This window comes from Theobroma umbraticum, unplaced genomic scaffold, assembly GCF_002168275.2.
Source record: "Theobroma umbraticum cultivar Fairchild unplaced genomic scaffold, ASM216827v3 scaffold_4.1, whole genome shotgun sequence".
Lineage (NCBI taxonomy): Eukaryota > Viridiplantae > Streptophyta > Magnoliopsida > Malvales > Malvaceae > Theobroma > Theobroma umbraticum.
The window spans coordinates 8,588,531-8,656,470 of record NW_018397258.1 but is presented as its reverse complement, the minus strand read 5'-3'; the positions used below and the strand labels follow the sequence as shown (position 1 = coordinate 8,656,470).

General features: G+C 32.9%; 5 protein-coding genes, 1 long non-coding RNA gene and 1 other non-coding gene across 14 annotated transcripts; 6 read left to right on the top strand and 1 right to left on the bottom strand.

Moving 5' to 3' along the window:
- Nucleotides 1-6: 6 nt before the first annotated feature.
- On the top strand, nucleotides 7-1,544 carry LOC110413957 (large ribosomal subunit protein uL14x/uL14z/uL14y). Its single transcript, XM_021424990.2, has 4 exons — nucleotides 7-20; nucleotides 127-411; nucleotides 769-810; nucleotides 1,343-1,544. The coding sequence occupies exons 1-4, from the start codon at nucleotides 8-10 to the stop codon at nucleotides 1,423-1,425; spliced, it is 423 nt and encodes a 140-aa protein (XP_021280665.1). The 5' UTR covers nucleotide 7; the 3' UTR covers nucleotides 1,426-1,544.
- Nucleotides 482-628, top strand: LOC149527397 (small nucleolar RNA snoR137). Its single transcript, XR_016351109.1, has one exon. It is a non-coding gene; the product is annotated as a small nucleolar RNA snoR137 (small nucleolar RNA).
- Nucleotides 1,545-17,934: 16,390 nt separating the features above from the next.
- LOC110414452 (fanconi anemia group F protein (FANCF)) lies at nucleotides 17,935-25,365 on the top strand. 5 transcript variants are annotated; one of them, XR_002445012.2, is made up of 11 exons: nucleotides 17,935-18,387; nucleotides 18,551-18,649; nucleotides 18,743-19,200; nucleotides 19,513-19,714; nucleotides 20,572-20,742; nucleotides 21,865-21,965; nucleotides 22,350-22,418; nucleotides 22,527-22,567; nucleotides 23,348-23,498; nucleotides 23,771-23,868; nucleotides 24,947-25,365. XR_002445012.2 is itself a non-coding variant. In XM_021425646.2 (10 exons), the coding sequence occupies exons 1-9, from the start codon at nucleotides 18,187-18,189 to the stop codon at nucleotides 23,458-23,460; spliced, it is 1,455 nt and encodes a 484-aa protein (XP_021281321.1). In that variant the 5' UTR covers nucleotides 17,935-18,186; the 3' UTR covers nucleotides 23,461-23,498; nucleotides 23,771-24,053. The 5 variants fall into 5 exon arrangements, 4 of the variants coding, with proteins under 4 accessions (XP_021281321.1, XP_021281322.1, XP_021281320.1 ...); XM_021425646.2 differs by lacking the exon at nucleotides 24,947-25,365 and having other exon boundaries at nucleotides 23,771-24,053; XM_021425647.2 differs by lacking the exon at nucleotides 24,947-25,365 and having other exon boundaries at nucleotides 23,401-23,498; nucleotides 23,771-24,050.
- A 1,673-nt stretch (nucleotides 25,366-27,038) lies between these two features.
- LOC110413864 (HAD superfamily, subfamily IIIB acid phosphatase) lies at nucleotides 27,039-28,565 on the top strand. The gene is made up of 3 exons (XM_021424862.2): nucleotides 27,039-27,471; nucleotides 27,758-27,967; nucleotides 28,208-28,565. The coding sequence occupies exons 1-3, from the start codon at nucleotides 27,092-27,094 to the stop codon at nucleotides 28,383-28,385; spliced, it is 768 nt and encodes a 255-aa protein (XP_021280537.1). The 5' UTR covers nucleotides 27,039-27,091; the 3' UTR covers nucleotides 28,386-28,565.
- A 12,873-nt stretch (nucleotides 28,566-41,438) lies between these two features.
- LOC110413212 (phosphate starvation response 1) lies at nucleotides 41,439-47,886 on the top strand. 3 transcript variants are annotated; one of them, XM_021423969.2, is made up of 8 exons: nucleotides 41,439-41,725; nucleotides 43,346-43,991; nucleotides 44,085-44,295; nucleotides 44,381-44,457; nucleotides 44,570-44,609; nucleotides 45,695-45,752; nucleotides 46,496-46,565; nucleotides 47,355-47,886. In XM_021423969.2, the coding sequence occupies exons 2-8, from the start codon at nucleotides 43,353-43,355 to the stop codon at nucleotides 47,712-47,714; spliced, it is 1,455 nt and encodes a 484-aa protein (XP_021279644.1). In that variant the 5' UTR covers nucleotides 41,439-41,725; nucleotides 43,346-43,352; the 3' UTR covers nucleotides 47,715-47,886. The 3 variants fall into 3 exon arrangements, with proteins under 3 accessions (XP_021279644.1, XP_021279646.1, XP_021279645.1); XM_021423971.2 differs by having other exon boundaries at nucleotides 43,279-43,991; XM_021423970.2 differs by having other exon boundaries at nucleotides 43,276-43,991.
- A 4,652-nt stretch (nucleotides 47,887-52,538) lies between these two features.
- LOC110413214 (uncharacterized) lies at nucleotides 52,539-54,562 on the bottom strand. The gene is made up of 2 exons (XR_002444931.1): nucleotides 52,824-54,562; nucleotides 52,539-52,725 (listed from the first exon to the last, which is right to left on the bottom strand). It is a non-coding gene; the product is annotated as an uncharacterized LOC110413214 (long non-coding RNA).
- A 1,693-nt stretch (nucleotides 54,563-56,255) lies between these two features.
- On the top strand, nucleotides 56,256-61,195 carry CESA4 (cellulose synthase A4). Of its 2 annotated transcripts, none has more exons than XM_021423968.1 (12): nucleotides 56,256-56,394; nucleotides 56,494-56,692; nucleotides 56,803-56,906; nucleotides 57,129-57,195; nucleotides 57,296-57,446; nucleotides 57,570-58,182; nucleotides 58,292-58,429; nucleotides 58,519-58,644; nucleotides 58,747-58,959; nucleotides 59,064-59,579; nucleotides 59,681-60,031; nucleotides 60,368-61,195. In XM_021423968.1, exons 1-12 carry the CDS (start codon nucleotides 56,347-56,349, stop codon nucleotides 60,947-60,949), a joined length of 3,108 nt encoding a protein of 1,035 aa, XP_021279643.1. In that variant the 5' UTR covers nucleotides 56,256-56,346; the 3' UTR covers nucleotides 60,950-61,195. The 2 variants fall into 2 exon arrangements, with proteins under 2 accessions (XP_021279643.1, XP_021279642.1); XM_021423967.1 differs by having other exon boundaries at nucleotides 57,111-57,195.
- The last annotated feature ends 6,745 nt before the right edge of the window (nucleotides 61,196-67,940 follow it).

Here is a 67,940-nt window from a genome sequence, read left to right as displayed (position 1 = left end):
ATCCAGAATGTCGAAGCGAGGTAAATTTTTCCTTCATTTTCCAACCCACTTTACCTCACTTTCCGATTCACCAAACAAAAAACCACGGTGATCTCAGGCTTTTGTTTTCTTTTAATTTTGCAATAGGAAGGGGAGGTAGTGCGGGGAACAAGTTCAGGATGTCGCTGGGTTTACCAGTGGCGGCAACGGTGAACTGTGCAGACAACACGGGAGCCAAGAACCTCTACATCATTTCAGTGAAGGGAATCAAAGGGCGTCTCAACAGGCTCCCATCCGCTTGCGTCGGCGACATGGTCATGGCCACCGTCAAGAAAGGAAAGCCCGATTTGAGGAAGAAGGTGTTGCCTGCTGTCATCGTCCGACAACGCAAACCTTGGCGTAGAAAGGACGGCGTCTACATGTACTTCGAAGGTCCAAAACATTCTTCTTTCTTTCTTTCTTTCTTTTTCTTTTGTAATCTTTTTATCTTTGATTTGTTTTTGTTGCTTCTTTTTGATAATGGGGTAACTGATTTTTGTTCTTGGTTACTCTTAATGGGAAGCATAGAGTAATAGGAATTCGCCAGTTTTAAACAGCATGATGCTGTTGTTTATCTAGTGCATTGTGTTACCTGTCTGCTGGTATATTTGATTTAGTTACTTAGTACTAGAATTTATTTGTTTTTGTTTGAAACTTAGTTAGGGTTTATTTATCTGTTCGCAGATAATGCTACTAGAATTTATTTGTTTTTGTTGGAAACTTAGTTTGGGTTTATTTATTTGTTTGCAGATAATGCTGGTGTCATTGTCAACCCCAAGGGAGAAATGAAAGGTAGACCAACTTATCTCTTCATTCTATTTTGATATTTTCAATTACATAGTAGTGCATGTTTTGAATTATGAAGTCAAATGCAAAAATTCTGTTCTGTTGTTTATGTTGTTTTGGGTGGGTTTTAGATGAAGTTCATTTAATGGTTTGATTCTTTTGCTCTTGCAATGTCAGATGTGAAATCAAGTCAATAGTGTAGAAATTTTCCTGAAAATTTGTTGCCGCCAAATCTAAATTATGAAAAGAAGACCATTCACTGATTTTGTAAAGATCTTCTTTTCTATTCTTCCAAGTTATCATAGAACTTGAGAAGTGTCAGTTATCTTCTCTAGAAGTATGGTTTCCCAAACATGACTTGAGAGATGATTTTTTGTCTGCGATTGTTGTTACTGCCTTCGGTGTAGTGGAATTACCTTTTGTTAGGCTATTTATGTCACTGCCTTTATTATTGATTTGCGGTTCACTAGCGTAAATTGATATGTTGTTGGATTTGATATTTGAAACTTATTTGGGTTCATTGATTTGATATTCTCAGGATCTGCTATTACTGGTCCCATTGGAAAGGAGTGTGCCGATCTGTGGCCTAGAATTGCAAGTGCTGCCAATGCTATTGTCTGAAAGAGTTCATGGTTTTGTTTGTGATTGTAGTTTTAATGTTATCTTTCTATTATTTTCCTTATAACATGTTTTGAGAGACGTTGATCAAACAATAGTAAGATTTGCAACCTATTTTCGTATATCTAGTAGTCTAAAACTTATTTTCAAATTTACATCGGTTTTAACATGCTTTCATGATCTTTTCCTTGTGTAGAAGCAAAAAATCCCTCTCAATGTGATGCTTTGCAACATGTTAAAGTTTCACCTTGACGTTCCTTGCTATGCCAATTTGCATATTAACATCGATTTTCTCATCCAACTAGCCTAAGAATTTGGGACCTTATAGTAGTTGATTTTGGCCATCATCTGTGATGGCTCCTAGTGATCATGTTGCATGCTTGAGAAGCGTTTGGCATGGAGTGATGAGCTCACTCAAGCATTTGGTTTCTCAGTTGGTACGGAGTGATGAGCTGGCTCCAGCGTTTGGTATGGAGTGATGGAGCTTGCTTTAGATCATTGCATGATTATGCTCGATCCAGGTGGTGCTCGCTCTAGATCATTGCATGATTAAGCTCTTTGATCATGGATTAGATGGGTAAGAACAAAATAAGTTAATTATTAGCTAGCTAATTCCAATTCCAAAAAGCCGCTAGAGGCAGACTCTTCCAATTTTTTAGGCGATTATCATCTTGAAAGATTCTAAAATAAGTTGAGCAATGGTGTCAAATTTCTAATTTTCCTTGCATATAATCCTATCGTAGGTCCTACTTATTCAAAACGAAAATTGAGTATATAGGGGATTTATAAATCTAACGAGTTTCTTCTTTGTAGAAAGAATACAGAAGTGTTGTTCTATTGAAAAAGTGACCTCTTTGTTGGTAAATTAATAGCAAAACAATGGGAAAAAGTACACTACTCTGACCTGATTCATCTTAGTTCGTTAGTATCAAAAGAAACATCCATTCAGAATCCTCAACATGGTTAGCGGAAGTTAGAAAATTATTTAAATACTCATGAGTTGAAAAACAATATTGAAACGTGTCCTTTGGAATTAGATTACAGGGTTTAACCTATTAAGGGTTCTTTTTAATTTTCTCTCGTCACAAAAAATTGAAGTTAATTTTGCTAAGTCTTTTAAGATTTCTACATTAATTAATCGATTAATCATTCATTAAACATCCAAAAACTCAAGAAATTCAAGTGCAAATCAGTTACCTTTGACACCAAAATAATATTTTTGAAACTCTAAACACTTTTTTGAAATTGGAACTAATTACAAAAGAAAATCAAGGGAAAGAGACAATATTTTCATATTAGATGTTGGTGTGCATCAATTTAGCTAAGAAAATTTCATCAATTTCATCATTTACGGTAAGTGAAACTTTAACACTAATCTTAACCTTAAGTTGGGGTTTTCAACCCCTAGTATGAAAGTTTTGGTATTTTCAATTAAAAAGTAGATTATTGTCAAGAGTTATTAAGGTTACGGTTAGGGTTGTAGCCCTAAACTTTGACTTTAATCCAATACAATTTGAGGTTTTGAAATCCTAGTTGAAAATTTTTCTATTTTCGATGCAAAATTAGTTTGTTGTAACAACTATTGATGGCTAGTGACGTTTCGTATGACATGGTGGTTTTACTGCAACAGTGATTGGTTCAATATATGGATGTTGACCATGGTAGACACTTTTTTATAAAATTGAAAACTGACATCTTCGAAGGTATTGTAGATGATCCCATTATTGGCAAGAGAATGAGTATAGCCATTAATGCATGATATCCAAAGTCCAAGAAATATTTGAGTTGAGAAGTGATGAACATGCACTGAAGTTGTTCAAAATGAATCAAGGTTCCAAGAAAATCCACTTATACTTAATGTTCATACCTATAATTGCTGTGCAAATAATAAACCATGTATCGAGTAACTCTTTTATTAATGTAAATAATGTTAATATGCTTGATATTGATATTGATGTTGTTAAAATATTGATGTTGTTGGAAATGGTAGTGGTAAAAGGAAAAGGTAACGTAGTTGTTGGTAGTTCAACTACTAGTTTAAAGAGAAGGAATGTTGGTCTAGTTAGTGGTAGAGGCAAAAAGCATGTTGGTGTAGCTAGTGGCTATAGTAAAGATAGAGGAATAGTTAATGGAGCTAGTTAAGGGAGTGTATCAGTCGGTTCAGTTTAGGGAGAAATCAAAATCGACAAAACTGATGAAAAATTTCAATCGACTAAAATCGATTGATTACAATGAAAAATCCATTAACCAAAGTCGATCTCGGTTTTAGTCGCTTTTGGTAGATTGAAAGTTTTTTGTTTTTCTTTTTAAAGTTAGGTTTCATTTAAATAAGATAGTAATCCCTGTACATTCATAGAGTCAAGGTTGATATGGAAGCAGTCAAGGTCCTTTGTTCACAAACTAGTTATACAAAAACACCAGTAGACATCTTAGCCCTTCAATACAAAAAATCATTCCTTTAACATTAACATCCATCCCATTACACCCATCACCTGAAAAAGCATATCACCAATAAAGGTGGCTGGCAACATGGAAGAAGATAGATACCGACAGGAAGAGACGACAAAGAGCACCAAATAAAGGAAGAAAGAAGGAAGAAAGAAGGGGGGACAAATAAAGAATGAGGGAAGGTCGACAGGGGAAGAAAGAAGAGGAGTGGGGGATTAATAAAGTCTATTAATGGAATTTCCCCCTTCCCCTCGATTTTTCAATAAGTCTAGTTAGAGGGAGAGTGCCCTCGACTACTGAATTGAGGTGACCCTAGTACCTTCAGTCACAACTAATGCTAGCAACCACCACTAAATAACCGAGCCGACAGTTATTGTTGTAGTTGGTTTCGGTTAGTTGCTTAGTTGCAACCGATTAGTGCTCTGTCCTAGAGCTAGTGGCAAAGGTCAAGGGATTGTTGGTGTTGGTGCTGGTATATGGAGGGACAATGTTGGTGTTGGTGCATGTAGCTTATCTACTAGTAAAGGTAGAGATATTGTTGGTGTTAATGCCAGTAGTGTAGTTAATGGGAAAGGCAACGATAAAAAGAACGTTGATTTTAGTGCTAGTATTTCATACAGTGGTAATGGTAAAGACAATATAGGGGCAAGTAATTCTTATGTCAATATGAGTGAAAGTGATTCTAGTAGTGTTTAAATGGACACTGATAAGGAATAAGGAATTGATACGTTTAGTGAGATTGTTGATTGGATGCTTGAAACTGAGAGTGATGATCAACAAAATCAGTCAAAAGGTAATGGTGCTAAGAATTTAGATAATGAGGATAGGGCACTTAATAGTGATTGTCACGACCTAATCCAAAGCCATGGTCGACACAAGGGCCTAATAGGCAAAGCCCACTAAACCCGAGCAAGCCTTATAGTGTTGACACATCTCATATAGCAATATTCCATCATATTCATATACCATTCATATATAAACACCTAACATATTTTGAGTGTGCCTTAACTCACTATTAAAATATAAAGTGTTGGCATTATCTTTATATATTCTCTATCATAAGTATTTAACATGATGGCTACATCAACATTACTACACTTCTATCAAGTACAAAATTAAACATGACAAGAGAGTGGAGTGATACGGGCTGGTAGAGCCTAGTGAATGCTAGAGTAACATATGCCACTATGATGGATAAGGGTAGAGCTACTTTATTACGACCTAGCTAACTTTTGTTTAGAAAACCAAAAACATGAATTTTAAAATGTGAGTATAAAACCTCAATGAAACACATACGAGGGGAACAAGAATATTAGTGAAGGAGTATTTTATAAATCTATGCCATTTTTCTTTAAGACCATGTAATTTTTTTTTGGAACCAAAACTACGAATGCAATTCTCAATTCTTAAATCATTTTAAAACTCTTAACCATTTTCCTCCAAGACATATTCAATCTACATATAAGAACTTACATTGTAAACACTTTTCATATATCACGAGGTAATATAAACTAGCTTGGAAACACATTTTAAAACTCAATTTGTCAATTGCCCATAAACATTACATCTGAAAACATATCATTCGGTGGAGCTTGCTTAAGTAGCACTAGTGTAGTGATATTGGTATTTCGTCGTCCCATTTTATAGGCCACCTGTGATAATGGTATTTTGTTGCCCCACTATGAAGGTGATCCACAAGGTAGCTAACCTTTACATGTGTAGATGTAACAATGGCCCACTACTTATAGTTAATGACCTCATAACATTGCTTTTGTCATTCCCAGCCACAAGGCTAGCATCATTTTGTCCATTCATGTTTGTATTTCTTTTAGTCATCAACACTCAGAGTTTTACATAAAACTAATCAAATTTTTTTTTCAAAACATGAAATCGATGACATGTAAAACTAACATTCCTTTATTTAAAATCTAGCACATTCCTTTAAAACCAACACTTATAAAACTAACATTATCATCACATTAAGAGTCTAGCAAATTTATTTAAAATCCATAACTCATAAAACTAGTAATACCATTACATTGACAATTTATATATTTCAAAGTCTTATTCCTGTAACACCCCTAACTTTGATATGGGTTATGTGTGATGTTGGATAAGTTATTTGATAAGTTAATTTGAACCTTAATGTATACGCTTGTACACTTATGATTATGCTTATGTCTATAGAGAATGACTTTGAATTTTGATATGTTGAGGATATTAATGGATGTTGTGTATGAACTAAGTTTATGGAAGTATGAGTCATGATGCTTAGGCAAAATGTTGAAATATGTTTGATGAACTTATGAGATTTTAAGCTTAATTGGAACTTTGGAGTTGTTGCTTGAATGTAAGCATTGAACCTATAAGTTATATGGTTGCTTTGAAGTGTCGATTAAAGTAAAGAATGGTTTTGGGGTTTTGGATTTGGACTAAGGAAGTTAGAGGTTTTGAAAATTTTCATTCTGGAGGAAATGTATCAATACATTCACTAATGTATTGATACATTCTTGGCAAGAAGAACTAGGAAGGTATTTTGTAATATTTCTATCGATACATTCAAGAATGTATCGATAGATTTGAACTAAGGGATATTCAGCATAATTTTGATCGATTCATCATCCAAATATATCAATAGATTTGTGAAGAGCGACATTCTATGAAAAATGTATTAATAGATTCTCCAATTTATTGATAAATTTTAGGTAGAGAGCATTCTATTTGATTTCTATTGATAAATTGCCTAATGTATTGATAGAAGTGAGTGAAATTCAAATGAATGTATTGATACATTTAGAAATGTATCGATACATGCATATAGAAAGGCAAAAAAATATTAAGCATTGGGCACCCTGCCCATTTGAAACTAAAAAAGAAATAAAATTTCTTTCCTCTGCTGGCACTCATTTGAGGCATTTTAGAGCTTAAAAAACCATTATAGAGGTAAAATCAAGCCTCTTAATCCTTTGAATTGCATTTTAATCGGAATATAACTTTAAATTTTATTTTTGATTTAGTAGAGGTTCCCTCCCTTTAATTTGGTCGATTGGTGAGCTTGAGATTGGTTTGAATGGGCATTTGAGGTGACTATTTAAGCATTTTAAAACTTAGAATGCAAAGTGGATGGAAGTTAGGCTAAGTTTAGTGTTGAAAGAATATTTGAATGCCAAGAAATAATTAATTATGTTTTGTAAGAAGGGGAAACTCGAGTTTAAGCATTGTTGTTAGACATAGAAAGATAATTGCTGAATTTGAAATCTTGTTGATGAGTAGAGAAATTCAAATTTGGTTGTTGAAAATAATTGTTGAGTTTAGAACTTGTTGGTGAGCAATAAAATCCCAAGTTGCTATAGGAGTGCTTAAATTGTCACAGTGAGTGGGGATTTAATTTTAAAACTAAGACTTATATGACACATACACACACACACAACACATATATATATGCATGAATGCTAATTTAAAAGGTAAAATTGTTGTGTGCTTAGAAGAAGTGTGCCAAGGTTAGTGTTGACCATGAATTATAAATTATGCCTTTGATTGGATATTGTTCCGATTTTCTGAAATGCCTTATAAAAGTTGTATGAATACGATTTGGAAATGGAAAACAAGCCTCTATGAACTATCTACCCTTAAATGAATTATGTATGTGCTGTTTGTTTTGTTATGAGCTACAAAGTGGCAAATACATTCTGTTGCTCTTCGAATTCTCAACATTGAGAATTGTTGTCTCCAACTTTGTGAATGATGAGTTGCCTATCTAGGCACCATTATAGACTATTGAGTTACCATATATTTGTTCATATGAGGTTGTATTCGATATTTGAGAGTAATTGTATATGATAAATGAATTAACGAAGATTCATCATATGTTGATACATTTGATGAATAGAAGTATATGGAATTAATGTTTAGGGTAGCTATGCATGTGAGAAAATGATTTAATGTTTTGGAGGTAATGTTTACATGTTCCTTTCAATAGTTATAAATTCCAAATGTTGATTTAATTGTGGTTGAGTGGCGCTCCTTCCCTGTGACATTTGATTCTTTACCGATTGTTTCGATATTGTGCGTGATTTGATTTTTCATTAGTTGCTTCTACATTGTGTGTGATTGATTCTCCATCTATTACTTTAGCACCGTGTGTGATTTGACTTTCTGCTAGTTATATCAGTACTATGCATGATTTGATTCCGTTGGCTAACCACCGTATGTTGACTTTGATTACATCCAGGAAGTACCATTCAATGATTGTGCTTTGAATATAATGATATGATTTTCATAATAGCATGCAATACCTCTTGAGTATGTGATTATTGATATGCATACGAGGTGCGACTAAGCAATTGTTTGGAAAGCTTTGATGTAAGTTCAAATTAGACTTTTATTAAGTTTGATCATGAAATGAACTAGTTAAGTTTAGTAAAAGTACTATTTGAATGAAAATTTTGATAAGTCTTAGTAAATATCCTATATGGATGATTTCTGCATACCTCACTTATTGGAGATGTTAGGTAGATAGCTCTGTCTACATTGTGAATGCATTTTTTTTTAAAGTGTTATTTTTATTAAACTAGTTAGCAACTTGCTACTTTAAGTCTTAAGTCCTCGTTGACTAAAACTCTTGATGGCCATAATAGTTGCCTTAGCTATATGAAGATTGTACAATAACAACCTATGACAGCTATCGATAAAAAATTAGCTACATAACTCAAAAACAAAGAAAACACTTAAGCAAAATATCATTTTAGATCTTGTGACTCGTCAAAACAAAAAAAAACCCTAGGCCAAAACAAGAGCATCACCAAACAGCAAGGCAGAAGCGAGCAACTCAATGTTAGCATACTAATTATCGATGAAGCAAAACCAATGATCCAGAGGGTGAACAAGGATGCTAAATTCTCCCACAATACTGGTCAATTGATACTTGCCAGAGCAATAAACTCTAGCCTAGTCTATGACATGGATGAGATGTCTTATTTACAGTTTATATGTCATGAAGGCTTTGGTTGATCATCTGTAGCACATTTAGTTGGTGCAAAATCCAAAAATTGCTCATCATTGGTTCTTGGATTTGGTTATAATGCACTTAACAACCCATCAATGTAGCTTACCATGACAAGTGGCCAACCACAAACCATAGGTATTTTCCATGGAAGAGTCACCAATGTAGGTCCTGCATCTATGTACAATGTTACCATTAAGGCTCCTCAAAGAGTGGAGTTCATAGTTAGGCCTACGAGTCTCTTATTCACTTGTCCTTTACAGAAACCAAGTTTCAAGCTTATTGTGAAGGCAAAACCCATGGCACGGTGCTATTAGCTTCATTTGTATGGAAAAACATTCATCAAGGTTGTTGTGAATGCATTTTAATACATGTCTCTGCACAATCTACACTAGATTTTTTCTTACTCCCACTCATTGAGTTATAGATGACTCACCCCAATCATTTCTTACATTATGTAGATAAATAAACTACGGGATTCAGGTGGTTAATGTCATCTCTTACACAGACACTCTTGACATCTGGTAAGCATTTACCATTTGACAAGTCCACTCTATTGAGTTCAAGTTTGTGTCATTTTTCATTTCTGATTGTGATTTTTTTTTCAAACTATGTTATACTTAAGATTATATAGGCACTGTGTTGCTGTTTATTTGGTTTAGTTGTTGTATGGGGAACCCATTATGCTAGGCCATGTATGGCTTGCGAATATTGTGAAACATTGTTATGTCCATTGTGCCAAGGAGTAATTTATAAACTTTGAAGTTATGTTGTTGAATGAACATGTGTTGGTTACATAAACCTATGGATATATGCATTGTGCTTGAATTGGTTTGTTATCTCGCGGGCTTCACTTACTAAACTCATGCTCCGTTCATGACCCCCTAGTTTGAGTTGTGATAGTTTCCATGGAAGTTTGTATAATAAAAATGTACATATATTTTATATAGTCTTACATATATATAAATATATGTGCCTATGAACATATTAATAAAAACATTCCGAAACATTTATAGGCACAATATTTCAAAAAGTTTCATGCATTTTCCAACAAAATAGTTTGAATGCAAGTCCACTCACATTTTAATATCACCCTTCAAAACCAACACCACTAATATCTCAATCCAAGTTGAGTATTGAAATACCAATGGAACCTATAATTACCAATAATAGTAATTACCCCAAATATATCATAAAAATTTAAAATTAATAATTCTAATAAATATACATTAGCTAAATTACATCCTAATTTAAAATTTAACTTAGAATTCTAGTATAATTCACAAACCCATTAAACTAACTACTCAAATTTAAGGTTTCCTTATCTTGGTGAGGTTGGAGGTGTAAAATTCAATAAAACCTAACATTTTCAAGAAAAGAAAATCTAGAAAATTAGAAATCAATTTTTTTGAAAAATAAAACCATAAAATTTGGAGTTTTTATTAGCTGAAGAGAAAAACTATGATGAAGAAAAGTTTTTCTTTCTCTCTTGTATGTTAAGCTAGCAAGGGAATAAATGAGGTTTGAAGCAACTAATTTGGTGAGCAAGAAGGAAGAATGAAGGTTTAAAGTAGAAGAATGAAAGGACAAAGAAAAAGAAAGAAAATCATGGCTTTTTTGTTCAAGGAAATGTGGTCTTGAGTTAAAGAAAATAAAAAAGAGAGAAAACACCTTTGGAGAATAAGGGGCGACTATAAAGAAAAGGCGTAAATCTTCCTAAAGAAGCTTGGTCACAATTTCTTTATAAAGTCAAAGAAGTTTTTGTTTTATTTAAGGGTAATTAACTTCTTTCTATTATTTTGAGATAAATAAACAAATTACCTTTTTTTATTATTTATGGGTAATCATTGGAATGTCTTACTTCTATTATTTAAGAGTAATTAATTAGCTTACCTTTTTTCTATTATTTAGGGTAATAAATGGGAATGCCATCTTTCCATTATTTAAGGCTAATTAAACATAATGCCTTTTTTTTTATTAGTTAAGAATAATTAATCGAAATGCCCTCTTTCTATTATTTAGGGGTAATTAACGATAATCCCTTCTTCCTATAATTTCCTTTTCAAACCTTTTTCATAAAATTTAAAATACATCTCCAAAAGCATAAACCTTGAATATTTGGTTGCCAAAATATTTAATAACGCTTACCAAAGAAAGGACGAAATTACTCCTAGTCCACGTCATCGTTTCTACACCTAGTTATGCATCTATAAAAGTTAAAGTTTCACAGTAATGTTAATGGTTTATCTAATCTTAGAAGTGATGTTGAATAGGGGAATAATGGAAGCTTTCATTCTAATAGGAAGGGCAAATTAATTGATAAGCCTATAACAAGTACTTTTTATGCACATGATGAGTTTGGAAAGGTAAAGCTTGTCAAGAATATGTTATTTAACAACATTGATCACTTTGGAGTATTCAAGAATGATTATGTAATTCAAGAAGAATTAGAGATATATAGGACTAAAAAGGGCAAGAAATATACAACATATTATAAGAGGAATGTTTGCAATTGAAGGATTCATGTAACATTTATTCTAGATAGGAAGGCATTCAAGATCAAAATACTAGAGGGTGAACATACTTGTATAAGAGTCAACAATAACCATGTTGCCACAACAAGTGTTAGATAGTAGAAATGCTTGGCTTTTAATTATATTCTGAATCAAATATGTCTTACAACTTAATGTAGCATGAATTGATTAAGAAATATGGTCTGATAGTGAATCTAAAAAAGATATGTAGGGGTAAGAAAATAGCAAGAGAGGAACCTAAAAGGACTTATTCTAGGTCATATAAATTGCTGCATTTACATGCTTAGATGGTGAGAGATACCAAACTTGGTAGTATTACCATGCAATCAAAAAGGCCATAAATTAGTGTGAACCCTACTTTTAAAAGTTTTTTTTTCCTATTTTTTGAAGTCATGAAAAAAAGGTTTAGTAATGGATGAAAGTCTTTTGTTGGTGCTGATGGATGCCACTTAAAAGGGCCTTATGAAGGAGCTTTGTTATTAGTTATAGTCGTCGATAAGAATTATGGATTGTTTTCTATTGTTGTTGCTATCGTGGAACCTGAAAATGAAGATGCATGAGCATGGTTTCTACAACTGTTGAGCATTTTCATTAGTGACTTCAATAGATCATTAACATTGATGAGTGATGGCCAAAAGATAAACTGATTTCATTATTGATTTGATTAATTAATTTATTCAATTTTGTTATGTGGTAAGAGCTAGATGAAATCATCACAAAAGTCATGCCACATGCAACTTAAAGAAGGTGTGTTAGATAATTATTTAACAATTTTGAATAAACGTTTATGGGTTTAGATTTCAAAGTTAACTTCTGAAAAGTTGTGAAAGCATGTAATCAATGGGAATAAAATGAAGCAATGACGAAGATCAAGATAGAAAATAGTGATGCATACTAATGGTTGATGGAAAAACCATTAATCTTATGCATAAAGCTAACCTTTGATCCTAATGTGAAGAGTGATCATGTCACAAACAACATGGTCAAGGGCTTCGATAAATGGATTGAAAGTGTTTGAAGCAAGCTATTCTTGACTCTATTAGAGGATATTAGAGTGCAGTTGATGAAATGGTCACATGATAGATATGAGAAGGCATGTACATGTCATGACACGAGATTTCAACCCAAGCATTCATCGGGCCAGCAACAAATAGGGTTGTCATTGTAAAGGACACTTTCAGAGTTGGGTCGCACACACAAGGCGTAAAGAGATGGGCCATGTGGAGTAATGCAGAGTGATAGGTTGAGTGCTCAAGGCTTATGCATAAAAAAGGTGCATGCATATGAGGGTTGTTTATAAAAGTTGGAATTATTGTGTAATGTTGTCAGGGAATGGCAACTAGGGTAACGTTAGTTGTTCCATTAGGAATATGACACCTTTTTTAATTTATGTTATCCTTATTTACTTTAGTTGCAACTCAAATAAGATTAGGATTTCTCTTAGGGTTAAGAGGGTTATCATATAAATAACCCCCTTAGGGTCTTTTTATAAGGTACTAAGTTGCCAACCAAGCAATTAGCATAAGTCATAGGTATTTTGTTTACCTGTGAGGAATAATAAAATTATTGTTTCTCTAAATTTCCTTCTTCATTGTTTTTGCTTCCACATTATGTTAAGAGTTAGGCTTATTTAGCCTTCACTTATGAGGTTAAAGCCTCATGGTTTTAAGCTAAAGTTCCAAGTCTGTGACACATGGGATATGGTAATTACTTTAGCAATTAAGAAAAAACTTGATGGAGTTAAGTACAGTGGTAAGTTTTGCAAAGTGGTGCCTACTAGTGAGAGTGACTTCAGTGTTTTTCAAAGTGGAAAGAGTTTTGTGGTGAACTTGCAAATAAGAGTTTAGAGTTTTCCATTTAAGGTTTGACAAATTTCGAGCCTGCCTTGTAAGCTGGCAACAACATGCAATATTGATAATAAAAGTAGGTGAGGCTTTAGACATGATTATATGATAATGATGAAGATTTAGGATAAAAAAGAAAAACATCTTGAAGGCGTCACTACTTTGTTACCATAAAAAAAACAAGTGAGGCAAAAAATTTGAGAGAGAAGACATAAATGCCATTTTCTTTTTGTGATACTTGATCTTATATCAGATTTGAATACGATTGTTAAAAACCTATATAAGAGCATACATCAATCATTACTAGTAACTCGAGCTTAAGCTCTTAAAGGTCATGAGATTTAAACCCGAAAATTTATTAGACCAATGGTACTTGGACCCGAGACGTTACAATTGGTATTTAAACATGTATTAGCTCAGTGTGAAAATTCACATTGCACTAGTTAGATCTCGATTCTATCTAATGGGCCTTGATTGTGGTTGTGATGTGTGACTTTGATGAAGATATAAAGGAATTGAGTGGATGAGATTGTGATACTTTATCTCATATCATATGTGAATATGATTATTAAAGATTTATATAAAGATATAAGGCAATAATTATTAGCAATTTTAGCTTAAACTTTTAAAAGTAACGTGATTTAGATACAAAATGTTATTGAATCAATAGTGCTTAGACCCAAATAATTACACTTTTCATAATCTATTTATAATATACAAGTTGCTAAGAGTTTACAAAATAAACTATAACTAAGATTACAAGATAAATATAATAAGTTCAACTATTGCATTAACTTACTTTGGTTTTTTGATCGTGGGCTTGCCATTTTGTTGGTTTGTTATGTGATAACAATCCAAAAGTTGGGCTCATGTCTTGTTTAGTTGCAGGGAACTTTCAATTTCCATTTTATCTATGAATCATTTAATTTTTCAAAAAAAAAATTACATTGACCAAGATGGATGTTTATTATGAACTTTATTTGAAAAATATTTAAAATCTTGTTTCTTTTCAAATCTATTAATAAAACATATTGTTTATAATGATCACACACATAATTAGATTAGGGTTTGAGTCATATGTATTTGTTATGAACAAATTATTAAAGTCAATAACATTAAAAAAAAAGCGATTAGATAACGAGATGTGCTCATTTTGCTCTTCATTTAAGATACTTTTGATAATAGGATGAAAATAAATAAAGAAGGAAAAAAGTGTTAATGCACAAATTAAGTCACTAATTAAAAAATATAGTTAAATCTAACCATTATACAATACAAAATTGTCCATTGTTTTTCCAAAATAAAACCTAAAACTAATATACTTGTTTCATGAGAAAAAGAAAGATAGTACGTTATTTTCTTTGTTTTAAATTCCTTGATATTTTTTATTCTAAAAAATGCTTAATAGAGGCCACATTCGATAAAGTTGAAATCTTTTTTTAATAAGATTTTGGTTAAATTATGTAATTTGTCTTTGTATTTTTAAAAAATATAAATTAAATCTCTATACAATAATTTGTATAAATTAAGTGTTTGTTCTTTGTCAATTTATTAATTTTAATCTTTAAATCTAATACAGTTAAATTTAACCAATTAAATTACTAAAGTGATATCTTGATCAAGTTGATGCGACACTTTTTATTAACATGACATTGATTATGTGTTGACGTAATATTGACACGACACTTTCTTGATGGATGCTTTAATGACTGCTATTCTATCCTCTTAGCCTTTTTAACAATCCTCAGATGTAACATTTTGAGTACCAAGATGCAGAAGAAACAACACCAAACCCTTAAGAATTGGAATCTATAACAATTCTTTTGATTCGGCATCTAGTTGACACTATTCCTCATTACACCCTTTCTTGACTTTTCTCTCACCATGATACGTCCTCTGTTCGTCCTTGCTTTAGTGGAAAGTAATCAAGTTGAATCATATGATGGTTCCTTATTAATTCCATTCAATTTACTAGTAGCTTTTTAAGGTCTTGTAGGTCTTTGTTTTTATCATACATATCAAATTATCCTTCTTTTGTTATGTAGGTTGACAAGCATTTCAGATTTTAAAAATGAAGCATTTGCTACCTAAGCGCAATGTCAATTAAATGGGTAAATTTCTAGCTTATGCCTATTCATTATTCTCTCTTGTTAGGTACATGGTTTGATCGAATATATGATATATTTTTCTCACTAGTATTAGATAGTAACCTTATATTATTTGTTGCACTTGAGTATTTAGTTCATTAGTTAATGCATGATCTCTTATTTAAAAAGTAAGATTCAAATCTTTCTTCTTTAATTCTAAAGAAAAAAAATTGTATTATTTGTTAGGTTTAGTGTTTTACAATTAAATATGTTTTTATTCATTAATGTTGATACAATGTCGGAGTAGAAATAGTTATCTAACTATCTATTATGGCTAAAGACCTAAATAAAGGTTCAATATTCAATCAATAGCTGTTAGTGAACCAATACCTACAAGAAGTCTAATCAATACCACATTAGTAAATAGTCAATGCCATAACAATAAGAAGTATTATGTCAATTTAGTCAAAATGTTATATTCGCATAATTAACAATTAGATTTAATGGTGCTAAAGTTAGAGGCTGAAATTAACAAATTAACAAAATATAATTATTTAATTTATACAAATTATTGTATATGAACTATTTACATTTTTTGTAGAGTGCAAAAACTAATTGCATAATTTAATTAAAATTTTTTAATCTTTTTCCTCCATTTAGAAGGAAGAAAAAATTTTACAAATATAAAATGTTTTGTAGATAACCGAAAAACTTACATTGACTTACCCAAAATATCTTATACTTGAGAATAGTGTAAGACATTTTGCATCTCTCTTCCTTCCTCTCTACAATTGATCTGATAAATTTTAAGGTGGCGTTTGGTACATTACAATGCAATGTGATTATAAGTAATGTGATTGCAAGCAATGTGATTACAGGGAAAATAACATTACAGTATTTGGTATGTAAGTAAAATAATGAATAAAATGCAGGAAGATAACATTGCAGTGTTTGGTTTACAAGTACTTTAGTGGAATGTAATGTTAATTGTCAAAATTACCCCTAATTATTAAAATATAAGTTAATATATTATATTTTTTATTATTAACTTTTATATAATATCATTCTTAAATATATTTTAATATCATATATTTTATTTTTTATTTATTATATAAATTTTATATTTATTTTTAATATATTTATATTTTATTATTAATTTTATATAATATCATTCTTAAATATATTTTAAATTCATATATTTTATTTTTATTTATTATTATAATATTTTATATTTTATTTAAATATTTATATTTATATTATTAATTTTATATAATATCATATTTTAAATATATTTTTAATATCATATATTTTATTTTTATTTATTATTATAATTTTATATTTTATTTTAATATATTTATATTTATATTTTTATATAATATCATTTCTTAAATATATTTTTAATGTCATATATTTTATTTATTTAATTATAAATATTATATTTATTTTTAATATATTTATATTTTTATATTAATTTTTATTATAATATAATTTTAAAATATTTTTTAATGTCATATATTTTATTTTATATTATTATAATTTTATATATTTTATTTTCATTTCTTAAAATATTTTTTATATTATAATTTTATTTAATTTTACCTATATTATATAAATGTTAATTTTTTATTATTTATTTTATTTTAATTTTTATTCTTATATTATATATTATTTTAATATTTTTATTTAATTATAATATTATAAATATTTTAATAAGGTAATAAAATTGAAGGGTAAAATTATCTTTAAAAACATTGCAGAGTGCAATGTAATGTGATTGCATTGGTTTTGGACTGCAATCACATTAACATCCCATGGCTGATGATGATTGCATTGCAATCTTACATTGCAGTGATCTGTTACAAAACAAACGCTGCAATATAATTTAATAAGTCACATTATAGATAATGTGCTTTACATTGTAGTGTAACAAACGGACCCTAAGATCAATCTCACTTGTAAAATATTACCCTTCCCTCCTTGTATGATTGATCTCTCAAAACAATAAAGCATTATTATATTTTTTTCTTCTCTTTAGTAATTAATTTTTTTTAACAAAACATGATTAATTATTTGTTTTCAATCATTTCATAATGATGATATCACTATGGTTATGTTTACTAAAATACTAAAATTTTTAGTATAATACAAAGTAATTAAGATCAAGTAAAGAATTTTTTTTATAAAATATTAAACAAAATTTTCACACAAGGAAATCTCTAATTTTTTTAATTTCTAATTTAGGATTGATTTACTTAACAGACTAACATAACAATATGATGAAAAATAAATAAATATATAAATAAAAAAGTTAAATATTATTTATATATAATATTCTTAATATTAAAAAAATGTTTTGGATGCATTGCATGATTAATAAACGTTTATACTTTAGTAAGATGGCAGAAATTTATTGAAGATGGAAAATTTTATGATTCATAAAAATATTTTTTGAAAAAATATTTATGATAATTTATTTAAACAATAAAAAATATTAAATTTTTTAATAAAATGTATTTTACATAAAAAAAATTTTCCATTACCAAACTGGGAAGAAAAATATTCAAATTTCATTTTTCTTTCTCATTTTTAGGCTTTAGCCTTGTGAGAGTTGATTAGTTGGCGCGGGAAAACTGAAAAACGCCAACTCAGAACGTTGCCGGTCTTCTCTCCAGAGTGCCGGAGTCGCGACCTTCTTTCTTCTGTTCTATTTTTCTCTCTTTTTCTTCCATGAAGACTCCATTGCCCGTGTATAAACACTTAACCAGTTGCGACCCAAACCGAGCTTGGCTTCAAACCTCTTCCCAATTTGGTGTATCGTTTCCGAATCGGCATAGTTGAGAGCAGAAATCATGGAAGAAAACCAAAGAAAAAGAAAAAACAGAATGGGATGGAATTACCCAGACATATCGTTGGAAGAAATGATGAAACTGATAAAAGGGTTTGTAGATATACTTATTTTAGCATCTGGGTATCAATCATCTGGTCTTCTTGCCCACTGGGACTCCGACAACATCAAGCGAGCCTTTCAATGGGCTCTCTTCTTTGAAAACGTCGGTACCCTCTCTCTTCTCTAACAACTATTGATTGGCTTATTCCATTCGATTTATCAAATTTAAGATCTTTTAATAAGAAATTAAAATAAATTCTTTTTCATTTCTTTATTGGGGAAATGCTAATTATATTAATTCAAATTTCTTTTATTATATTGTTTAGGTTTTTAGGCGTTTGAGCAGCTTGGATGTTTACCGAGAGTCTTTAGAGGAACTTGATGCAGCGCTATTCGAAATGGCATCCCATCCTTCCTTCCCTCAGGTGCTGGTCTTTATACATCTTGTTTTGTGATATGCTAATTGAAATTCTCTGTGATTGAATTGTTATTAGTATCAATCTTTTTAATGGTGGCAGGGTCTTGCACATTTATCATCCGCTACTCTTAGAAGGGCAAGATGTTATATGTTGGAACACTTACTTCGTAATTTACCATTGAGGGATTCACATCTTAAAGCAGTCTTGACAGCAACTATCGAGATGGACCTTAGTGCACTTTCAGAGACAGAACATGACTGTCTCAATGCGTATTTGAATAAGTTGACACTGCAAAATAGACTCTGTACGGGGGATTTGATTACTTCATCTCTAGATGTAACTCCAACCGTGGAAACTGAAGACTCTGGCAGTGATAATTTTACTAAACTTGCTGTTCAGGAACTCTTCAGGAGGCAATCTTCAGTGTCATGCATATCAACTATTGAGGAAGGATTGGATATTCTTTCAAAAGCTGTAAGACAGAGCAGCTGGACTGAATCTGACTGTAGCTTATTTAGAGAAAAAATGAAGCATGAAAGTCTTCCAGCTTTACTGCAGTATGTACTGATTTTTCTTGCTAGTAATTCCATGTTGAAAACATGTTAGCTTAGAAATTTAATACATTAGTGAATGCTTAGTTCTAGAAAGGTAGTGAAATCTGTTTGTTTTCTTAACATCACCATCTGACTCTTTCTAGAAGACTACATTTCATTCTCTTTGAAATCATGGATATCCCTTGTTAGTATGTCAACTCACAATTTTCTGGTGCGTTAATTACAATCTGTGAGTTACGTTCGATAGATCAATTACTTCTAGTCTGCAGCTCTTTTCTTGAAGGTTTGAGCCAAAATATTTATCTTTGTGCTTAGGAGTGCAGATGCATCAGTTGCTGTGTTCACATGGAACCAGTGGAAGTCAAGGGCTTTGTCATATTTTCTTGATAAGAGAACTATTAGATTGGTTTCTGGTGCCAGTTTAATATTTTCAGGCACTGAGGTACAATGGGGGAAAGTGTTTGGACAGCTGAACTTTTCTGAAAAAGATAGCAACTGTGATATACATGAGGCAATTGTAAGTTTGTTCTACTTGATATAATTGATAGTGGTGTAAGGTTGTGTGAACCTTTTATTAAAGCGTGCTTTACCATGATTGATGTGTATCCGAGCTATGAGTGTCACTTGCTTGTTCATGTCTATGCTTGTCTAGTTCTTGCTCTTATGCTTGTGCTATGTTTTTGGCTGTCACGTCATTATGTCCATCTACATGTTGCAAGTAGCAGCTATGATAGTTTGGGAGGCCGGGGAAGTATGAAATTTTGGCGGAAAGACACCAATTTTATGTTCCCAGTAAATATGCTATCCTCAGCAATTGTTTGCCATTTGTTTATTTGGACTTTGAATGAGTGATTTACATTCCAAGATATTTTTATTTATGATCATGAGTAAAAGAAAAGCATATATGTTTCTCTTTTTTACTGTCTGTTGTTACATGATGCTTATGATAGATTTCTTATCGCTGCAGTTCTTTGAAAGTAAAGGGACTGGAAAGCTTGTTTTAACTCTTGGGAAAAGGACAGTGGTTTTTACTCGCAATCAGTTCAGGACAGTTTTAGCCACAGCAAACATTAAACTGTCTTTTACCTGCAACTTGACCGCAGCAGAATTTCCTTTTGTTTCTTGTTTACAAGAGCATAGTTTCAGTTTTCATCATTAATACCAACTGATTGTGATCAATTAATTGCACCTAGATATTAGTGTGAACACTAATATCTTTGCTTAGCCTAGATTGGTTTTGGTCATATATAGATGCGGGGTCTATTCAAGTTATTAACGTCGGGATTTATCTTATGTGAGTCTTTTTCCAGAGGGTATTTATTTTCATTTTAAGCTCTAATTCATCTTTTTCCCCCTTCTTGTCTCTTGGAACAGGAGCTTTTATTACTTGGATGCATTGCAAGCAGATGGAATTACATAATTGAACACTTAACTTCAGTATCTTATGATTCTGTTACCATCTCAAAGCAATGTCACATGCTTGCTAACTCAGACTTTGGAAAATCTCAAAGTTTTCATCAAAAAGAGGATATAATGAAATCAAAGGTATCTTTTAAGTGTGAATTGTAGAGATCAAAGAATGTTCCATATGCTTGTTTTGTTGGAGTACAACCATCTTTAGTGTACTTGTGTTTATGTTTGTGCATATGTATGTATACATGTAAATGTCTGTGTGCATGTATGTGTCTATGCATGCGTGCATGTTTGTATGTAAGTATGTATTTATTTATGTAGGCATGTATTGGAGGAGCTTAATTGTGTTTGATCCTATCTAAGCATTAATTACTGTTCTTGTTAAGTTCATTATTTCAACTTTCTTTGTTATTCTAGGGTTTTTTGTTAATAAGAGTAAAGGTGGTTTTTACTCTTTTATTATTGTATTCTAAGGAGGTTGATGATTTTACAGCCCATGGTTCAATGATTGAGCCCCAGATGCTGCGGAAGTCATTGGTTCTTGTGCCTGCAGCCATCTGATCTGAGAATCTCAATAGATTTTGCATATGCTCAGAGTTCTTAAAACCCTTGATTTTCATTGGAATGGTCCTGACTTTTAAATTATTGTGTAAAATATAGATCCTAAGCTGCTTGATATAGTTTAACTGCATTTCTGACTCCCTGTTTTCTTATTCAAAGTCACTTGACTATGCTGTCACACTTATGGTAAGCCTGCCATTTTTACCACTTCTTTAACCAAGAACCTATCATCACTGGACAGATGCACAAAAAACATTTGGAAATTATTGGCTTGATTGGTGCTGAAAAGCAGAGAGGAACCTATTGGCCTTAATCTTGTCGTTAGCTTTTATCTTTTTTCCTTATCTACTGCATAAAAATTATTGCTTTGTGAAGACCAAATCATTATAGTTCTATTTCTGTCACATTGGACATCTTCAGTGACTCTTTTTGAGTACGCTATGCAACTTTTGCAATTGACAAAAAATATGGAGAATGAGTCAAATGACTGTATTTTGCCCCTGAATCCAAGTAGTGTGCTTTACATCTTTGATTGTAGTGCAAATTTGTTCTGTGAGTTATTTTGTATTTTGTCTATTTTTGAAGCATGTGAATGTTGTTATACCAGACTCTAGCTCCAAACCAAGTTTGTTCTTGCTTTTAATCTTCTAGTTTGCCTCACTATTTATAGTTTATTTTGGTTGTCTAAATTAGGAAGCTGGCATTCTCGATTTTCTGATGGGACTCTTGGGTGGTCAAGTTCATCTGTTGTGGAAATCATCCGCTGCCCTTGCAGCAATTTCACTTCCATCCTGGTATTATTGATCTCTGTGTGTGGCTTTGGATAATTTGAGTCAGCTCACTTTGTTGGAATAGATAAATTAGGAAATCACAGACATGTTAGATTGTGAACAATAAAACTTCATCTTTTATGCTTGTTTAAAATTTTGTAGATAACACAAGTTTAATATGAATTTTAATATAAGGCCTATTGTATATACCTACCGAGGCAGAAATTAGATAATAGGAATTAGGAACTCATGTTTAAATAAATTGATGATGATTGAATGTCTCTATATTACCATGGAATGGTTCAATTTCCATTTGATTTTAATTTTAATACTGACCTGTGGACATATCTAAGAGTGCTTGCAGTTTGCCTGCTCCATGATTCAAGATGACTGTAAATGGTATTGCAGGTCACCCTTATTTAGACTTTACCTGAGTGAAATAGAGACTCAATTCAAAGGAAATCCTTCCGCCATGAGGTTTGGCATCTGTAAATCAAATTTTAATTCTTCATTATAATATGACTCATTGTTTCGATCCTTCCATGACAGCATTTTCATCTTCAATTCCTACATTTTGTCTTGTAGATGCTGCAGTTGTATTCAAGATTGGAATGAGCATAAAGACTGTGAGTATATTCAGTTCTCAATCTTCATATTCTTTTCATGGATGCTTTTATACAGCATCACGATGTGCAATGTAAATTTTATGTGCCTTGCTGAAACTATATACCAAATGCCACAAGGTTTAACTAGCTATTAGGCGGGTGGCCTTATGATCTTGTTCAAAGCAGACCTTGAGCAATTAATTTGTTGAAGTACAAGCCTAAAACTTAGAGGGTTACTTTTCTGCATATGCATGGTACTTATGCAATTTCGTCATTTTTGTCAGTCAACTCTCATTGTCAACAATTATGATATCCCAAGCTGTTTATAATTGCTTTACTTGTTCCCTGCAGGTGAAAATTAAGAAATAAGTAATTAAGGTTCTTGTTTAATAGTTAGGTAGCTTTCACAGAAGCAGTTATTGACTGTATTTATGATTAAAGCAAGGCCAGTGTTTGCTACTCGAATGCACATTGCCTAGCTGTTGGCATAAGGTGGCCTGTGCTTATGGAGATCTCTTGAACAAATTATAGTACCAATGGCATACCAAAACTTGAATCATGTTTATGTGATGAAAGCCACAAGTATAACATCGGCAAGTGACATAGGTCCGTTAGCTACATGAAGAGTGAAATCCTGGATGCAAACAAACCTTACATCCAGTGTATGGGTAATCAACATAAGGACAACAGGAACTTACTCATTATCATTTCCAGCTATCTGTTTCTTCTTTATTGGATATTCTCTGCTTTATGCCAACTGAAATAGATCACTCTAATCTTTGTTTTTTTTTTTTTTGAAAGGCACTCTAATCTTTTTTTGGATATTGGACATCAAATACATGATGTCTTTCCAGGTGAACTTGCTGAGAGAATTTGGTGTCTCTACATCTTTCATGTTCGTGGTTCTCAAATGATACATGGTGCATGTGGTGCTTGATTGGTCTTCAATAAGGTTCCCTTTTATACATCTATTGCTGAAAATGGCATTTCATTTGCATATACTTGTAGTGGGAGGTATTTTTTTTTATCTAAATTTTTGTTTTTACGCATCACATTTGGCGTTAACTGTATGTAAAACATAGGCGGGGATTTTTAAATGGACATTTGAGTTGAATCTTAGTATTTCAAAGATTCACAATGCATATATGTGATTGTCCCACTTTTTTGAAAGGCACTCTAATCTTTTTTTGGATATTGGACATCAAATACATGATGTCTTCCCAGGTGAACTTGCTGAGAGAATTTGGTGTCTCTACATCTTTCATGTTCGTGGTTCTCAAATGATACATGGTGCATGTGGTGCTTGATTGGTCTTCAATAAGGTTCCCTTTTTATACATCTATTGCTGAAAATGGCATTTCATTTGCATATACTTGTAGCGGGAGGTATTTTTTTTTCTAAATTTTTGTTTTTACGCATCACATTTGGCGTTAACTGTATGTAAAACATAGGCGGGGATTTTTAAATGGACATTTGAGTGAATCTTAGTATTTCAAAGATTCACAATGCCTAAATGTGATTGTCCCACTTTGTTATAATCAAGCAGAAACAGAAAGGTTGATTTTGGTATGGTAAGAAGATGGAACTTGATTAGGAATTGATATGATCACGTATTTATCACTGTCCCCTCCCCTCTTCTTTTCTAGGGAAGTGGAAAGAAATGGAGAGATTGCAAGGCTCTAAAATGGGTTCATTTTAATGTTGAAGCAAGGAATAAATTCGTATTTGGTAAGCAAAGTCCACTTGGCCAGAAAGAAATTTCAGCCAATAAAATATAGGGAGAAAAATAAAATAACAGATGTAAAATACTAGATTGCTGTTGAAAATCTGGTTTTCTGTAAGTAAGAAGCTAGCTAGGCCAGTAGCTGAAATCATGGCAAATATTTTGGTTCAAGTCCTAATTATTTGTGGAAGAATAATGTTGTAGATGGTAAATTCTCTCATTCCTCACACGTTCCTACTTTTGAGATGCAATCGTTTTGCATGTACAAGACTACAAGGATTAAGTCTGAGTGGAACGTTTTCCTTGAAATGCTTCTAGGTGTTATCTTCATCATTCATATCAAACTGAACTATGTAGGTGGTGCATCAACTTTATCTCTTCTTTTTGTACAATGAAAAGGGTGATGAAACTTAATAGTTGCACACAGTGATTGGTGGTGCCTGTTTTTGTTACAAGTTGTTTTACTAAGCATCTGTTTGTCACCCCACAAAAATATTTCCACATCTTTGTGGGCCTTCCTCCAAATAAAGTGACACCGAACCTTTTGATAATTAGGTCACTCTTTTTCTCTCTTTTCCCCTCCTCCTTTCGCGGACTAGAAGAGTCAGACTTAGGCATGGACGGCATAACTTTTAGTCACAGCAAACCTAATCTTAGTCTCTCTCTATCTCTTGTAGATGCTTCACAGAAAGTTCACTGTGAGTGAACCAGAAGCAAAACCGCAAATGATAAACACTAGCAACTTTTTCCAAGGCTAGACAATCAAGTTGAGACAAGGATGACCTAGGAATGATGGCAAAGCAAAGTGGAAAGAACTATGGGTGATAATGATTCTGATTTCAGACAAATGGCAAAGTGCCATCTAACATCTTAGACAGTGATGTCTTCTGGTGGGATTAGATGCATGAAAAGCTCAATTCACGCCTTCTTTGAAACTATATATCTTATGTTCTTGTTGCTTTTAGCCTGCAAGCTCTTCTCCTTTGAGTGGATACATAGTGAGAAGTTAGTTAGGAGCCAGCACTGAAAATTCTGAAATGCAAAGCTTGAAGAGAATCCAGTTCTTGAAGTGGGGAAAGAAAGCAGCAAACGATGGATATGCCAGTAAAACTTATCAGTGTTCAGAGTAGGCCAACTTTGTGTTGTCGCTTAAAATCGTATGTGTTGAAGCAGTTTGTTTGGAAGCTCAAGTCACAGTGGAGGCAAGCCTTGAGATTGCAAAGAAGCAGCATGCAGTTCAGTTATGACTTGCGCAGCTATTCTCTGAACTTTGATGATGGGTTTACCCATGAACATATCATACTGAATTCAATACGATGAATTCTTGGCTCTTTTCTTCAAATAAGTCATGCTGATTGTTTTCAGTCGTTTTAGGGGGCAATTTGATGCATAAATAAGAAGGTTTTGCCACTTTATATTCGATTTTCTGTTGCGTTACCGTTGTCAGTTGTCACCCTACTTGATTTTCGATGATAACAGCTGTAATTATTATCATACCAGAGGACAGAGACCATGTATCTCTTTTCTGTCAAGGAAATTATCAGGCATTGTGCAATATTCCTGGTCCATTCACGGCTTTCTCCTTACCTTCGTTGCCAGGAGGCGTTATCTGGGTTTGAACGTTTGGGATGGTTGCACTTTTTCCTTTCCCTGATTCTTTTCTCCATTTGTTTCCTTCTATCAGCAACTAAACCAAAGCAATGATATCATGAAATGTAATTTCCATGGGATAATTTACAATTTATTAACCCATCTTCTTCCCCAAGAAAGAGGAATAGTTACAAGATGATGGTCCAGATTAGAAACCTCCTGCATTGTTACTCCATTTTTTGGAGCAAATTTAAGAATTTTCTAAGCTTAAGCTACGGTGTTGGCTACATGTGTAATCGTTAATCCGGAATCCATACCTTGAATGATTCCAGGCATAAGCATATTTAATCGTATTTGCATCCAAGCTCTTTATTTTTTAAAGGAAAAAGATAAAAAGGAAAGAAAAATGAAAACTGGCCCATTCACCAACCGTTGATTCTGCTTCTACGCCCCCACTTCAGCTGTCATAAAGATAGAAAGAGACAGGTCCTTGAGCGATGCGTTGGATAGTTTCCTTGGGGCCCTCCACCATGTACTATCCACTGCTTTTTCTCTTTTTGTCAACACCGAAAACAAGACATAAATCATCTAATCTAGTATTCCACTACCGCTTGTCACCAATTGGGATGCTGAAAACTTAAAAACTAGGCATTTGTGTCTTTGTCTCAACTACAAACAAGGAATATCAATATGTCTTCTTTCAAATTAATCATCTTTGATCTTGGCATCCAATTAGTATTTTCTAAATTTCAACAAAGTAGCAAACTCATGAAGCACCAAGCACAGTTCTAATTCTACCCTAAAACAAAAAGGCTAAAAGCAAGGCAAATGAGTTCTACTCCATGTTATACGGCAAGAATCACGGCATAATTGGGAAATTTTTTTAAAAATAGCTGGCATTGCATCGGACGCAGAGGGATCCAAGGCTGAAAGAAGCTGTGCGGCTGCGCCTTCTAACGGTACATCATGCCAGGTTGAACCAAATGGCATGGCGGGGAACAATATGAGTTGGGCAGCATCATTTTACTTAGCCTTTGGTTTGTCCATACATTCAATAACCATCAATTTATATACTATCTTCCATTTTAATAAATCATCATTCCATGTGATCTTCCGAAGCCAGAGCATGATTGCAGACCCCACCTCCCCCATGTGCCCCCTTTATGTGCCCCATTAACGTTCCTAATCCATCAGCCTTCAGTCAGCACCCCCCTCTCCCCCTCTCTCTGCGAATGGCAAGAAAACCCCTGCTCATTTTGGCATTGGCAAACCTCTTGATTGGCCTAGCAGATGCAGACTGGAACATTTTGAACCAAAAATGGAAAAATGCTAGAGGAGATAGCTTGAAAAACTACTGTGAAAGTTGGAGGATCAATGTTGAGCTACACAACATAAGGGAGTTCGAAGTAGTGCCCCAAGAATGTGTATATTACATCAAGAAGTACATGACTTCATCTCAGTACAAGGCTGACTCTGAGAAGGCAATCGAGGAAGTGACACTATACTTGAGCAGCTGTTGCTCTTTGGACGGTGACGGTAAAGATGCGTGGATTTTTGATGTTGATGACACGCTCATTTCTACCATTCCCTACTTCAAGAAACATGGTTTCGGGTAAGATCGATCATACTTAATGCTGTTTTGGGATATTGTCTAGTATTTGAGATGGTCCACTGTGTTTAAAGAAAGCATATTACATGGTTCATTTGGTTTCTCCTTTTTCTTCAGACAATGGATTTGGTACTGTTCATTAACATTGAAACTCCTAATGGATCGATCTACATAGTAGGTTAGGAATTATTTTACCTGGCATTGCCAGAGTTATGGCACCACAGTAGCATAAAATATTGTCAAGTTAATTTGCTGAACAAAATCCGATTGCTGATTGCAATGAAACCAGGGGAGAGAAGCTGAATTCAACTTCTTTGGAGGCATGGATGAAAGAGACCAAGGCACCAGCTCTAGACCACACACTCAAGCTCTTCCACCAGATCAAAGATAATGGGGTTAAAATATTTCTAATCTCTTCAAGAAGTGAAACCCTTAGATCTCCTACCGTTGATAACCTCATCAAGGTTGGCTACCACGGATGGGCTGGTCTCATCTTAAGGTAAGCAACTCACCCAACTCCATCATTTTGCTGTGCTCAAGATCAAATTTTACCTCAAAAAGCCTCTGGAAACTGCAGTTGTAACTATAGTGATAGTTCAACTGCCATTTCAGAGAGGACATAGTTAAAAGTACTTGTGAACCTAGTCGCGCTTCTCCTTTGGCATTTATGTTTTGATTGACTTTGATTTCTTAATTTCCTGGCGATCTATCTGAGAGATTTGTTAAACTCTGACTGAAGGGGTCTTGACGATGAATACATGCAAGTGCAAGAATACAAGTCCCAGGTGAGAAAAAGATTAGTGGATCAAGGGTACCGCATATGGGGCATCATTGGAGATCAGTGGAGCAGTTTAAAGGGCCTCCCAGATGCAAAGAGAACATTCAAGCTACCAAATTCCATTTACTACCTGTCTTGAAACTTGACCTGAAATTCTGCTGAATCAATTATAAGCAAGCCTCATCTATCACATCCTAAACTTTTACAATCTACAGCTTTGTACTCGACTTGATCAAAATTAAAGATCGGTTATTGTTGTCCTTAAGCTTTGTATTTGCTTGTGGTTGTTCAGTAATAAATATATTTATATATTCCAATAGATTTAATCCGCTCATATTCACATGGAGGGAACAATCTCTTAATTTTGCAATCATTCCGGGACATTGTTTCTAAATCAATTAATTCTCTAACCAACATGAATTCACTGAGCCATCACATACATCTACTAGTCTTGGAGAATCATATGGAATCCAATTATCCTTTTGCACAAATATATCCTTCTCATCTCCAACTCTCCAAAAAGAACCCTTCTTTACTAAATCCACTCTTGGAAAATAACAAGCCTTGAGAACTCTTTTGAAGTCTCCAACCTTGTTTAGCTAACATAGCTACATTAAAATTCTTTGTGTCTCTAAATCCCATTCCTACGGCAAATTGAATATGACAATTAAAGCAACTTATTACATAAGTTGGCATGGATTGAGCCACAGCCTTGATCAAAACTTCCCTGCTAGCTAAAGATAAAAATTTGTTTTTCCAATTCATCTCTGCACCTTCTCAGTGACATATCTAAAACTTTGTCGTTTTGAGCCCCCACAAATGATTCGCATACCTAAGTATTTCCCTCCCCAGCTGTCTCTATTAACTCCCAAAATTTGGCATACATTGTCATCAACATTTCTACTAAACAAAATGGCTGATTTCTCAAAATTGATTTTATGACCTGACGCATGCTCATACCAATCCAAGATATTTTTAATTGCTTAAATCGCCTGTGTCCTTGTTCTCCTCAATATTAAACCATCGTCTGCAAAGAATAAATGGGCAATGTCAGGACCACCTCTACTTACCTCCACACTCGATATACTTTTGTTACCTTCAGCCACTGCCAACATATTGGATAGAGCTTCTGTTACAAGAACAAATAGGAAAGGGGACAAATGATCTCTTTGATGAAGACTTCTTGATGGAATAATCCTTTTTCCTGGAGTTCCATTGAGAAGCACTGAATATGTAGTTGACGAAATACATCTCATAACCATGCAAAAAAATTTCTCATCAAAACCCAACTTCCTTAACATGCCTGCCACAAAAGCCCACTCCACCCTATCTTATACCTTACTCACGTCCAATTTAAGAGCAAAATTACCCACTTTCCTGTGTCTCTTGTTACTAAGATAGTAAGTAATCTCATACCCCATGATCACATTATCTGAGATTAACCGTCCAGGTACAAATGCATTTTGATTCTCAGATATAATATATGAAAGTACTATTATTATTATTATTATTATTGAATTTTTTTAGCATTTCAAATATCAAATATTGTAAAATTATAAATACCAAATTTTTGTCCTAGCATTGGTTTCAATATCCAAGCTACAACTCCCAGTCTTGCCATTACCTTATCAACCTCACCACCACCATTATTTTCGATATCACCGTTGTGCTAAATTATTATAAAGATTTCTAGTTCCAACTGAGTTGAGGAGGTAGAGAAGACTTTATTTAATTTATCCTCGAAATTACTATGAAATTTTCATTGATCTAGTGACAAACTAAGAATCCTACTCATGTCAAGATTTCAAATCGATCAAAATCCTCATAAGCTTCATCTAGAGGTTTGGCTAAGGAGGCAAAAAGGTCCCTTTTGCTTCAGCCAGATTGTCTTCAAATGGCACCCAAAAAATGGTGTCTCCGTCAGAGGTTTCTGACTTTGATTTGTTCAGTAGAAGATTAATGTTGGTAAAGAAAGCAATTTCTAAGGATTCCTCATTTATATTAACCAATTGTGGCACATAAGTCTCCCATGACAAAAAAAGAATATGAATAATAGAAAAGTTGAATTAAAGAAGCAAAGAAAAATAGGTATACACCGAGTAAGAACAAGGATAGAATTGGGCTTGACGGTGACATCATTTGAAAATTCTTTAAGGACAAGTCATCTTTATTGGCTTTTTCCTTCACAAGACCTTAGACCTCGAATTCTAACTCTCCTTTTGCTAATTCCCACTTGCTTCCTAAAGTTCTGGTAGTTCTAAGAGGCCATGGTGGTGAGAACATGGGAAACCCCACACTTTAAAGAGTAGATTAGTTAAGTAAACTCCTACTTGGTGAGTCAATTTAAACATGTTTTTCACTCTAAATTTCAAGTTTTTAACTATACAAGTTCCTGGGAAGGGAATATAGGCCAAAAGGATATATTTTCAAAGTGAAATTTACATCTTTGGAACATAAATATCGATACATGATGAATAAGAATCAATGTTTTCTACCCAAAAAGCTTTCAAAAGGATTTTGATCAGCATGTATTAATATATTAAACTCAGAAATTCATGTATCGATACTTTCCCCAAATGTATTGATACATTTGGGAAAAGTATCGATACTTGAGGCTGTTTTTTGCAAAAATAAAATAGATAAATAGTATTTTCTCACTTAAAAATTACCCTAAAAGGTATATTTTCTATATCTAAGCCATGGGTCACCTTTAATTACATTAATTTCTCTTTCAGCACTCTCAAGCTCTTTTTCCATCCATAAATCCTTATTTTCTAAGATTGAAACTTGGTTTGGGCTTTTCCAACTACCTAAGGTAAAGTCTCCAACTTTTAATCTTTCAAAACTTAATTTTCCATTACTAATCCTAGGTATTTTAATAGATTTCATCTATTCTTAAAGAGTTAAAGATTTCTAGAAGTTTTACTCTTTTAAGGCTCACCAAGGTAAAGAATAAATTAAGATTTAAATGTTTTTAACACAAGTTGGTGATGAATTGTGGATTTAAGCTAAAAATTAGTTTTAGATGAACTCGACTAGTTTTCAATCAGCGTATGAGGATCACTATGTGATTTATGGGTTAAATAATGATCTAATGATGTTAAATGAGTAGGTGCTACTAAAACTCCAAGGAACTTGCTAGTTTTGGTAAAGGTCGAGTGTTCGAAGGTGAGTGATACACCTCACCACCTTTTTAAGTATTTTACTATGTAAAGTTAAGCATGATTTACTGACGTGTTTATTGCATGATTCAAATACCATTTATAGAACAATAATTTCAAATGGTTAAATCTAAATGATTTCAAGAAAGTTTTGAATCTACTATGTATGTAAATATTCTTCTATGTATTAGTTTTCAATAAGAAGAGATAAGCCTTTCCAATGGTTTCCTTCAAAATGAGTTCAAGTTGATGTGTCGAATATGAAATGTGTGTATGCTAGAAGAGATGTTTAGATGGATGTAGACATCCCACCCAAAAGCCTATGAAATGATTATGTGATATATATATATATATATATAAGTATGTGATGTATGCTATTGGAGATTTGTATGTGAGATAGTTCCACATATCCTATGAGTTAAGCATGTGTATGAGTATGAGCAATAGTAAAAGAAGATTATGTGTTGATGATATTGTAAGTTATGGATATGTTAAATCCTTTACACATATGAGGACTAGATATGGGGCATTGTAACACAGGTATATGAGAGCCAAATGTTTGTACCACATGTATATAAAAGCCAGATGTAGGCCATGTACCACACATATAGAGAAATCCAAGTTAATTTGGAATAAGCCATTATTTTCAGTATGAGTGAGGCAGAATGGCACTCAATGTACACACAACAATCAAAGATAGTGGGGATTAAACCCTATCTGCTTGAGTTGGGGTAGACTATAACTCACAAATATTTGGTTTCTAGTTGATTCTTAGAAAGAGTTTAAAGGATAGACTCTAGGAAGATTATATACAAGTTATGAATGAGAATATGATATGAAGTAATGAAGAGATTGATGAAATATGATTTAATTCAAGTGAATCTTAGACTACACGATTGTCCTTAAGTGTAGAAGAAATATTAGCATTAGAAAGTGTAAAAAAGTTTCACAAATCTAAGTTTATGACTGAAGAATCAATACTTGAAAAACAAGTATTGATACATAAAAGATAAAATGCCTAAAAAACCATTCTATATGAAAAGTATTGATACTTTTTAGAAAAAAAATTAATACATTGAGTCTAAAGAGCATTCTAGAGTGAAAGAATTGATACTTCACAAGGAAGTATCAATATTTTAATTATAAAATAGTGTTTTCACTCTTTTTTTATAAGGTTTTCAAATGTTTTGAACTCCTATTTCATTCTAAATGTTTAAGCAACTTGAGCTTCAACTAAACCTTCATGAAATGGTTTTGAATAACATTTTTTACAGGCGCATGAAAGGATCTAATGATATTTATGTTTGTCATGATTATGTAACTTATGGTTTATGAAAAAACTCTTCCCTTTTGGTTGCACTTTTCTCTATTCATTCACGAAATCTTTGTGACTCAGACATTAGGTTTTCATTTTTTTTTACAGATCAACGAATAACTTACTAGCAGTCCACTTGATACCTAGAAGGTTAAGTCAAGTTTTGTTGACGAATTGGTCTTTATCTTATTGTTATACCTTTTCTACCTTCACTTGTCAAGTAGCCTTTTAATTTGAAATCTCCTACATAACCTAATATCACTATACCTCTCTTTCTATTCACTGTAAAGGTTCCATGACCATGAACCAATAGTGCTATTATCCTATTATCATCGCTACATCTACTACTAGTTTTCTTTTGTCATTTTTCCTTCCTTTTCCAATAAGCCTCAAGCCTACTTTGTGATTCACTTCTAATATATTAATACAAATTTGATGATGCTTACCTTTCACTTTGATGGTGACATAATTTGGAATCATCGATTGGCTTCTAACTTTAACTAAAATGAAAACCTCATCAAATTTCTCCTTTTGAATGTGCTCTTGTCAGCTGCTATAAACTCTCCCCAACATTCTCCTATAGCCTTAAACATATTAATATGCCATATTGGAAAGCTAAGAGGCAGAGAGATGTTTATTATTTTGTCCAATACAGCCTCAAAGTGGAAGTTGGCATTGTGGCACTCACTTTTCATGGTCATGGCACATCGACAAGGCAATGACATTTCAAGGGTTTAAAAGCTTCATAGTTGTGGCCACTAAAGCCATAATTGCGGCGACTTTTTTTTTTATGGAATTTTGTTGTTTTAAGAACTCCGAATGGCCATGGACTTCAGCCTTATTTAAACTGCCCATCCATAGCTTGGAAAAACATGAATTAATTAACAAATTTTTGAAGAAAAAAAGTCATTCAAGATAGCAAGAAGGCAAGGAATTCAAAAGAAAATTACAGATGAAAGATTTGACGAATCTTAAAGTTTATTTCTTTTTTAGTTTTGTTTATACTTTCTTGTTTAGTTTTAATGTTAATACTTTTTTCAATGATTTTTAAATAGATTATGTCGAATTAAGTTTTTAATTTAGAATTGCAATCGAAACCAATGCGTAGTTTGAGTTTTTAATATTCTTTCTTTCTTATAATTGATGTTGTTTGAGTTGTTTATTTTAATCCTTTTCCTAATGTGTCTAATTGATTGGCCACCAATTAGATTAATTTGGAAACCTAAATAGAACTGAGAGAGGGAGTTTAGGGTAAGCCATGGATGATACAACATATGATCAGTATCAATTGCATAAGATGATTGTTTTGATTTGCATGTAGGGTAGGAATACACTTATAAGCCATATGTAACCGAGATTAGAGTTGGTAGTTAATGAGTTTTTCTTAATTTCAATTTGTATAGAAATATAGTAAATTGGTTAAGTTAGATATTTTTATAAGAGCATCGGAAGGGACTTATAAAAGATTTAGAACTTTTGGTTAACAACTCAAACTTATCTAATTAGTGAAGGAGGAATAAAAGAAATTTAAATGAAACATTGAGGAGATATTGTGATTCTAGGCTCTTGATTTATTTATTTTAATTAGTGTATTTGCTAGTTTTATTTTAGCTTAGTTTAATTTTAGTTCTTTAATTTTCTACATTCTTAAATTCGTTTAAATAAAATTAAGGTGTGAAAAGTTAGTATTTAACAATTAAGAATTAAAACAAATTCTCTGAGGGAATGAACTTTACTTTCATTATATTACTTGTTTGTGATACATGCCCTTGCATGGATAATCCAACAACATCAGTCATATTTAATTCTATTATCATTCAAATATTCATTGTAAAAATCATGATAATAAATTCCTTGATAGCCTCTTCTATTACATTTACTTTTTTAGGATTTTCAAAACCAAAATTCTTTCCTACCTTCCTTGACCTACACTTACAAATCATATGGCTTTTCTTTCTACAATGAAAATAATTTATATTATTATTATTCTTTTTCTTAAAAGTCTTTTTTGAAACTTTTAGAGTAGATGACTTAGATTTCACAAAATTGTAAAAGTTTTGATTCTTTCTAGAATTATTGGAATTTTGACTCACATGTTCACATCAAAATTAAAGGTTTTGAAATAATGCATCACATGCATGTGTTTCACATTCAATTTGCATTTGAATTATTAACCATTTTAAAGATAGAGAATGAATAGCATGTAGAACTTTATTTTTGTAATTATTCTAAGATTGAGGCAATTTAGAAAGGATTGCACCTATTTGCAGTGCAACGGGAATCTTAACCTCAAGATCTTTTAGTTTTAAAACTAAAACTTGTAGTTCTTACACTTGATCCATGATAGGTTGGTTGTCATTTATGTTAAACTCAAAATATTTTAAAGACAAAAATTTATCAATGCCTGATTTTCCGTTCTTGTAGGTAGTCTCTAAGGCTATCCAAATTTCCTTTAGAGTCTTTAAATTGGAGTAAAGATTATATAGACGATTTGTCAAAGTGTTTAGGATATGACCATAACACATCAATTCATTTTCTTCACTTTTTTTTTTCTTTCTGCCTTTTGTATATCAGAATCTTCATCAGTTGATTTTAGAAGTACAATAAGACTTGGATCAGAACATAATAAATTTTCAAGGTTGTAAGCAAAAACACCATTTTCTTTCTCCAACAGGTGAAATTGATTCCATTAAATTGATCAAGTTTGATGAATTCTTGATTCATGATTTAAAACCTTGAATTTGGATTAGACTCCATTAATAACAACTCTTTAAAATTGCTAAAAAGTAGTATAAAAAAATAAGTAAAAAGACATGAGACATGCTATAACATCCTACTTTTGAAGAGTTGTTGCCTACACTTTGGCAATTTACAAACAAAGACTCTTTAAAACACAAGCCTATTGTAGAATTTTTTTTTTTTGGAAGTGTTTCTCTTTTATAGACATCGAAACAGTGTGTTTCAATAGTTATGTTCATTAAAAAATTTTGTAAGAGCATCTGTTTATTTTAAGAGTTATATCTGAAGTTGAATAGTCATATATAAATAATTAATTAACTTGTGATGTGGGGCTCCAATAAACCCATGTATTACTAACTATCTAATATCACTTACCCAAAAATCCAACAAGGCTCAAATTCAATGTTTTGCATTGCAAGGATGATCCCTATGTCTATGGTTGATGGCCATGATTAATGAAATTGGAAAGAGAAAGGAAAATAGAAAGAAGAAAAATAAAATTTGAAAAAAAAAGAGAGAAAATATAATGGAAGAAAAAACTGTAATTGTCATTTTCTAGTTTGGCCATCTAAGCATTGATTTGACTTAAAACACCTTAATTAGGAAAAAAAATTAGAAGTAGCCTTATTTTGAAATTAAAATTACAATTTAGGCCAAATACCCAAATAAACCTCTAAACCATACAAAAAAGTTAATTAAGCCCTATCTTTTTATTGTGTTTAATTAAGCCCTATCTTTTTATTGTGTTTAATTAAGCCCCAAAATTTTTATTTTGAGTCAAATAAGCCTCTTTCGTTACCTGTTGATTGATGGTCAATGTACAATTGACAATTTTACTCCATATTATTTGCCATGTGGCATGTTGATATGTTATTTTGATGAAGTTAATGCTATGTCATCTAGCACATGGTATTAAATGTTATTGAATAAGATTTGTGTGTTTATTTTTTTGTGGAACCATTTGTTCAAAAATGATTAATTTAATGATTTAAAAAAATTAAAAAAAAATAATTGCTTTTTTCCCAAATCTTATAAAACAAACATTTTGTGCTTTGAATCTCATATGAAATGATTGATTATTCCTTTGTGCCACATTCTCCTTTCTCAGCCATGGAAGAGATTTGCAAACTGTTTCGAATTGAAGTACTATCTATTCAAAAGTGATTTGTACATACAGCTTGTAGTTACAATCTCTCAACTTTAGCCGGATTAATTGTTTACTGCTTGAAGTTTGTCTGTAAACAATTAAGGACTAGATAATGTAAAGCTCCTAACTTGCACTAAAACCAAGCTGTGGTATGCACTATGTATTAGGTAAATTTAACTATATGTTGCAAAAAAAATCTTCATTACATTCTGAATACTTTTTCATATATTTTTTGTGGAATTGCAAAGTATCTTTAGTGGCCTTTGAGAGATCTTCTTATGTTTGCTTTGAATGATGTATCTTTCCTCTATATACTTTTTGAGTTGGCATTTTCTCCCTATCTGTGCTCTTGCATAAGACTAAATCCCTCCATCTGATGTAATCTCAGCCAACAACTAGATCTATATATTTTAAAAGATTATGATGGAAACTTACAAACAAATTCATTTATACGTGTATAATTGCGCTTTTTGCAGTAATTATGTTATAGGGCTTGATATCTGGGAGTTGTAATTAATGCATGCTTGCACCTAAAAGTATTCCAAAGAAACATTGAAAGGAGATATAGTAAAACTTCTATAAATTAATATCCTTGGGACCATGAAAACTTATTAATTAATCAAAACATTATTTAATCGATAAATTAATAATTTATTAATATATACATTAATTAATAAAAAATTAATATATCAAGGTATTCTTTATTTTCTTTCAAAATATTGAACTTAATACATCTATTGTGTATTGTGATTATACAAATATTACCTAATTACCAAATTACAAATTACCATTATTCTATGTATTTGTTTAAACAAAATAAGTTCATGAATGTAATTTGTCTTATTAAATGGAAATCATGAATCTGTCTATTTTTGCAACAAATTAAAACTACGTTTGATATATACTTAATTTATATACACCATGAAGATTAAGTCAAGCAAAAACATTTATAAAAAGAATATATAGTATCACATACAGTAAAACCAAATACAATAAATTTTTAAGATGTAAACAAATCAACAATAATGGATGACATGCGTAAAGTATTATGTGAGTACAATATAAAAAATCTAAATTGTACCCAAAAGCAATTATAGTAGTGAGTGTCAGAAAAGTTTAACTTGTAAGTGAGCCAAACAACAATATCAAATACGATCAAGATGCCTTTAAAGTAACAATTACATTGTATGATTTTCTCTCACAATACAAGAACACTATACTAGAGCTCCTTAATACATTAACAAAAGTTAGAAATGCAGTCTAATGAGACATCAATTTCAAGAAGAAACAAGTAATATTAGAGTCATATTGTATAAAGGCCTTTTAATTGAGTCATGTATATATATAATTTTGATGTATAAAGAGATTATTAATTTATACATCAAGTGAGACCCATTTGTATTTTTTAAAAAATATATTATCTTATAAACTTAACGAATTATTAATTTACTACGTTAGTCCTATGTCGAGACTAGTCAAAAATTTTATTTAATCGAGATTATTAAGTTATCGAGTAATAATTTATTGAGATTTTATTGTACTAATTTTATTAGGTTCCATTGCTATTAATTTTCTATGTTATGAGTCTTTTGTTTTGGGAAATGATTATCTTAACTTTGCTTGTGATCTAACTTAATCTGGTTTCCAATCGTGTTTGGAGATCTTAAATGCTTCTATATCACCATTACTAATCCATAAACTTTTCTATAATTAAATTTTGTTAACCTAATAAAATTCTCATAATGCACCTACTATGAGAAGACAATTATGAATACAAACATATGAAGCTTCTTCTGAAACAACAGCAAAGGGTAATGGTGTTTTTTGTTTTATCTCATTATTTGCTCCGTCTCATTTAGATAAGTGCATATATGTGTGCTTGTGAATATGCTCCTATATGTAGATATTTAATAATGGATAAACAATGAATTTGTGAAAAGATTTATTTGATGTTAGGTCTCTAAGATGATTTAGTAATTTTGGTTTTAAATCCTAAATTAAATGATTTAGTTTGTTTAAGCACAAACATTTGTTATATCATATTAGGTAAGAAAGTAGTTAGTTTTTTTTCTTTTTTGTTTTAAATCTTTAAGTCAATCATTTCTAGGCATGTGATTGTACAAAACAGTAAACACACAAGTCCTATTCAACATCATTTAATGCCATGTGACAGATGACATGATATGAACGTCTTTAAAATGACACGTCAATATGTCATGTGGTAAATAATATAGCATAAAATTGCCAATTATACTGTTGATTAACTTTTGTTAATTAACAATTAATAAAAGAAACTTATTTGATTCAAAAAAAACTTTAAGAGTTTAATTGAACACAATAAAATGATAGAGACTTAATTAACTTTTATGGTATAATTTAGAGACTTATTTAAATATTTAACCTACAATTTATCTTCATACAAGAGAAAACACAAAATTTTTCTATCCTTTCTTCATTTTGTGTCTTGCTTGGTGCATAGTTCATTATTTCTGCCACATGTCCAATAAAAGTTAACTTCTTATGTTATGAAGTTTCAACCAAAAACTATGGTTAGGTTAAAAATATGAGAAGTTGCAGGCAAACACCGAAACAACTCCAACTTATTTCAAAAGATAATTTCCTCATCATAGCATGTTAAATGCAGAAATAATACAACAACGTAATGTAATTAATGTGTAATAGGATAATTTCTGAAAGAATAGAAGGGACGAAAGTAAGGAGATTGTACTTAAATCAAGGAGAATTTGTTCTCATAAAGTGTTTTTAGATGAAGGAAAATTGAGAATTTTGAAGAAAAAGGTTTTTTTTTTTTGAAAAAGAGTCCAACCTTGGGATTTTGAAAAAATGATTAAATTAAAGGTAAAATACTCTCATTATCTTAACTTTTAATCATAATTTCACGCAGATCTATTAATTTTCACAATAGACAATAAGATCCAAAAGTGTAAACACCATTAATAAAAAATAAAAAAAAATTAAAATGTTTTTTCTTTTTTCTCCTTATTTTTTTCTCAAACAATGTAATTGGTTAGTGATACTTTTATTCACCGACCATCATTTCACTATAGGCGCTCCAGGAGCACCAGAAAGGAGCATTGATTTGGTGCTCCCAAGGGAGAGAGAGCATCGATCCAAGCAAGAAGGAGCACCAATTATCATCGATTGGTGCTCCCTTCCCGTAGGGAGTAGGGAGGTTTTTTTTTTTTGTAAAATAAAAAAATGTTTAAAAATGAAAATTATAATTTGTATAGGGGTAATTTTTAAACTCAAAAAAAAGTAAAATTATTTTTTTAATATTATCACGTCATCTACTTAACGAAAACATTAACGTTAATTTGTTGATTAACGATTTAATTTATATATCTAACAAAAAATATTTTTTTAAGACGAATTATCTATTTCAAAAACTAATAAATTTACGTGGAATTATAGTTACAAATTAGTAAGGTGACAGTATTCTACTTTTAAATTAAATTTCTCCCTTCCCTAGATTAATATATGGTTCCAATTAGGCTTAATTTGTATTTCTTTTCTTTGTTGTAAATTAACAACAATTATGGAATCTAATATTAAGTAGGACTCAACTTTAACTAGATTGATAACTTAATAGACAGCGTGATAAAAAATAAAAAGAATAAACAGAGCACTAAACGAGACACAAAATAAAGTAAAAAAATCTGTTTCAGTAAAAAAACCTCTAACATAGTGTAAGGAGGGAAAGAGTAGGTATCCTTTATTAGGGTTGAAAGGGTCTAAGTTTTTGGTTTCCCGATATGTAATCAAACATTCATATGGCTTTCGTAGATCCTCAAATAATTGCTGGAACTATTAATGAAAACTCCATAACTAAAAGCTTGGTCCACAATTATAGTCCTCCCTCGTACCAACTCCATCAATGCTAAGCAATGTCTGAAGCACATATGTTGCTTTGAAAGCATGAAATGAAAGCTATCTTTTTCCATGCTCTATTCATCATTTGATTTGTAGAATAAAATTTTTGAGCATTCATCAGGCCCCAGGGCCAGAGCCGCAGGGTGCTGAACTAGACTGATCATGTTATCATTATAGGGTGGACAAACTGAAACAAGGGTCTCAGACATGCTGATAGAGGTAAAAGAAGAAGAGAACACGTAGGAAAAACAAAGCTCCTAACAGACAAATTTCAAGGCTGAAAGCCATGTGTAAAATTTTGAGAATGTTGGATTTCTTCTTACAAAGATTCCATCTAACATGCCAACCACTGCAACACCTTTTTCTTTTTCTTTGCCATCACCTCAAAAACACTTGCAGTCCTCCTCATTAACCCATTACCTTCTTTACGCTGCACACTTTGATTTTTTATTTTTTTGTTATTTTGTAGCAAATTAATAAACAAATAAAAAGAGATTAGATGTTGGAGATCCAAATCCTGCTAAAAAAGAGGTAAATTCCGAATTCTTGATGTGGCTTGACTGTCTTGGCTTGGATATATAATTTCTCAGACCAACAAACAAAAGAGCCATTCCTCTCTTGACACGTGTCAATCTAAATTCTCATGGATCATGTTTTGGTCTGAGAAGCCAGACTCAAGAAACTCTCCCTGAAAAAACAAAACGAAAAAACGGAAAAAGAAAAAATTAAGAAAAAAAAAAGGAAGAAGAAATATGCAGAGGCCCCGTTGGCCTTTTGGCAACTTGAAAGACCACATCTCTAATGATATAAGCAACATTAACACCCACGTGCAACCCAAATACAAATTTTTCCACCCACCAATAAAAACCCTCCACGTAGCCAATCTGTGGACCCCCAAAGTTAATGCACGCACTGTTAAAACAATATTCCCCTCCATCTCAGATGGGTTGTTTCACACGCGCCACGAATGGCTCGTGAGCCCAATCACTGTTTGTTTCTTATTAGCTTCAGAGGCAGAAAGGGCCCAAAGAAGAGGCAAAAGCGCACTTCGTCACCGTTCACTTCCTTGTTTGGCCAACGCCGGTGACGGAATTTAAGAAAAAACACCCGCGTGTGATTCTAGAATAGGTTTCCTCCCAATCCTTTTTTTGTTGCTGTGACCCAAATTTTGGATTCGATTCTTTTGGCGTGTTTCCAATCCAGTGAGGTTTCAATCAAGTTTTTTGGTAAGAATCGATGTACCCATTTTCTTGGTTTTGCCTAATTTTTCCTTTTTCAGAGGTAAAAAATCTTTAATTTATTTTTTTTTTGGAGAAGTTTCAGTTAAATTTTGATGTTTCTCATATGTTTTAGGTTGTCATTGAATTGGGTTGTTTCTGTTTTTAGTGGCTATTAAATCAATCTTTTAATGCTTTGGATGTTGGGAGCATATGGATGTTTTTTCTGTGAATTTTACATTTTCAGTGAATGAGGTGAATTTCTTTTGGTTTTTGGTTTTTCTCTTGTTTGATATTTTGGAGCTTATCATCACATTTTTTGGTGGAAATTTGTGTTTGTTGTTCACATGTAAAAGCTTTAGTTTTTTTTTTTATATATTTGTGAAAATTCTAGTATTTTGATATAAATTCAGTGGAGGTTGGTGTCACTGAAGATAGATAGCTCTAGAAAAAGGTAGGATTGCTTAAAGCATTTATTTATCCCACTTCTAGATATATGAGATAAGTTTATTTGGCTTAAAAGTTTGTTCTTTTAGGGTTGTATTTAACAAAGGGCTGACAAAGATATTGATGGTCATCCTGAAATATGAAATGCCTGTCATGGTTGAGAGTTAATTATAGGTATTTTAACGCTTTCTTAGATGTATGAATAGAAGCATAACTTAGGTTAATGGGATTGGTGGACCGTTGTAGATGAAATGGCTTTGTATTCTTGAAATGGCATTTATAAAGACATATTAGAAGATTTCTTGGCATGCAAAGCTAAACCTGAAGCATATTGGAGGTTAGAAATAGGGATATAGCGCCGTTTGGAGGAATAAAGTTAGTTTGAGCCTTCCTGCTGATGGAGGAAACTACAAATGTTCAGTTTAATTTTGCATCTCATTCATTATCAAGCACTGGCTTTATAACAGTTTTGCATCTTCTCTTTTGCCTGTTCCTTTAGTTTTCTGGTGTACAATCTAGACTCTGCACCAATTTGCAAAATGGAGTCTCTGCATTTGATTCTTTTTTACTTCTGCGCTGTATCTTTGTTGTAGGACAAGTGAGGGAAAGAGATACTTAGAAAATACATAGGATATATAAACTTTAAGGAAAGTAGAGGAAATGGAGGAATTAGAGGAAAGAGGAACAGAGAGAACCTAGGAATGGAAATCTTAACGCGCAAAAGTCAAATCTCAATAACCAATAGTTACTAGAAATTGAAATAACATAGGTCCATATAAGCTACTGCCTAAAAACTAACATAAATATTAAATACCAAATATAACCATAAATTCCCTAAATACTACAAATTACAATGAACATGTAAAATATATAAAATAATTCCTAAGAGCCTGTGTAAGCACGTGTTTCTTTTTCTTGTTTGCCTGCGCATCCTAATTTTGGTTCCACTTCTCCAATGAGATTTTTGGGGTTGATTTTTTTATATACAAAAATATTTAATTGTTTATTACATAATGTCTACTGATGCCAAAAGTTATGACCTTTCCTTTTGCCATAGCATTTGGAAGCAGTAACAAGAGTGTTTTCTGGGGCTTTTATTGGTTTTTGTGCAGCAGTATGAACTGTGCCAATTTAGCTGATATTGATTGACCAAACAATTGACACCCTCATTTTTAATTTAAGCACAACCATGGAGGCACGACCTGCTTTATCCATTCAGAGATCAGGTGCAAGGCCGCTCAGTAACCTGGGGGTGTCTGGAGGGCTATCATCATCTTTACCAGCCCTTACAACACCTTTGGAAGAGACATATCAAAAGTTGTCGGACATGCAACAGGTGTCCTCAGATAGGGAATTGATGACAAGGCCTCTGGTCCATGCAACTTGTGTACCCACCAATAGTGGAGCGGTTGGCCACATATTTTCATCATCCTCAGGATTTTCAAGTGATCTTCACTATTCGTCTGCATCACCACATGAAAAGCATTCAAGAAATGCTCCTTTCATTTCTCAGTCACCAACTGATGCCACAGCTTTGCCATTACCACAATCATCAAATTCAGTGCTACCTCAATCAAGTCATTTCAACAAAGATAGTAGTGGTTCTTGGTGTACAGATCCAGGTTTTCTTGATTTTCCTGTAAACACCCCTATCCAGAGCAGTCAAGTAGAAAGCAGTAGTTGTAGTGGTATCATGACATCTGAGGACTTCAGCAAACGGAATGATTGGCAAGAATGGGCAGACCAGCTTATCACTGATGATGAGGCTTTGGCCTCCAATTGGGATGAGCTTCTTGTTGACAACAATGTTACAGATCTGGAACCAAAGGTGTGGATTTCATACCATGGAAGATTAAGCTTTACAACGTAAACTTGTGGGCATTGTTTATCTTTGTATCATGTTCCGTTCTTGTTGCTTCAGATGGCATACCAGGTGGCCAAACCATGCACAACCATGCCTGCCCAGAAACCCCAAGTACATCAGCAGCTTCCTTCACCATCTGTAGAAAGTCGCAGTGTTGCAAACCCGTTTTCATCTGCAAATAATGCCCCTGCAAAGCCACGAATGCGGTGGACACCAGAACTCCATGAAGCCTTTGTTGAGGCTGTCAACCAGCTGGGTGGCAGTGAAAGTGTGTAATTTTCAGCTCGCATGAAATTGCTTGCGTAAAATTGTTAGGCTTATGTTTCAATTTGTTTGGTAATTTCAACTTACAGGAGCTACTCCTAAGAGCGTGCTGAAGCGTATGGAAGTTGAAGGCTTAACCATTTACCATGTCAAAAGCCACTTGCAGGTACACTTCTCCTTTTTTAATTATTAAATAATTTGTGTCTGTATGTGTGCTCAACGGTGCTGGTTAGAAGTTAGATTCCTTTTAACTGGATATATCCATCTGTTAACTGCAGAAATACAGGACAGCTAGGTACAGACCAGAGTCATCAGAAGGTATATGGCCAGCTCCTTTTAAGTTTATCTTTTTTCCCATTTGTGTTACTTCTCTGCATTTGCCTATATTTTCTTCTATTGCAGTGGGTGGGTTGTAGGTATGCACTAGTGCCTGTTTTGCTTTAGGGGAAAATTAGGCTTTGAAAGGGTGGTTCTTTCTTGATACATGTACATATATTTTCTCTTTGTAACTTTTGTGTGGGTTGAGGGGGATTTGTAAGAGAGGTATTGTTGAGAGGTATATAGTCCATGTTGTCATCTTCAATGAAGAGGAGATCACTTTTTTCTTCATATGGTTAAATTGGTCCCAGAATTTTCAGATGTCCACTGAAAATTTATGATGCATACTCCAACAATCCTAGCCTCCGATGCTGATATATTAGAAATCATAGCAATGTAATTAGATGGATGGCAAGCTAAGGAGATTGCTTACAATCCAAGAAGAGATCATTAAATATCATGGAACAATTTGTCCCAGAAGTTTTTTCTGTCTTGTTTATGCACATATGTGTACAGATTCATCTATCCACATGGATGCTTGCATGTTAAGTTCTTGATTCGAGTTTTCTGGTGTTGGTAGTATACATTTTTTTCTGTAATTTATGTCAACCAAAGCTATGCCTTTGAATAAAGCATGCATTTTTGCATTTACATCTCTCATTCAGTGAGATCATCTTGCACTGGTTCATTTCTTGTGTAGTTTAGATTAAGTTTCTTAGTCTGAACCATCTTTTCAAACTTTGCCCTTTCACATCACTTTGCGAGGGGAGATGGAGATCTTTTAGACTACCTATTTTTAGCTTAGCTTTATGGGTTTTATTCATTCTATGAGCTTATAACTCCACTGTGCTTTAAAAACCATATTTCGATGTAATGTGTTCACTCACTTTTTGCCCCTCCTTAATTTATCCATGAAACTGGTTGTCTTTGTGGTTGGCATGGAACCTTTGTCATGTCCAGTTTGGTTATTGGATCATAACAGATTTAAAGGACTTACATTATGTATCTTGAATCCTCACAAATTCCCAACGTGGGGTTGGGGGCCTCACTGTATATATAGCTGAAATATCGACCATTGCTTGCAGGATCCTCGGAAAAACAATTGACTCCTATCGAAGATTTATCATCTCTGGACTTGAAAACGTAAGTAATTTCTAATGATTTGTCAAGGATTTCCAATAATACTGTATGGTATATCTATTTGTTTCCCTTTGTCGGTAAAGAGAATTGCATCATTGACAAATTGTTTGAGCATCTGCTTTTATACTTGGGGGGCTTCCATAAATTCTGAGTAGCAGACTTAGTAACTATCTGGACCTTTATTGTTAAAAATGAGTGGGATGCTGCCATTCCTAATGTGGAATTATCTACTTCTAAGAAAATGGTTAGAGACAGAAGGCAAGGGTCTTCTAAAACTTGCAGGAACTCTATTAATTGGAAAATGCTTCATCTTCAAATCTTTCAGGCTGTCTGCTATGCTCTTCATATGGAAAATGTTGATCTAAAACCATGAAAGGGGTGGTTGATGGGTCCGCTAGTTCATGTTTTCAGTTCCTTAAACTGATTTGGATTGTGCATTATAATTGCACCTGATGTTTAAGTTGTGGCACGAATAAGTTTGTCATATGCTTTAAGATAAAAAAAGAATAAGTTTGCCATGAATGTTCCTTGGTAATTCTATTTGGTGGGGAGAGGAATCTGCAAAATGATAACTTTTTCCCATTTTGGTGTTTGTATTGTGCAAAACTTTGGTTATAGAAGATTCCAAATGGAATCTTGAAGGATGAACGTGCATAATATTCTAGGGTCTACTGAAGCTTCATTGTATTGATTTGTTTAAGTTCCTTAACTGTAGAAAATGCATTTTTCTTTTCGAACTGGAACAGGGGTATGGGGATCACTGAAGCTTTGCGGTTACAGATGGAAGTCCAGAAGCGGTTGCATGAACAGCTTGAGGTATGAATTTGTTTGTCATAATGGGTTTCGTGGCATAAAAGCAACATACGTCGTACATAAGAAAATTGAACTAAATAGAATCCATCTTTAAAGTATGCCTTGAAGAAATTAGAGAAATACGAATTCTTTTCTTCCTTTAGACAGGTAGAAACACAGTTTCTGGTGTGCTTTCCCTCAGACGCATGGCTTTGAACATTTGAACCCAAATGAACTAATTTTATTGCCGTGAGCAGGTCGGGGAAGGTGGGAGGATCTGCTCGGTATTGCACATTGAGGGGATATGACGCCATAACCCTGTACGATTAAGGGCATTTAATTAGATTATTTTCCTTGGAACTCTTTTCACTTAGATATCATGCATAACACCTATCAGATAATGGGCACTTTGGAGATGGGGTGTCGGTGTTGCTGGGATATCATATCATATGTGGTATGGCTGTTGCATTAGCTAACTTGCTTTCTTGTAGTTCTTCTCAGCAACAATTTTGAGGGGAGATATGTACCCTGACTTGAGTACTATCAGGCAATTAAATGTGCTTAATAATTCTTAGAATGAAGACACTGACTATCTGAAATAGATTTTGTAGGATACTGGCCTTAGCAGTTTTAGAATTAAACACACCTTGGCTTAAATGGTGAACTGATTTACCGTGTAGTGTATCCATTATGCCTTGTGGAGGTGTGCACCACTATAGTCAAAGTTCTGACTGAACCCATCCTCGTTGATGTTTCAGTTTTTCCTCTGGTGCCTGTTGGTGTAATGCTGACATGTTTCCTTTTTTTCTGCAGATTCAGAGAAATTTACAGTTGCGAATTGAAGAACAAGGGAGATACCTACAACTGATGTTTGAGAAGCAAAAGTCAGGTGTGGACAAGCTGAAGGTGTCATCTTCTAATAATCTGGAGAATCCACCTGCTCCTCCAGATGCTACCAAAGAGTCTCCTGCAAAAAGTGACCTGGAAGCCTCCCAGATGGATCATGTAAATTCAGGAACCGACACTGTTAATGCCAACTCGATTTTGGAGAGTAGTTCACAAGAAATAGGTGCAAAGCAAAAGGCACCTGAAACTAGTGATCTAGAGAAAGCTGAAACCTGTGTTTCTGAGTCAAGTTCACAACCCTCAAAGCGTCCAAGAATTGAAGAATAAGTTATAACAGCTTTGAACTGACAAGCACCTTAGTAGGATAGATCAAGTTGAGATATGGATAGAGCTTTTGAGGTTTTAAGGTCCTTTTCCCTCTTTTTATGCCCTTGTGGACAATTGTGTAAAACACTCGATATTTAGTTGATAAACCAAAAGCTTATAAGGTTTAGTTTGATTTTCCTAGCCTCCAACCTCCCCAAGTGGAAATGAAGGAGCATTTAATACAGTTGCACAAATTTTATTAGATATGCCAGTGAAGGTGTCCCATTTTTGAGGGAATGTTGTTGTCTTAACTTGTGCGCCCAATAAAATTCCCACTCCTAGATTTGTACATGGCTTTCATTCCAATACTGCTTTGTGTACCCCACAGTTATTACCCTCCAATATCCTACATATGTTGTAGTTGGCAGTATTTCTTTCTGAAAAAGGAAAACTTAGAACTATATTCCAGGGCATACGTGTATGTACGTAAGTAATATAAATGACAATGACCCTTCGAATATTTCCAGCGTATGTTATCTTGGGGTGTTATTCAGCTTTCATAGTAAGAGAGGAAAGTTGGGGTAGGCTGATGAAAGCTGCATCAGCGGACATGCAAAGCTACAGGAACTGGGAATGCCCTGCAGTACGACTATGGCTAAACAAGAAAAGGAATGGAGAATGCAGAACAAAGGCTCGGCTTCGAAGATGATTTAAGCTCTTCGTGATACAAGCTGGATTTGAGGATAATCCAAACCATGGTTAAATCTTTATTAGTAAAGTAAAGGGTATTCCCCTGATTCATTATCAATGAGGAATGTGATTGGTTACCGAATACCTACTACTATTGGTTTAAAGGAGGACTAAGGAACTTGTTCTCCCTGCCAATAAAATTGACAAGAGATTAGAGAGCATAGCTTCAAGGTGTTTATATATAAAAAAGGAAAAATTGTATTTATGATTTTCCTTTTGTAGTTAGTTGCTCGATGGGTAGCATTTTTGATCAAATTAAAATATGGCTCCCTCCCTTTTGTCAATTTTCATGTTTTCTATGTGTATCTTGTTGAAGGGCCATTTTGCTTTGTAATTTTTAGAGTTTGCTTAACAAGACAGCATCTATGGCATGATTAAAACAGAAGGGTCGTATGATATAAAATATCAAATTAAGGCAGCTAAAGTTTTGGAATTCTGAAACTGAGATGGGCTAAGCAGCCTTTATTTAAAGTTTGGTATTCTTTTCTTTCTTTTGGTCCCAACAAACATCTGAGATGTGATCAACTGCATCTAACCAGTAATTTACTTAGCAGAAAAATATACTAGTAGCAATTTTTAGCATGCACGCTTCATGATATTGATTTCCCTCGTCCACTCTTCATAAAAAAATTATATACAGCATAGACAAAAATCTTTTATTGTACATAATCTTTTAAAAAAGCCTTCAAAATTATTTTTTTTTTAAAAAAAATCAAATAAATTTTTATATTTTCATTATATTCAAGCAAGTTTTTGACTACTTTTATTATAAACTAAATAAATTTTTATAACTAACCGTTGTCCAACTACTGTTTGTCAAAAAATCATTTATCTTTATATGTCATGTAATATTGACGTCACATGTTAACATATTATAATAAATAATGAAATTACATTGATTTAACGTGATGACATAGTCACGCAACATTTTTCTCCTTCCATGTCAATATTACGTTACTGTTATGTGACATTTTGACTAATAACAGACTATAAAGAAACAAGATATTATCGATAGAAATTTTCATTGATAATAATTAACATTTCATCAATATGTGACAATACTTATGAAAATCTCGATAGAAAATTTCATCGATAATAATGTAGTCGATGATGAAAAATTTATTAGCGCCACATAATATTTCATTGACAATTCGGTTGGTAACGGGTTTGATTCGTTAGCCAATTGTAGTCGATAATGAGAGAATTCTGTCAATAATTTTCATTAACAGTTATTGATAGAAATTTTCATTGAGAATTCCATTGGTAAATTTTTTTTTTCTCAAATTAAAGCTTAGATTAATAATATAAGCTTTGACTTTAATATTGGAGAAGTGGTTTGTAAAAAGTAAAGCTATGGCTTCCTACAGTGGCTAAAGAGGACAACTTCAATTTTACGTCTGAAAAACTCCATTTTTTCAAAATAATTCTAAGGAATGCTATTAATTATGTAAAACTAGTGAGTGATCTTTTCTCAATTATAAATCATAATTTTGAATGTGATTTTCAAGTCTACTTTATGCTAGGAATATCTTTCATATAGTAGATTTTAAAATCACATTCAAAATTATGATTTATAATTGAAAAAAAATTATTCATCAATTTTTCATAATCAATAGTATTCTTGAGAATTACTTTGACAAAAATGGGGCTTTTTGGATGTTAAGTTGATAAGGTTGCTATGATGATCATCTCTCTGGCCGCTATAGGAAGCCATAGTTTAGCTTTTGCATACCACTACTTCTCCAATATTAAAACTAAAACTTAGACTTTTAATCTAAGTTTTAATTTGAGAAAAAAAAAAGGAATTTTTAGCTCATATGTACCACAGAACTTCCAATTGTAAACCAGTTTATGTGACTGCCACTTTGTCGTACAGAATTTTAATCTATGAGAAGTTGGAGGAATTACATCAAATAAGTATAATATTATATAATATTACTTATTGAATTAATTTCTTAATTATTTATAACACTAAACCTTAAATACATTAACACCTTAATTTAACTACCCTAAATATTTTTAAAATTAAATAATATTACTAATTTAGTTAACTAATTTATATAACTAAACGCTAATTTAATTATATAATTAAATTATAACACATTATATTACTTAATTATATAAATTATTTAATTAGCTCATTAATTAACATCTTAATTTATTTAAATATTTTAAAATGATATAATATTATTAATTTAGTTGATTGCTTAATTACCAATACATAATTATTCATACTTAGTTAAAATATGTAATTATTTCCCAAAACCCTTAATTAATTTAAATAAATAAAATATTATCTAATATTATTTTGTTAATTTATTTCTTAACCACTTATAATACATTACATGATTCTTTATTACCTAAATTATTTAATTAACTCATTAACACCTTAATTAATTTAAATGTATTTTAAATTAAATCCTATTACTAATTTATTTAAGTGCTTAATTACCTAAAACATTTTTCTAATTGATTAACAACTAAATGCTAATATATTTTGCATAATCGCTAATAATTATTTAAATTATTCTCAAACTTTTCATCAAGACAGATTCCTTAAAACAACAATAGATTATTCAAAACAACATTCAAATAATAACAACAATTTTATGCAAATAATAACCAGAATTTCACATATTAATAAGGAAATTTACAGTATTAAGACAACAACAATTTCACAGCAAGAGTTAAAACACAATGGGGGTAGCAACCAAAACCTACAATATTGGGGTAGCAACAATGAGGAAACCAAAACCCACAATAGGGCAGTAACAATGGGGAAACCAAAACCCATAATGGGAAAAATGATTGACAAATCTTATCGACTAGAGCAACAATGGGGAGGAGGACGTCAACTGGAGCTTAGGGAATCGAATGGGTAGAAGGATCGAGAGGTTCAAATGGCGAGAAAAGGAACAAGTAATTGACGAAGGGTTTGGGTCCGGCATGGATGATGCTTTGGGGCATTTCAATCGGCAATTCTAGTGGCGAAGGTAGAGTATGGGGTGCGAAGACAAGAGAGGTAGAGAGGAGAGGAGAAGAGAAAAGAGAGAAACGAGGGAAAACGAATTGTCGAGGGTTTTAATTTAGCCTATCGACAAAATCACTAACGATAATTGTTGTTGGTTAAACCACCGACTGAATTTCTATCGATAAACTTATTAACCTTTTAAGTAATATTATGGACTGAATTTTTGTTGGCAGATTCGTCGGTAAGCTTACTAATGTCTTAAGCGACTTGACCACATTACTGACCACACACTTCATCGACAAAGGGTTGGTAAATTTCATTGATAAAACAGTACCGACGGACTTATTCCATCGATAATGTTTGCCCCATCTTATTGTTCATGCGCATTTTCGTTTTGCTGATGATTATATTTCATCGGCATTTTCTATCAAATTTTCATCGATAAGCAATCGCTATTTTTAACATTTTAATTCCGTCGGTAACACTACTAAAAGACAAGCTTTTTTAGACGAAATTTTTTGTCGAAAAAAGTTAAAATTCTTTTGAAAATGCCTATTTTTGACGGATTTCCAATGAAAAATTCCGTTGAAAATTCTGTCTGTAAAAGCATCATCGAAAATACTTTCCGTTGAAAATCCATTGAAAAATTCCAACGAAAAATTTCGTTGGAAAAAGTACATAATCCATTAATTGTCTCGCATCAATTCTGTTGGAAATTTTCAACGAAATTTATGTTGGAAATGCTTTTCCAATGAAATTTCCATTGGAAATGCTTTTCCAACAAAATTTCGTTGACAAAAATTCCATTGAAAATGCTTTTCCAACGAAATTTTGTTGGAAATTTTTTACAAAAATTCTGCTGGAAATGCTTTTCCAACAACGGAATTTTCGTTGGAAATGCTTTTTCAATGGAATTTCTTTGAAAATTTCCAACGGAATTTTTTGTTAGAGAAGCATTTCCAACAGAATTTCGTTGGAAAAGCATTTCTAACTGAATTTCGTTATTAATTTTCAATGAAAATGTTCCATCGGTAATGCTTTTCCAACATATATTACCAATTAAAATTTCTGTAAAAAATTATCAATTAACATCCATAATTCACATCCAAAATTGATAAGAAAAATACAAATTAAAATCCAAAATTCAAAATTAAGTTCATGCAATTAAAAATTGTCATAAACACATAATATCTCAAAATGTCAAACAAATATAGCACAACGCTAAATGTGTTATTGTATGCCATACTAAAAAAGTATTTAAAATTCACAAGGTAATACTCTTGTTTCACTTGTTGAAGACATCTCAAGCACCTGCAAAAAAATTTTTTGTAAAGTTTATAAGCTTTGAGTAAAAAGGAACAGAAAAGGAGATAGGAAAAGAAAAAAGCTGACAGAGAAAAGCAACTCACGTTGCAATGTTCTGCTCTTTAGAGAAGTTGTAAAAAGCAATGCAAGCATTTTTAACTCTGTATGCACAATGCTGTTTAACACACAAACACACACAACAACCATTCTCATCAAACAACAATGAGCAAAAACAAAAGCAACCCAACTGTCAAAAAATCTTGTTTCAACTTTAACTTCTCTATCAATTGAATGGTCAAATCTAACAAGTCAGACCTTTTTCCATTTGAATTATACTTTTTGTAGTGCAATTATGGGGTTCAACTATTGTTGAAGAAAAAATCAAAATTTCCAAAGAAAGGGAACAAGAAAAGCTTTTTGAAGTAGAAAAAAAAAATAATTTAAGTTTTCAAGGCTTGACATTAAAGAAAGGAAAATTTATAAGTACTTGCAACTGTTACCCTTCAACTGATGAACATGTGTATCAAACTTTTAGAAGTATACATGTAGCCGATCTCTATATCAAAAAAGAAAAAGTTAAGGAGAAAATAAAATAAGAAACTCAAATATATAAAAATAATAATAGTAAAAGATAGCTATGGCAAGAAGAAACCTGACACAGACTGAGATCTTACAAAGCTATGGTCAGATCATTGAGCAGTTTTTTAAAATCATCAAAGAAGAGAGAAACAACTTCAACAACAAAATCTTGGTTGCTCACATCTTGAAGCTGCTGAAATGCTGACCATGCCAAGGAACTTTGACTAGGAAAGAAGTATTTAAACTTCATGGTTAATGCATCTTTATAGAGCTAGCAAAATGACTTTCTTGGCTTCACTAAAGAGAGTATACATATCCAAGAATGGCATGTTCATTAAATAGAGAAAATACATCCAAGAATGATGCCTAGCCCACAATTTAGACTACTCACACATACTTGCCTTCCTTCCTATACTTGAGCAAAATTCCACTCATTCTATTTAAAGACTTTCATAAAGACACCGGTTGGACTGAGCATCTGCCTTTATTAAACAATCATTCATAGCATAACTAATTTACAACATCTGCCTTTTTATTCAACAAAATTAAAATAGTGAGAAACTTCAGTTTGTAGAGACAAATATGCAAATAAATGCAGCATTAACCAAAAAGGATGACCAGTGGTTGTCATAACAGAATAATCCTCAAAAGATAAACATGTAACTATTAGATTGAGAAAAAAAGGACTATTTACCTAATTGAAGTTCAGGGGTATAGAGTGGATTCTTGGGAACATACTCAACATACAAGTTATAAATACACTTAAGTGGTTCACGAAGATCACCAGCCCTAGGATGAGTGACCAAATTAATTTGCACAAAAGGACAAAAAGAGTGGCAGAGTTAGGATTTCATTGAGAAATGTATACAAATTTTCAAAACATCAAATGCTGGAAAATAATGCTGTCAAAAGCATACAAAACAAGGTCAGTATCGAGCATTGATTAATGTCAAGCAAGGTCGATGCTGAAGGAAGAGAGAGGGTCGGCAAAAGGAGAGAGAAGACCGATCGACGTTGAAGGAAGAAATAGGGCCGTTAGGTGCTGAAGAGAAAGAAAGAGAAAGAAAAAAAAAAGAAAAAGAGAGAAGAGAAGAAGGAAAAGGCTGACGGTGAAGGAGAAGAAAAGAAAAGGCTTTGGGTTGGTAGGCCAACGGTGACGATGACCGAAGGATCGAAGTGAGATTGGAAAGAAGTTTGAGAGAGGGAAAAGGAAAGTTGAGAATTTTTAGAGAGAAGGCAGAGGAGTTGCTGCTATAGAGAGAAAGTGAAGAGCCCAAATGAGAGAAGACTGAGGAAAAAGGGATTTTATAGCTAGTATTTGCAATTACTAAAACGACGTCGTTTTGGGTAAGAAAGGAGTTGCTGTGCAAACCACCAAAACGATGCATTTTGAGTAAGAATTCTTGGGCCTTGGGAAGCATACCTGGAATTCTTAGGACTTGGGAAACTTGGAAGCAGGCTTGTTCACTCCTCCATTGGTTGCCTTGGGCCATTCTTAGCCCACGAAGGTTTTATCATCCATTGGTTGCCTTGGGCCATTCTTAGAATGTATATATTTAATTTTATTAATATATTTCTTATAAATAATTAATAAAATTTTTAAAAATTTTTAATTTATTTTAAATAAAAAATTTTAAAAATAATAATTCCGATGGAATTCTTCAATGAAATATTCCATTGGAAAATTTCCTTTGGTAATAATTTTTTTCAACAGAAAATTTAGCGGGTTTTAATTTTTTTGGAGCCATAAATTTTTTGACAGATTTCCAACAAATTATTTTCCGTTGGAGAATTTCAACGAAAATCTGTTGAAAATTCCGTCGAAAAGTTTGATAGGATTAAATTGTTTTTGCTCCAAAAAAATTTTCAACGGATTTCCAACCGAAATATTTTGTTGAAAAAATTTCGTTGAAATTCTGTTGGAAATCCGTTGGAAAAAATCAAATTAAATTTTCGTTGGAATTCCGTTAGAAATTTCCAACGGAATTTTTTTCATTGGGAAAAACTAGTATTCTTGTAGTGTAATTTCCAACAAAATTTAGTGATGGAAAAAACTATGTCGACAAAATATGTTTTTTTGATTGTAACAGTTAATTAATCATTAATTATAATTAAGAGTTTATAGGCTCAAAATGAAAAATATAAGAACTTAATTGAATATAATAGAAGAATAAGAGCTTTTTAAAAATTCTTTTATATAATTTAGATAATTTTTAAAACATTATGTTTTTCTTTTTTTAATTTTTGCAGGCTTGAAACATATATATTACAATTTGCTCATTTGTTTACGTTCTTTGCTATACTATTATTCAAGGAAAGAATAGGGTAAGATGGTGCGATCAAGATTTGATAACATATCTTCGGACCCACTATGAATTCCATGTCATTGAATTTTTTTTCCCTTTTTTGTTGCAAACAAAAATGTCCTCCATCATTTTATGAATTGAAGACATTACAGCCTACAGGCCAACCAAGTATGGCTTCTTTATTTTGTTTTTTCTCTTTCACATTTAGTAGTACAAGTATGTATAATGTCTCATTTTTCTAGAACCCATATTTTCTTATTTTATCAAGGCATATATACATACTGTGAATCAATGCTTGGTTTTTGGGCATGGTGGGGTACGTGACACATGCAGGAAATGCGTTATTCATGTACACCCTTTAGGCTTCAGCTAAGTTTATTTGTTAGGAAGAAGTTAGTGTCAGCCTTAGAGATGAGAAGCACCTGCCTTTGTGTTGAAGCTAGCTATTCAAAAATGCCTGGCGTTTGGCACAGCTCGCTGAAGCAAACCTTTCCTTGTCCCTCCTACCGCTCCTTTAACGTCTCTTAGACTCAAACCTACGACTTCTCAACTCACAGTTTGGTAGATTCTGATCCCTTCCACAACACACCCTTCCCCTTCCATATGATATTTCACTTACCTTGACTCTCCCCCCCAACCCGCTACCTTATAATACCCTCTTCTCCTTTCTCTCCCCTCACCACCTCTCTGTCTCATATCCTTTTCGTCTACCTTCACCTCTTGTTTCTTTTCCCTGCGTGCCATGGCCTCAACCACCATGGCTGGCTTTGGTTCACTTGCCGTCGACGAGGTACTTTCTTAACTTTTCCTTCTTCTTCCTTTCTTTATTTTTATCATTGTCTCTGCGGTGAGACTGATGTGTTTCTTATTAATGTGATGTGGGTGGCAGAACCGGCCTCCGACCCGGCAGTCTTCAGGAAAGATATGCAAAGTTTGCGGGGATGAGATTGGCCACAAGGAAGATGGAGCATTGTTTGTGGCTTGCCATGTGTGTGGTTTCCCGGTTTGCCGTCCTTGTTATGAGTATGAGAGGAGTGAAGGAACCCAGTGCTGCCCCCAGTGCAACACTCGCTACAAGCGTCTTAAAGGTTAATTTGTTTTCCTCTCCTTCTATTTTGTGCTCTCCATTATGTTTGTAGACTTCATTAATTTGTTAGAGAAAGTTTGAACAGAACTAACATGTTTTCTTGTCCCCCAGGTTGTCCAAGAGTTGCAGGAGATGAGGAAGACAACTCTGACAAAGACGACTTTGATGATGAATTTCAGACTAAGAACCGCAAAGATGACTCAGATCGGCAACATGTAAGTTAATTATAGAATAGACGCTTTAATTTCATATTGTAATTGTCTTCGATGTCGTTGTCTTGTTTTCATACGGTAGGACTATTAATTAAGTTTTGTCTTTAATGATAATAATCTGATCAGATAGTCTACATTTCAAATAATGGATAACTTGATTGAAGTAAATGACAGCATATAGAAAGTAAGAAGAATGATAAGGCCCAGGATGGTCACATTTTGCAGGAAAATGGGGACTATAATAATCAGCAATGGCATCCAAATGGTCAAGCTTTCTCAGTCGCAGGAAGCAGTAAGTGCAACAAAATTTTCCTTTTTAACATTCATTTGCTATCGTTCTTGAAAACCTGATTTTTATTTATATCTATGGGTGGGTTGTCGACGGGGTGCAGCTGCTGGGAAGGATTTTGAAGGCGACAAAGAGATATATGGCAGCGCAGAATGGAAAGAGAGAGTTGAGAAATGGAAAGTCAGACAAGAGAAAAGAGGTTTGATGAGCAATGATGATGGAGGAAACGATCAAGCTGAAGAAGATGATTATCTGTAATTTCCTCTTTATCAATCTTTCTTGCACTTTAAACCATTGGATAACAGTCTAACACAAATATGTACACGAATACATGCATATACCACCTTGTACCAACAATTTTCTCATTCCTTTTGCAGCATGGCTGAAGCTCGACAACCTCTCTGGCGAAAAGTCCCAATTCCCTCAAGCCTGATCAACCCTTATCGGATAGTCATCGTCCTCCGCTTCATAATTCTGGTCTTTTTCCTTCGTTTTCGTATTCTAACACCGGCTTATGATGCTTACCCCTTATGGCTCATCTCTGTTATATGTGAAGTATGGTTTGCCTTCTCCTGGATACTCGACCAGTTCCCCAAATGGCTCCCCATTACCCGTGAAACTTACCTAGATCGCCTGTCGTTGAGGTTTGAGCGTGAGGGAGAGCCAAATCAACTGGGCTCAGTTGATGTATTTGTGAGTACTGTTGACCCTCTCAAGGAACCACCCATCATAACAGCAAACACAGTTTTATCAATATTAGCTGTCGATTATCCTGTTGAGAAAGTGACTTGCTATGTATCGGATGATGGTGCTTCTATGCTTCTTTTCGACGCACTATCTGAAACCGCTGAATTTGCAAGGAGGTGGGTACCGTTTTGCAAGAAACATAATGTCGAGCCTAGGGCACCTGAGTTTTATTTCTCCGAGAAGATAGATTACTTGAAAGACAAGGTGCATCCTAGCTTTGTAAAAGAACGCAGGGCCATGAAAGTAGGTTTACAAACTCTCTGTTTACATTTTTGTGCTACCAATGTCCTCATCGTGTTCAAACATGCAAGTTAACAAGAGTTTATAATATATTGCTTCTGATTTACCGCAGAGGGAGTATGAAGAATTTAAAGTGAGGATCAATGCACTGGTGGCAAAGGCTCAGAAGAAACCAGAAGAAGGATGGGTGATGCAGGATGGCACCCCATGGCCTGGAAATATTACTCGTGATCATCCTGGGATGATTCAGGTTTGATAAAGAACATATCAAATTATCTTTTTATCCCTGAAAATTGCGGATCAGATAATAGTGGTACTCAAAAGCTACTTGCTTTACAGGTATATCTAGGAAGCGCCGGTGCTCTTGATGTGGATGGAAAGGAGCTGCCTAGGCTTGTGTATGTATCTCGTGAGAAACGGCCTGGTTATCAACACCACAAGAAAGCCGGTGCCGAGAATGCTCTGGTGAGTATTGTTTCGTAAAACACTTGTTGCTTTCGTTTGTGTGATCAAAAGAGTGCAGTTAATGATTTGTCGCTCTTGTTGGATCATGGATGCCATTGACAGGTTCGAGTGTCTGCAGTGCTTAGTAATGCACCCTTCATTTTGAATCTGGATTGTGATCACTACATCAACAACAGCAAGGCCCTAAGGGAGGCGATGTGCTTTTTAATGGATCCGCAATTTGGAAAGAAGCTTTGCTATGTTCAATTTCCACAGAGGTTCGATGGTATTGATCGTCACGATAGATATGCTAATCGAAACGTTGTCTTCTTCGATGTAAGTCACTGAATAAAATAATATTTTTTGTTTTTCTATTTTTCATTTCATTTTGGTTTTGAAAAATTGATACCTAAAAACTACAATGCTCTTTTTCGTTATAGATCAACATGTTAGGGTTAGATGGGCTTCAAGGCCCTGTATATGTAGGCACAGGGTGTGTCTTCAACAGGCAGGCACTGTATGGCTATGATCCACCAGTATCCGAGAAGCGACCAAAGATGACATGCGACTGCTGGCCTTCATGGTGTTGCTGTTGCTGTGGGGGATCAAGGAAAAAGTCAAAGAAGAAAGGAGAGAAAAAGGGCTTACTTGGAGGTCTTCTATACACCAAGAAGAAGAAAATGATGGGAAAGAACTATGTGAGAAAGGGGTCTGCACCAGTCTTCGATCTTGAAGAGATTGAAGAGGGGCTTGAAGGATATGAGGAATTGGAGAAATCATCACTAATGTCACAGAAGAACTTCGAGAAACGATTCGGACAGTCACCAGTCTTCATTGCTTCAACTTTGATGGAAAATGGTGGCCTTCCTGAGGGCACTAATACCACATCACTTATTAAGGAGGCCATTCATGTAATTAGCTGTGGTTATGAAGAGAAAACTGAGTGGGGCAAAGAGGTGAGTAATATTATAATGAGCCCCTACTCTATGTGCATATACTATAGTTTATGTAGTAACTTTTGGAAATTACTGATGATGGAAATTGTTCTGGTTTACAGATTGGATGGATTTATGGGTCAGTTACAGAAGATATTTTAACAGGTTTCAAGATGCACTGTAGAGGATGGAAGTCAGTTTACTGTGTACCAAAAAGACCAGCATTCAAAGGGTCAGCTCCAATCAATCTATCAGATCGGTTACACCAAGTTTTGAGATGGGCTCTGGGTTCTGTAGAAATTTTCCTCAGTCGTCACTGCCCGCTTTGGTATGGCTACGGAGGAAAACTGAAACGGCTGGAGAGGCTTGCTTACATCAACACCATCGTTTACCCTTTCACTTCCATTCCTTTACTTGCCTATTGTACTATCCCAGCTGTTTGTCTCCTGACTGGAAAGTTCATCATCCCAACTGTAAGTAATATAGGAGAAACATTCTGAAAGTGATTGATTTATTAGGCCATGGAAATAAAACATGAAATTTGGTAATAAGTCTCTTTGAAACACCAGAAAACCTCATCTTAAGTTGCTTGGAGACTGACTGCTCCTGCTATCTAGTTTTGAAATATACAATTTAAAAGGATAGGTTGGAATAATTTGTTCTGTTTGCCTGTAACATCTATAGCTATAGAAGAGGAAAAGAGGAATAGGATAATAGGATTTTTTTTTTTTTGAATTTTTAGTCCCAGAACTTGATTCTTTAAGCTTGATCATGGTTCTAGTGGATGACCATTTTTATTCTATATGCAGCTGAACAACTTTACAAGTGTATGGTTCTTGGCACTTTTCCTTTCCATCATAGCAACTGGTGTGCTTGAACTTCGATGGAGCGGAGTTAGCATCCAAGACTGGTGGCGTAATGAACAATTCTGGGTGATCGGTGGTGTCTCTGCACATCTTTTTGCAGTCTTCCAAGGCCTTCTCAAAGTCCTTGCTGGTGTCGACACCAACTTCACTGTAACAGCAAAAGCCGCAGACGATACCGAGTTTGGTGAGCTTTACCTCTTCAAATGGACCACCCTCCTCATCCCTCCAACAACTCTAATTATATTGAATATGGTGGGAGTCGTGGCTGGGGTTTCTGATGCAATTAATAATGGTTATGGCTCATGGGGTCCCTTATTTGGCAAGCTATTCTTCGCCTTCTGGGTCATTCTTCACCTCTATCCTTTCCTCAAAGGTTTGATGGGAAGGCAAAACAGGACTCCGACCATCGTTGTGCTGTGGTCTATACTCCTTGCATCAATTTTCTCGCTGATCTGGGTTCGGATCGATCCTTTCTTGCCCAAGCACACAGGTCCAGTCCTCAAACAATGTGGAGTGGAGTGCTAATCATGTCCCTTACAATCTCCTCATCATTTCTTTTGGGCTGTATGCCGCTATTGATTTGCTTCAATTCTCCAAATGGTTTTGAAACTTTTTTCAAGGGATTGATATTGTATATACAGTCTCTTAAGGTTTTGTTGGTAATGCTAAGAAGGGTTTCATTGACTAATACACGCATGTAAGATCATGTCTATTTTAGACAAATTGCCCTCTTATTTCATACATTATACAACGTGCCTATTCAAAACTCCATTGCAATCGTATGTCAATCACATTTTTCTTTTGTTATCTTATTAGATTTCGATTTTATATTCTAATTTTCCTTTAATCACTTTTGCTCAGTAATTCTCAAACCATACCTAAATTTTGCCCCACCAAGGACCTATTCTATTTGCAAAACATATTTGCTTGTTAAGACGTAAAGTGTAGTGACCACTTTGCCCTCTTTTTTAATTTTTTGGGTGTGTTTTCTGGCCACCACTTCGGGATTTACTTTAAAAATGTTAGATTTAAATCCTGTGATAATCCTCTAAAGCAAATGAATTGCTTCTACCAATTCACTTTGATTTTGACGACACCCCATCTCTCTCCTGGAACTTCTGCTGCCTTTATGTTTTGTCCTTCGTATCAGCAACCCGCCCATATACCACCGCTCTCCAGGAACTAACGGCTCGTAGCTGTTCAGCCGCTTCTCAAGGAAATGTGCTGCTCATTGGGTTCAGGCTCAACCAAGTCTTCGTCCAGCCGTTCTCGAATCAGATCCAAGCCTGGGGCTCAATGGAAAGGTACGTCATTTACTGGAAATTTTTTAAGTTTTGATTCGGGAAAGATAGTACCAATTGTGGCGATTGTTAAGAACTTTGGAAGTAGGAAAACTGATTTTGTCTGATTCAGTTACAATGCTGAGATGGATGAAAGCTGGCAACAAATTGGTGGTTTTTGTTCAAAATTTTGGTGAGATTGGTGACAAGAATGCTCACCCAAAATTTTGCTCTCTTAAAGTGACCGAAAACAGGAGAAGAATCAACATATTTGATTGGTGAATTATGTAGGCAAAACCTGAACAAAGTAGACAAGTAAAAATAGGCTAAACAGCTACCACCACGATCTAAATGAGTAGCTTATTTTTATGTTTTACAAGAGGACACTAGTATTCGCCTACTTGACATTTATATATGAAAAATAACAAGGCACAAGCTTCATAATCAAAATTCCTTTCTGGGTTTTTTTTCCTGGTCAAGGATTTTGGGGAGGGATGAAATGATTTTTTTTTCAAAGATAATATGTCTAATTGAAAATGATATAAGGCATATTTGTGTCATAAAATGTCTGTTTATCATATAATAGGTTATGTGGTATTGGGTCTTATTTGTTGTTTAATTAACATAAAAGATATTGTTTAGAAATGAAAAAAAAAATAAAGTATCTATTTAAAAGTAATTTGTGTTATAAATATTTTTGTGAATATCTATTTATGTTATCTATATCTAGATTTGATATAAATCAGATTAGATTATGATATAATCCATCTAATCTGTAAGTATTATCTTTATATTGTAAAAGGGTTATTTACTTATAAATAGACCCTTTAGTTCATTTGTATACACACTTCAATAAGATTTCTTCTTTCCCTCTAAATACTTTTTCTTATATTTCTCTTATAGTTGTTCTTTTAGATTTATTTCATAACACGTTATCAATATAATTATCTGATTTCTCAAATTTTAGAATTATTATATTTTCATCATCTTCAAGCTTCAAAAAAAAATTTTCAATGATTGGGTTTTTGACTTCTGATTTTAAAGAAATCAAGTAAGTGACTTGATATCTCTTTAGTATTTCTATTCTCTTAAAATCAACTTTAATATGAATTTTACTATTATACATTATATTTTGTCTCTTGATTAGAGAGTAAATTTGCTATTATATAGCTATTGATGAAAAATCATGAATGTTCATTCCCTGAAGTGAATGTGACAAATGAGCTACTAATAAAAAATATGAATGTTCATTCCCTGATGTGAATGTGACAAACGAGATACTAATAAAAAAAATTATAAATTCGTTCATTCCGTGCATAATCATTTAATAATTATAGTCATAATCATGAATCCATCCATTCCTTGAAGTGAATACAATATCATTTAATTATGATGGCCATAACAATTTACACTATCATTATTTTAATTATTATTTTACCACTAGAAGTGGATGGATATTTTATCATTTGAATTTAAGAATAATTTTACCACTAGATGTGAATAGATAATTTTACAATAAAAATGGATGGATGCCTATAATCCACTAGAAGTAAATAACCCATCATGTGTGAATCACTCACCAAAAGTGGATGTATACTTGTAACCTCTCACAAATAGATGAATACTTTCAATACACCAAAAGTATATGAATATCTTAACCTACTAGCTCACCGGAAATGGATAACCCATCAAGAAGTGGATGAATACTTGTAACCTACTAGAAGTAGATAAACAATGAAAAAAAATAAAATGAATATAGAAAACGTATTGTTATTGATGTGGCATGAAAGATCATTGGTCACGTACCTATTGTACGTCTTAAATTTTATCAAATATCACTGAAAAATCTTGTGATAATTTTAATCATAGTCAAGTTGATATAGCACATCAATATATTTGTCCACCCTAAAAGAGAAATTGATTATTTGATTGGTAATAGAAATATCCGAGAATGAACTTAATAGTAATTGGTATATTTAAGATAATTATATTATGAACATGCTTTAATATGTTTTTATTATATTTGAATGATATGTTCTTATTATGTGTTTTAATTCTATGTTTAATATTCTTTTCTGTTAACTTGCAAGTTTCTTATTGTATATATTTTCTTTTATTGAAGAAAATATAGATATTGATCTTGTTGGATCTAAGATTAATAATGTAAATATATGTCTAGCAAACATTGCTACAACACACATTATATTTAAAGACAATAAATATTTTTCCTACTTGACAAAAAAAATCAATATCAGTTGAATATCTGCTAGTACAAGATTAACTGGAAACTCCATAAGAGCTAATATTTTACTACCTTGAGGAATAAAGCAATAGAGGATGTATTATTTTAACTCTCAAAGAAGTTTATTAAATTTTAAAGATATTCTTTTGGATGGATATCATATTGACACAAAGAAAGAAAGAGACACTTAATACCTCTATTATTTTAAGTAGAAAGTGTGTGTTAACAAAAAATTACTTGCTCTGGTCTTAGAATTAAACTATATAAATATTAGAATAATTGAAACTCATAGTAAACCAAAAGTTTACTAATGAATTTAATGTTTGGCATAACCGATTGGACCATCTTGGATCAATAATGATGCAAAAAAAATGATTAAAAATTTATCATTCATTGAAAAATTAGAAGATTTTTCAACTTAATGAATTTTATGTGCTGCTTGCTCTGAAGGTAAATAAATTATAAGGCTATCACCAGCTAAAGTAGGGACTGAATTCTCTACGTATTTGAATAATATTTAATATTATATGTGGATTTATACATTTACCATGTGAACCATTTAGATATTTTACAGTTTTAATCGATGTATCGACAGATGGTCACATGTGTACTTATTATCAGCTTGCAATTTGGCATTTGCAATCATTTGTTTGCAAGCACATCTTCTTAGTTATATAAGCAAGATTATTTGTCTTGACAATGTTGGTGGATTTACATCTTAAGCCTTTAATATTGTATATTAGTTGGAATAACTATTGAACAGCTTGTTGCTTATGTTTATACACAAAATGGTCTAGCAGAATTATTTATTAAACACTTTCAACTAATTGAAAGGCCATTACTTATGAAATTCAAACTCCCAATGTTTGCTTGGGGGTATACAATTTTAGATACAATAGCATTTGTATGCATCAAGCCAAACGAGTTATTATAAATTCTCTTTATACAATTGGTTTATGGTCAGGAATCAAATATTTCCTATCTAAGAATTTTTGGATATGCGGTATATGTTTCAATTGCTCCACCACAACGCATAAAGATGGGTCCTCAAAGTAGGTTAGGAATATATGTTGGATATGAATCTCCATTTGTAATTAAATATTTAAAATTATCAATAGGAGATTTATTCATGACAAAGTTTATCAATTGTCATATTGATGAAATAATTTTTCTAACATTAGGGAGAGAAAAAAATAAGCAGTTGCAAAAAAAAATTTCTTAGAATGAATATCATTATCTAGTTTTGATCCTCGTAAAAATCAATATGAACTTGAAGTTCGAAAGATTATTATTTTACAAAATATAGTAAATCAGTTGCTAGACGTATTTACTGATCTAAAAAAATAACTAAATCTTAAGTACCAGCTACAAATGCTCATATTAGCATTGATGTCCCTATAGGACAAGGCACGCCAAAAGCGTGGAGACCAATAGGTTCTAAAGATAAAATTTTCAAAAAAAAAAAAGGAGCAAATATTTAAGATGGTCAAAAAGAGGAAGTAAAAACTCTAGAAGAGACCCTTGACATAACTGAGAAAAATTTCAAAAGAAATTCAGGTACCTGAAATCATTGAAAGTGAAGAGATCTCAATCAATCATGTCATGACGAAAAAAGATGGAACCGATAAATAAACGTCGACGATATTTTGTATAGAGCTCAATATTATGAAAGAAAAACGAGGATCTTGAACTTCTATTTATTGAAGAATGTAGACAAAGGAATGATTGGCCAATGTGGAAAAATGCAACTAAGGTGAAATTGAATTTAATTGCAAAATGTGAAGTTTTTGGACCTGTAGTCCGTACATAAAATGATGTAAAACTAATAAGATATAAATGGGTATTTATGCGAATATGAAATGAGAAAAATGAGATTATGAGATACAAAGCACGGCTTATCGCACAAGGTTTTCTTTAAAGATCTAGTATTGAAGATGAAGAGATATTCTTTGTGGTGGATGCAATTACAATTCTATATTAATTAGTCTGGCAATATATGAGAAGATTGAAATACGTTTAATGAATATAGCTCTAGCCTATTTATATGGCTCATTTGATATCGATATCTATATGAAAATCCTTGAAGGATGTAAATTGCCTGAAAGCACAAAATTTGAATACTCAAAAAATTTATTTGATCAAATTAAATAAATATGTATATGGATTAAAACAATCCAGACACATTTGGTATAATAGCCTTAGTGCATATTTGTTGAAAGAAGGTTATAAAAATAATCCTATATGCCCATATATATTATAAAAAGGTTTAAATATGAATTTATTATAATTGCTGTCTATGGTGATGACTTGAACATTATTGAAACTCCTGGAGAGTTATTAAAAGCCGTGAATTACTTAAAGAGAGAATTTGAGATGAAAGACCTTGAAAAAATAAAGTTTTATTTTGGGTCTTTAGATTGAACATTTGACAAACAGAATTTTTGTCCATCAATCAAGTTATATCGCAAAATGATAAAATGATTTTATATGAAGAAATCATATCCATTGAGTTCACCAATGATTGTAAAGTCATTGGACGTGAAAAAAGAATTTTTTTCGACTTCATGAAGATAATGAAGAACTTTTTGATCTTGAAGTACCATATCTTATTAGAATTGGAGTACTAATGTATCTTGCTAGCAATGCAAGACTTGATATATGAATTACTATAAATTTATTAGTAAGATATAGTTCTTCTCCAACTCGAAAACATTAAAATTGAATTAAACATATACTTCAATATCTCCGAGGAACAATGGATATGGGCTTATATTATTTAAATGCATCAAAATCGAATTCAATTAGTTATGCAGATGCAGAATATTCATCTGATCCTCACAAAGCTCGATCTTAGACAAATTACTTGTTCACATATGGCGAAATTTTAGCAACTCGTGAGCAAATCGTGAATGTGTCTCGTTAAGATCTGTAACTCGATATATTCGAAAAATGTGTGACTTATCAACTAAGAAGGAAATTCTAACAATGTTATATGAGGATAATACTACTTGCATAGCATAGTTAAAGGAAGAATATATTAAAGGCGATCGAACAAAACACATAGTTCGCCAAAATCTTTCTTCACTCATGATCTCCAAGGAAAATGGTGAAATAAGTGTTCAACAAATTCAGTTAAGTGACAATCTAGCAAATTTGTTCACTAAAGCCTTTTTTACTATAACATTTGAAAAGTTAGAATGCATAATTTTAAAGATCTCTACAATGCAGTCATTATAGGGGGTAAAATACGCATTGTATTCTTTTCCTTCATCAAGGTTTTTCCTACTGGGTTTTTCTTGATAAGGTTTTTAATGAGGCAGTATTTCATAAGCGTATTTTTGAAAAGAATTATGTACTCTTTTTTCTTCACTTGGATTTTTTCCCATGAGGTTTTTTTCTTGTAAGGTTTTAATGTGGCATATTCTTAATACAATGGATATTCAAGGGGAGTGTTATGAATATTTTTGTGAATATCCATTTATGTTATCTATATCTAGATTTGATGTAAATCAGATTAGATTAGGATATAATCCATCTAATCTCTAAGTGTTATCTTCTTTAGTTCATTTGTATACACACTTCAATAAGATTTCTTCTCTCTCCCTAAATACTTTTTTTTCCCTTTAAATACTTTTTCTTATATTTCACTTATAATTGTTCTTTTAGATTTATTTCATAACAATTTGAACTTAATTGGATTTTACCAAAGGCATGTCTGCGGTACAACTTGTTCAAAAGTCAAAACTATGGTTTGTAGTCAAAACTAGCTCAATAGTTCAAATGAATTTAAATTAATATAGTGTATAGAAAAATCATAGTTGTCAATTTTGATCATTATTTTATAATTATTAATTGAAAATTGTAGGAATTTTATTTAGTGAAACGCACTAAATTTCTCCTTGAAAAATAATATAAATAATAAATAACAATGACCCCTTCACTCTCCATTAAGCACATTTGAAAATGACTAAGCTCCGAAGTTTCCACACCCCAA

Coding starts and splice junctions, on each gene's coding strand:
- LOC110413957 (XM_021424990.2), top strand. Junction 412..768: donor CGTCTACATGTACTTCGAAG/GTCCAAAACATT, acceptor ATTTGTTTGCAG/ATAATGCTGGTGTCATTGTC. Junction 811..1,342: donor CCCCAAGGGAGAAATGAAAG/GTAGACCAACTT, acceptor TGATATTCTCAG/GATCTGCTATTACTGGTCCC.
- LOC110414452 (XM_021425645.1), top strand. CDS start 18,187: ATGGAAGAAAACCAAAGAAAAAGAAAAAACAGAATGGGATGGAATTAC. Junction 20,743..21,864: donor AGGATATAATGAAATCAAAG/GTATCTTTTAAG, acceptor TGTCTAAATTAG/GAAGCTGGCATTCTCGATTT. Junction 21,966..22,349: donor GCAATTTCACTTCCATCCTG/GTATTATTGATC, acceptor ATGGTATTGCAG/GTCACCCTTATTTAGACTTT.
- LOC110413864 (XM_021424862.2), top strand. CDS start 27,092: ATGGCAAGAAAACCCCTGCTCATTTTGGCATTGGCAAACCTCTTGATT. Junction 27,472..27,757: donor TTCAAGAAACATGGTTTCGG/GTAAGATCGATC, acceptor CAATGAAACCAG/GGGAGAGAAGCTGAATTCAA. Junction 27,968..28,207: donor TGGGCTGGTCTCATCTTAAG/GTAAGCAACTCA, acceptor CTCTGACTGAAG/GGGTCTTGACGATGAATACA.
- LOC110413212 (XM_021423969.2), top strand. CDS start 43,353: ATGGAGGCACGACCTGCTTTATCCATTCAGAGATCAGGTGCAAGGCCG. Junction 44,296..44,380: donor CCAGCTGGGTGGCAGTGAAA/GTGTGTAATTTT, acceptor TTCAACTTACAG/GAGCTACTCCTAAGAGCGTG. Junction 45,753..46,495: donor TCATCTCTGGACTTGAAAAC/GTAAGTAATTTC, acceptor GAACTGGAACAG/GGGTATGGGGATCACTGAAG.
- CESA4 (XM_021423967.1), top strand. CDS start 56,347: ATGGCCTCAACCACCATGGCTGGCTTTGGTTCACTTGCCGTCGACGAG. Junction 57,196..57,295: donor TTTCTCAGTCGCAGGAAGCA/GTAAGTGCAACA, acceptor GACGGGGTGCAG/CTGCTGGGAAGGATTTTGAA. Junction 58,183..58,291: donor AAGAACGCAGGGCCATGAAA/GTAGGTTTACAA, acceptor GATTTACCGCAG/AGGGAGTATGAAGAATTTAA.